General features: G+C 39.6%; 5 protein-coding genes and 1 long non-coding RNA gene across 6 annotated transcripts; all 6 read right to left on the reverse strand.

Moving 5' to 3' along the window:
• Window positions 1–986: 986 nt before the first annotated feature.
• LOC124261011 (S-adenosyl-L-methionine:benzoic acid/salicylic acid carboxyl methyltransferase 3-like) lies at window positions 987–5663 on the reverse strand. The gene is made up of 2 exons (XM_046695330.1): window positions 5613–5663; window positions 987–3083 (listed from the first exon to the last, which is right to left on the reverse strand). Exon 2 carries the CDS (start codon window positions 3020–3022, stop codon window positions 1802–1804), a length of 1221 nt encoding a protein of 406 aa, XP_046551286.1. The 5' UTR covers window positions 3023–3083; window positions 5613–5663; the 3' UTR covers window positions 987–1801.
• A 4505-nt stretch (window positions 5664–10168) lies between these two features.
• LOC124261005 lies at window positions 10169–10873 on the reverse strand. The gene has a single exon (XM_046695325.1). The coding sequence runs from the start codon at window positions 10871–10873 to the stop codon at window positions 10169–10171; it is 705 nt and encodes a 234-aa protein (XP_046551281.1).
• A 537-nt stretch (window positions 10874–11410) lies between these two features.
• Window positions 11411–12431, reverse strand: LOC124261014. Its single transcript, XR_006894235.1, has 2 exons — window positions 12350–12431; window positions 11411–11450 (listed from the first exon to the last, which is right to left on the reverse strand). It is a non-coding gene; the product is annotated as an uncharacterized LOC124261014 (long non-coding RNA).
• A 3962-nt stretch (window positions 12432–16393) lies between these two features.
• On the reverse strand, window positions 16394–17335 carry LOC124261006 (benzoate carboxyl methyltransferase-like). Its single transcript, XM_046695326.1, has 2 exons — window positions 16915–17335; window positions 16394–16530 (listed from the first exon to the last, which is right to left on the reverse strand). Exons 1-2 carry the CDS (start codon window positions 17333–17335, stop codon window positions 16394–16396), a joined length of 558 nt encoding a protein of 185 aa, XP_046551282.1.
• Window positions 17336–32318: 14983 nt separating this feature from the next.
• LOC124261004 (benzoate carboxyl methyltransferase-like) lies at window positions 32319–34460 on the reverse strand. The gene is made up of 2 exons (XM_046695324.1): window positions 34404–34460; window positions 32319–33656 (listed from the first exon to the last, which is right to left on the reverse strand). Exon 2 carries the CDS (start codon window positions 33593–33595, stop codon window positions 32372–32374), a length of 1224 nt encoding a protein of 407 aa, XP_046551280.1. The 5' UTR covers window positions 33596–33656; window positions 34404–34460; the 3' UTR covers window positions 32319–32371.
• An 11542-nt stretch (window positions 34461–46002) lies between these two features.
• Window positions 46003–46809, reverse strand: LOC124261007 (probable methyltransferase TCM_000336). The gene has a single exon (XM_046695327.1). The coding sequence runs from the start codon at window positions 46807–46809 to the stop codon at window positions 46003–46005; it is 807 nt and encodes a 268-aa protein (XP_046551283.1).
• Window positions 46810–72089: the final 25280 nt, after the last annotated feature.

Below are 72089 nucleotides of genomic sequence, written 5' to 3' on the forward strand. Positions count from 1 at the left end.
CAGCTTGCATGACGCAGTTTAGTGTTCAGACATTGCAAATTTCAAGTCATACACAAATCATCTTTCAAGAGCGATTACTGTACAAACAATTATAGTCACGAGGAAGTGTAATTGGTGATGCACTCTCAAAACATTCATTATTATCATGTAAGCATTGATTTAGTCCAATAAATCTCCCAATGTTTTCAATCTTAAATTAAAATGAAGATCCCCTACGTTTTTAAAGAGTAAAGTACCATCGGATGTAAGAAAGACACCGTGCATGGATGTCACATGCTTAATGGAGGCACTTGAGTGAGTGAGTTTAGTTCTACGCCGCACTCAGCAATATTCCAGCTATATGGCGGCGGTCTGTAAATAATCGAGCCTGAACAAGACAATCCAATGATCAACAGCATGAACATCGATCTACGCAATTTGGAACCGATGACATGTGTCTACCAAGTCAGCGAACCTGACCACCCGATCCTGTTAGTCGCCTCTTACGACAAGCATGGGTTGCTGAAGACCAATTCTAACACGGTCCTTCCCGGGTCTATGTCTTGAGGTTCAACATTGAACTTTTCTTTGTTATAGTATTTATTACTCAAAGACTGTAAATATCTCTTCAAGGAGTAATACATAATGTCATTTGTTAGGATCAACGAATTTCATGAATTTTCGGAAATTGGTTCGTTTCGGAAAGTAAATGACGAGATCTCGTGATTTCGCGAGAACTGAACACGCTAAGGGCGGATGGAAATTACCTCGATTGTTGTGAAACATTAAACTCCCCAAATGCAGCATTGCACCTCAGTAGACCAGTTATCCAACCAGTATCCAACCAAAATGCATCATTGTTTTCGGATCTTGATTCAACTGCGATATTTCAAATTTAAAAAAAAAAAAAAAAAAAAAAATCAGTGTAATTTTAATTTTTAGATATAAACAGCTTTCAAATCCAACCACAGTTTTCATTTCGACGTTTTAATTCAATAATGTTCCCTTACAAACTGGTTCGCAGGTTGTTTATAGACAGCAGACCAATGTTTGTATCTTTGTATTCTTGTTAGAATTAATCTTTTAAGCACCAAGGTTATTGTAACAGATATTGCTGAGTGCGGCGTAAAACTAAACTCACTCGATCACTTATTATAAGAGTCGCCTTGTGTTGGTCGTCATTCACGCTGAGGTCATCGCAGTAGTTACGTAGATACATGTTCATGGTATTAAGACCTGTGAAGGTCCGGGTTAGAATTGATCTTCAGTAACCCGGCTTGTCGTAAGAGGTGACTAACGGGATTGTTTGGTCAGCCTTCTGACGTGCTTGAAAGATGTCATCGTATCCCAATTGCGTCGATTGATGCTCATGATCTTGATCACTGGATTGTGAAGTCGAGGAGTGCCGATTGTAATGGAATATTGCTAACAGCGGCGTAAAATCATAAAGACTCACAGTCAAGGATGGAATTAAAGGCCGGAGTGCAAACTTTAAAACATCCCATGGGTTTCCATGAAAATACCTGAAATCGAAATTTCTGTTATCACAACCATAACATTTATTATTAGGGCTTTTAGTATGTAGAAAATAGACTCTGAATGTACAATCAGTGTCACCAGAATTGGGTATGCATCAGAGAGAATGCATCAGTAGGTGTACACTGGCGCTTGGCAAATATTCACTATTATATTATTAATTGCAATATAGTGCAATACTATTTATTTGCCAAAACACAGCCCTAGTCACATGGCATCATTACTCCTGTGTGGCATCCACTGTGCTACCTGTGAGGATGCATCAGTTACATAACTTCTTGAAATATTATTCTTTTCTGATCACGAGATATATAAATCTCAAATCGTCCTTGAATTTTTCGGGGTCCATCCTGGACATACGTTTGTTCACCTCGTCGTACAGCCCATCAACTATCTGCTCCTTCTCCTCCAGTGATCGGGAATCTGAGAGACCATTCATGAAAGTACTGTTGCCCCAGTTCCTATGAGCAGATGTGTACATCCTGGCAAACTCCTCCCTGTCATCAATTCCTTCTTTGTCTTTCTTCTCTCTCCAATTGTTGTAAAATACATCAGGGTTCACTGCAGCTTCAGCTGACAAGAGACTTAATCCTGACCTTGAAACTGGTGACGTTTTGTCATCGAATGGTTTTCTGACCTGCACCATGTTAGGAAGACAGATGGACAAATTTGTATTTATGAACTCATCTTTGGTGATTTTACCAGTTAAACTGTATTTTTTCCATACCTCGTTCAGTAGACCTACAAACGATTGCAGCATGTATCTATTTTCTCCAGTGTTTCTGTCCTCAAATTCAGCGCAGGTACCTACGACAAGTAAGCCTCCCCGTTTCAGTTCTCTACTTCTTCTCAGTAAAAAGGTCTCCCAGTCCAACTCGGCTTGCTTGTTTAGCGCAGTCGTCTCCTCAGCACTACTCATGACATCTTTGTAAATTGAGTTTTTGAAGATAGGAGTCTTCGGCAGCCAATGGACAGATGCCATTGACATCATGAAATGCATTGAGTTTGAAGGTACACACTGCTTGTAGAAGTTTGTCCCGGAAGCAAGAAAATAGACATCGTCCATTTCCAGGAGGTAGGACGGCGGATCAGGGATGATTCCTGACATACGTTTGAAGAGGGAATTGAAATCGTTCATTTCCAAGTCTTCATAGATCACCTGGAACTGGGTGTTGGGACCATGATGATCTTTCAGAGTTGCCAGCAACTCACCGAAAATACCCATGGCAGTAGAACCATCAGCTGCACCATAGTCGGCAATGTTGAAGACCGAGTCCTTGTCAGTGAAAGGAATTGTTTTGGCCAAACTGAGAATCTGTTCTCGTACTGGTTCGACGTATCCAACATTTTGTTTTCCGAGGGTTGATCCATAATTTCCGTCACCTGTTTTTCCATACGGGCGATATATTTTTGGAATATCTCCATAGTATCTCACTGGGACAGCTGTAAATCCCTTGTTCAACCAGTGACATCTTCTTATCGTTGAAAAGAGTATCCTGGTGGACATTGTTGATGCAGTGTTTTTCTATTTATAAAGATTCGTTGCAATCCTGTTTTAGAATTATTGCCTGTAGAAAAAAAACATAACAAATTATATATTCGCCAACAGGTTTTACTATCATCCCCTTGTCCAGCTCCTGTTATCAACATATTCTGATTATTGATGACAAAATTGAGATTAATCAGAACAAGAATGATTATATCAAGTGATAAGATTTCGGAATGAAATTGCGTTTTGGTGCACTGTGTGATTAAAACATTCATTTTGAAATATTAAACTGATTAACAGCATCACAGTCAGAGTTGTATTTCTATGATTGCCAGACAGTTTGAACAACACAGGTATTTGCAACACATGGCTAAGATTTGGTTAACTGTTTACCTACTGCCGACTCCAGCAAATATGTATTGCAATTTGATAACACCTGAACAAGGAGCACTCTAAGTCACTCCACCACAGTGCTAACTCCCTTCGCAAGGGACACAACTCATGCTTCTTTTTTGGTGTTCCCCGTCTGCCACAAAGTGGGATGCTGATAAATCATCCTTGCTTCTTTTGTAGAAAGCACTAATTTTGTCTAGATTAAAATATGGCTGTCAAGTTTTCATGAATGCTGCAAAATGTCATTTGGCTAAACTTGATCGTGTTCAAGCCAAAGCTCTTCGGATATGCACTGGTGCTTTTCATACTACTCCAGTTTCTGCCCTGCAGGTGGAATGCTCAGAACCTCCTTTGCAATATCATCGTCTTAAAGTTGCCCTTAAGTACTATTTATCCTCAAAAGCTTCATCTAGGTATCAACCAGCAACTGATATATTGTGTGATTGTGTGGAATATGCCATGTGTGATTGGAATCATGGAAAACTACCGTTTGGATTACTTGTACAACAATTTGCATTACAGTACAAGTTGAACAATCTTCAGTTGAATGCTGCTTGATCTCTCCCAAAAACGGTTCCATGGGCTTTAACACAACCTTCGATTTCACAGGATTTATCGGAGCTTGTAAACAAACAAATGTCACCAAGTGTTATTAAAATCCTAACCCAAGATTACATTCACACCAAATATAGCAATTTTACTCATATTTACACTGATGCTTCAAAGGATCCCAGAACCGGTCATGTTGGTGGAGCTTTTTATATTCCAGATATTGGTTTATCCAAACGATTTAGATTGACTGATCATCTGTCTGTATTTGCAGCAGAACTGACAGCATAGCTTTAAATGGGTAAAAGATAATGAACACGAAGCAATAATTTTTACTGATTCGTTGTCAGCTGTAAAAGCAATTCAATTAGGTGTACAAGGTCCACGCAGTAACATACTATACGACATCTTGTATCTTGATACTGTTTTAAACTCCATGTACATCAGCTGTGATATTGTTTGGATTTCTGCACATGTATGTGTAGCTGGAAACAAAGTAGTCGACACACTTGCAAAGATGGCTTGCAACAGACCACTGCCAGATATTCATTCATTTAAGCCCATTCCAAGAGATTACTGGTTTGTCATTTCATCTTCAATAACTGCATCTTGGCAAAATAAATGGGATAATGAAACTACAGGTAGACACATGTACTCTACTTGTCCTGTAGTAAACAAACATTTTAAAATTCGTCGGGGTTGTCGCGGAGATGAAGTTGGTTTAACTCGTCTCAGACTGGGACATTGTGGATTAAAGGCATATAGAAGTATTTTAGATAAAGACCTATCTCCTCTGTGTGAAAGCTGTAACTTACACTGCCAAGAAACAGTTCAGCACTACCTCATTGAATGTCCAGCTCATGAAAACCCACTTAGGGCTCTTCAAAAAACTGTGCTTAACAAAACCCAAAATACTTTTTCAATGAACGCAAAACTTGGCGATAATTTAATGTATGGTTGCATACAAAGAGCTGTTTTAGACTTCCTCGTTAAAACGGGTCAGTGCGACGTAATTTAACTGAAAAATATGACAGTTTGTTAAGTGTTGGGCGCATATAGGCCTTTTAAGGCCCAAGGTTGCCCTAAAACCTTATCTACCTACCTACCTTGGTGTTCCCAAGTTCTGATTATTGATGACCAAATTAGAGTGAACAAGGAGCATTCTAAGTCACTTCACCACAGTGCTAACTCCCTTCGAAAGGGACACAACTCATGTTTCTCCCTTGGTGTTCCAAAGTCAACTTCTAAACGGGTGTCAGAAAGATTGCAATAAAATGGAAGAAACTATGCTTTTATCAAAACAACATTGTATGAACAGACTGCGCGTGTTTTCGTCTGCGTGTGTGTGTGTGTGTGTGTGTGTGTGTTCGTGTGTGTGTGTGTGTGTGTGTGTGTGTGTGTGTGTGTGTGTGTGTGTGTGTGTGTGTGTGTGTGTGTGTGTGTGTGTGTGTTCATAAATATGGTTCGTCAATTCGACTAACCTCAGAAATATAGTGACGTGATTGTCGGCAATGTATCTGTGTCAAGGAAACTTTCAGATATGCATTCCAATATACAACAAAACTTCAGCTCAAACCTTCGCATACCGTCACCATTCAATTTTCCATCTCCCCTAAGACTGTCGTTTAGAAACATATTCAATAATATACATTAAAAGCGTACTTACATGAAGTTACATTCACCAGACGATATATCCGTGCAAGTCACCAGGTCAAGAAGTACCAGTTAGGTGATTTGCACGGTTGCAGTCATGTGACACACGTCATGTCAAGGATCGAGTTGCAAGTGTAACAGTGAAAATAGGCCAGTGTCGAATGCACACTCCAACATTCAGCTCACACACTGTTTGTCAAGGACCCGGAAATCTGCATCTTCACTTATTTGTGTCTACTATAGAAATATAAATCATGTAATCAGTTTATAAATGTCTGAAATATATTGCAAAGTCTCTGATATGTTGGTGAGTCGTTAATATGCATTATGCAGCAGATACGTGATATGCAGCAGACACTATCAGTAATTGTGCAGCTGTGCAGGGTCAGTCACGTGATATACATGTCAAGGACTAGTGGAATTTCCGCAAGTCATGAGATTTAGCTTTCGATCACGTGGTACATGAAGGCAATATACGATTTCAGAAACTGTGTCGTTTAACCTTGCTGCCAAAGGCAGAAGTCTGTGTTGTTTAACCTTGTGGCCTAGGGCAGATAACTGTGCTGTTTAACCTTGTGGCCTAAGGCAGATAACTGTGCTGTTTAACCTTGTGGCCTAAGGCAGATGACTGTGTCGTTTTGAACTTTTCTTTGTTATAGTATTTATTACTCAAAGACTGTAAATATCTCTTCAATCAGTAATACATAATGTCATTTATTCAGATCAACGCATTTCATGATGTTTTTGTTTTCGGAAATTGGTTTGTTTCGGAATGTAAATGACAAAATTTCGGGAGAACTGAACACGCTAAGGGCGGATGGAAATTACCTCGATTGTTGTGAAACATTAAACTCCCCAAATGCAGCATTGCACCTCAGTAGACCAGTAATCCAACCAATATCCAACCAAAATGCATCATTGTTTTCGGATCTTGATTCAACTGCGATATTTCAAATTTCAAAAAAAATAAATAAAAAAACAAAATGTGTAATTTTAATTCTTAGATATATACAGCTTTCAAGTCCAACCACAGTTTTCATTTCAACGTTTTAATTCAATAATCTTCCCTTACAAACTGGTTCGCAGGTTGTTGATAGTCAACAGATCAATGTTTGTATCTTTGTATTCCTGTTAGAATGAACCTTAGCGCACCATGTTTATTGTAACAGATATTGCTGAGTGCGGCGTAAAACTAAACTCACTCACTCACTTATTATAAGAGTCGCCTTGCGTTGGTCGTCATTCACGCTGATGTCATTGCAGTAGTTACGTAGATATATGTTCATGGTATTTAGAACCGTGAAGATCCGTGTTAGAATTGATCTTCAGTAACCCGGCTTGTCGTAAGAGGTGACTAACGGGATTGTTTGGTCAGCCTTCTGACGTGCTTGACAGATGTCATCGTATCCCAATTGCGTAGATCGATGCCCATGATCTTGATCACTGGATTGAGTGGTCTAGACTCGATTATTTACAGACCGCTGCCATACAGCTGAAATATGGCTGAATGCGACATTTAAACCACATTGTTTACAATTACTCAGATGTCAAAGTTATTGATACATATCTCTCTCCGTGCTATACGTCATATATGATGGGAACAGGAACCTTCACCTTTAGTTGTGGGGTGCCGTGGTAGCCTAGTGGTTAAAGTATTCGCTCGTCATGCCAAACGCCCTTGTTCGATTCTCAACAATGTATAAGGTCGAGAAGTGCCGATTGTAATGGAATATTGCTAAAAGCGGCGTAAAAAATAAAGACTCACAGTCAAGGATGGAATTAAAGGCCGGAGTGCAAACTTTAAAACATCCCTTGGGTTTCCACGAAAATACATGAACTTGTGTGATTATCTCTATGGTTTCAGTTAAAATCCACACATACTTTCATTCACACTGAAGTTTTCCATTGTAATTGACAAAAGAACATACTTTACGTACAATATATTTTGTAATAGAGAAATACACAGTCCCTCAAAATTAAATTGAAATCGAAATTTCTGTTATCACAACCATAACATTTATTTTTAGGGCTTTAGTATGTAGAAAGTAGACTCTGAATGTACAATCAGTGTCACTCACTGTCAAACATTGAAGCTCCCAATATATCACAATATGTATCGGAACATGGATACCAGAATTGGGTATGCATCAGAGAGCATGCATCAGTGGGTGTACACTGGCGCTTTGCAAATATCCACTATTATATTTTTAATTGCAATAAAGGGCAATACTATTTGTTTGCCAAAACACAGCCCAAGTCACATGGCATCATTACTCCTGTGTGACATCCACTGTGCTACCTGATATTCACTGGCCCATTTCATACAGTTTCCAAAGCCTAGTGTCCCTTCGCACCAAATCTTTTGATTTCATTGTTAATATTGAAGTCGTGCTTGGTTTATCACCAAAATACTTCGCACCTATATTGGGGGAATTTCTTTTTTAAAGTTTTTTATTCCCAAGAGATACATGTTACATACAACAGGCACTTATTGAATACATACATGTATATATATAACCGGCTTTCTGGTCGCCGTCATCATGAAAGTGTTCAGTAGTCATAATATGTGATTAATAATGGTACATCATCATATAATTATTCCATGTGGGACCACAGTAAGTCTAGGTAGACTTATATATAACAGGTAACTTGCATCATATACATACCTATATACATACAAACCAGCTTTCAAGTCGCAGTCATCATGGAAGTATATAGTAATCATTATCTGAGTAGTAATAATATCTGATTATTAATAGTACGTCATTCTATAATTACTCTTTGTGGGACCACATTAGGTCAAGGTCGACTTGCATATAACAGGCAATTTGTATTGAATACATACAGGCATAGATGCAAACCAGCTTTCAAGTCGCAGTCATCATGGAAGTGTACAATAGTCATTATCTGAGTAATGGTAATATCTGATTGGTAATAGTACATTATCATATAATCATTCCATGTGAACCACCGTAGGTCTAAGTAAGCTTACATGTAAACAGTCAGTTTGTATCGAATGCATAGATACATACATACATAAGAACCAGCTTTCGAGTCACAGTCATTCTGGAAGTGTACAGTAATCACTATCCAAGTAATGATAATATCCGATTAATGATAATACAACGTCATATAATTATTCCACGTGAAACCACACTGAATCTGGGTAAACTTTGCATATTGTGTATTATTGTGCTTGGAGAGTGTGGGGAGATGACCAAAATGTAAAAAAATTAGCTTGGTCAGCGTGTGTAAAGGCAATACGTTTACATGATTTGTAGTATCTTTTGATCTCACATTTGACCTGGTGAAAGTTTGGTTTAACATTTTTTCTGCTCATAGTGAACCAAATATTTTGATTTCATTGTTAACATCGAAGCCTTGCTTGGTCTATCACCAAAATACTTCGCACCTAGAATTTGGTTATAAAGAAGTACAATAAATGATAGACATAACTGTATGTTTACATTCTCGAGCATAACACTTTTACAACTGTTATCGATGAGAAATTGTTCTAAATCATTTATGAATAAACAAAATAAAAGAGGTGAAAGATTTTCCCCTTTGCGGACGCCCGAATAACATTGAAAATAATCTGAGAACTTATCATTTGAACATACACAAGATTTGATATTTGCATACATGTTTTGTATAAGCGTAAAAAATTTACCTGTAATTCCATTGTTAACTATTTTTTGCCAAAGTCCAATCCTCCATACATTATCAAAAGCTTTAGAAAAATCAATGAACGCACAATATAACTTTCTTTTACAGGTCTTTAAAATCTGAGTAAGCATGTTCAAAACAAATATGTTGTCGTTTGTGGAATGTTCTTTCCTAAAACCTGCCTGCGCAGGGGTTAAAATATTGTTTGTTTCCAAGAAAATCTTTTGATTTCATTGTTAACATTGAAGCCGTGCTTGGTCTATCACCAACATATCTTGCACCTAGAATTGTGGAATTAGCCGGGGGGATCTCCACACCTAAACACAAACAGAAGGATTCCAGGAACAGACTGGTGTATGACTCAGACCCTGGTGCTTATATAGCTGAACCCTCTGCTTGTATGATGTCATCAACTTCCATAATAGGGAGACGATGCTTTACCTATCTTTTGAAGAGTTGTGCATCGAAATATTGCTCAATTTTGACAGCTTTAGAGATTATTATTGTTTTGGCCGTGTGTTATCGGAAAAGTTGAGTAATAACCAGTTACGTGGTTAAGCATCCACATCTACGTCTGTCTAATATTACAGCGTGTACAGGCGTGAGTATTTGACCATCAAGTGGTGGCCGGAGCGGTCACTACAAACACTGGAGTGTATATTCAATTAGGCTTTTAGCGGCATGGGGCGATAACGGCAGCATAGACAGCTGTCAGTTACGCAAGCTGCCGATAACAAGTCTGTTACAACATGAATACTTTAACAAAATGTGAGAGTTATAAAATCGACTTTGTTGAGAAATATCTGAATAATTTTAGGTAAAAATATACACATTTTGCAACTGTTATAAGATTCCTGTTTGTATGCTGAGGGAGCTTCTCTTGTTAAATAACTTCTTGGATGATTATTCTTTTCTGATCACGAGATATATAAATCTCAAATCGTCCTTGAATATTTCGGGGTCCATCCTTGAAATACGTTTCTTCACGTCGTCGTACAGCCCATCAAGTATCTGCTCCTTCTCCTCCAGTGATCGGGAATCTGAGAGACCATTCATGAAAGTACTGTTGCTCCAGTTCCTGTGAGCAGACACGTACATCCTGGCAAACTCCTCCCTGTCATCAATTCCTTCTTTGTCCTTCTTCTCTCTCCAATCGTTGTAAAATACATCAGGGTTCACAACAGCTTCAGCTGACAAGAGACTTAATCCTGACCTTGAAACGGGTAACGTTTTGTCATCGAATGGTTTTCTGACCTGCTCCATGTTAGGAAAGCAGAAGGACAAATTTGTATTTATTAACTCATCTTTGGTGATTTTACCAGTTCTACTGTATTCTTTCCATACCTCAGTCAGTAGACCTATGAACGATTGCAGCATGTATCTATTTTCTCCAGTGTTTCTGTCCTCAAATTCAGCGCAGGTACCTACGACAAGTAAGCCTCCCCGTTTCAGTTCTCTACTTCTTCTCAGTAAAAACATCTCCCAGTCCAACTCCGCTTGCTTGTTTAGTGCAGCCGTCTCCTCAGTACTACTCTTGGCATCTTTGTAAATTGAGTCTTTGAAGGTGGTTGCAGTCCTTGACAACCAATGGACAGACGTTATTGACATCATGAAATGCATTGAGTTTGAAGGTACACACTGCTTGTAGAAGTTTGTCCCTGAGGCAAGAACATAGACATTGTCCATTTCCTGAGGTAGGACGGTGGATCAGGATGATTCTGACATACGTTTGAAGAGGGAATTGAAATCGTTCATTTCCAAGTCTTCATAGATCACCTGGAACTGGGTGTTGGGGCCATGATGATCTTTCAGAGTTGCCAGCAACTCACGGAAAATGGCCATGGCAGTAGAACCATCAGCTGCACCATAGTCGGCAATGTTGAAGACCGAGTCCTTGTCAGTGAAAGGAATGGTTTTGGCCAAACTGAGAATCTGTTCTCGCACTGGTTCGACATATCCAACATTTTGTTTTCCGAGTGTTGATCCATAGTTTCCGTCACCTGTTTTTCCATACGGGCGATATATTTTTGGAATATCTCCATAGTATCTCACTGGGATAGCTGCAAATCCCTTGTTCAACCAGTGACATCTTCTTATCGTTGAAAAGAGTATCCTGGTGGACATTGTTGATGCAGTGTTTTTCTATTTATAAAGATTCGTTGCAATCCTGTTGTAGACTTATTGCCTGTAGAAAAATAAAATAACAAATTATATATTCACCAACAGGTTTTACTATCATCCCCTTGTCCAGCTCCTGTTATCAACACATTCTGATTATTGATGACAAAATTGAGATTAATCAGAGCAAGAATGATTATATGAAGTGATAAGATTTCGGAATGAAATTGCGTTGTGGTGCACTGTGTGATTAAAACATTATTTTCGAAATATTAAGCTGATTAACAGCATCACAGTCAGAATTGTATTTCTATGATTGGCAGACAGTTTGAACAACACAGGCAGTTGCAACACACGGCTAAGATTTGGTTAACTGTTTACACTTTCTGTCGACTCCAGCAAATTTGTATTGCAATCTGATAACACCTGAACAAGGAGCACTCTATGTCACTTCACCACAGTGCTAACCCCCTTCGCAAGGGACACAACTCATGCTTCTCTTTTGGTGTTCCCAAGTCAACTTCTAAACGAGTGTCAGAAAGATTGCAAGGAAATGGACGAAACTAAGCTTAAATCTAAACAACTTGGTATGAATAGACTGCGCGTATTTTCGTCTGCGGGTGTGTGTTCGTGTGTGTGTTCGTGTGTGTTCGTGTGTGTGTGTGTGTGTGTGTGTGTGTGTGTGTGTGTGTGTGTGTGTGTGTGTGTGTGTGTGTGTGTGTGTGTGTGTGTGTGTGTGTGTGTGTGTTCATAAATATGGCTCGTCAATTCGACTAACCTCAGAATTATAGTGACGTGATTGTCGGCAATGTATCTATGTCAAGGAAAGTTTCAGATATGCATTCCAACATACAACAAAAATTCAGCTCAAACCTTCGCATACCGTTACCATTCAACTTTCCATCACCCGTAAGACTGTCGTTTAGAAACATATTCATTAATATACATATAATAAAGCGTACTTACATAAAGTTACATTCACCAGACGATATATCCGTGCAAGTCACCATGTCAAGGAGTACCAGTTAGGTGCTATGCACGGTTGCAGTCACGTGACATACGTCATGTCAAGGATCGAGTTGCAAGTGTAACAGTGACAATAGGCCTGTGTCGAATGCACACTCCAACATTCAGCTCACACACTGTTTGTCAAGGACATTGATATCTGCATCTTCACTTATTTGTGTCTAGTTTAGAAATATAAATCATGTAATCAGTTTATAAATGTCTGCAATGCATCCCAAAGTCTCTGATATTTTGGTGACTGAGTCGTTTGCTTTATGCTGCAGATACGTGATATGCAGCAGACGCTATCAGTAATTGTGCAGCTGTGCAGGGTCAGTCACGTGATAAACATGTCAAGGACTAGTGGAATTTCCGCAAGTCATGAGATTTAGCTTTCGATCACGTGGTACACGTGGGCAATATACGATTTCAGTAACTGTGTCGTTTAACCTTGCGGCCAACGGCAGAAGTCTGTGTTGTTGAACCTTGTGGCCTAGGGCAGATAACTGTGCTGTTTAACCTTGTGGCCTAAGGCAGAAGTCTGTGTTGTTGAACCTTGTGGCCTAGGGCAGATAACTGTGCTGTTTAACCTTGTGGCCTAAGGCAGATAACTGTGCTGTTTAACCTTGTGGCCTAAGGCAGATGACTGTGCTGTTTAACATTATGGCCTAAGGCAGATGACTGTGTCGTTTTGAACTTTTCTTTGTTATAGTATTTATTACTCAAAGACTGTAAATATCTCTTCAATCAGTAATACATAATGTCATTTATTCAGATCAACGCATTTCATGAGTTTTTGTTTTCGGAAATTGGTTTGTTTCGGAATGTAAATGACAAGATTTCGGGAGAACTGAACACGCTAAGGGCGGATGGAAATTACCTCGATTGTTGTGAAACATTAATCTCCCCAAATGCAGCATTGCACCTCAGTAGACCAGTTATCCAACCAATATCCAACCAAAATGCATCATTGTTTTCGAAACTTGATTCAACTGCGATATTTCAAATGTTTTATTTTTTTTTAAATCAGTGTCTTTTTAATTCTTAGATTTATACAGCTTTCAAATCCAACCACAGTTTTCATTTCAACGTTTAAATTCAATAATCTTCCCTTACAAACTGGTTCGCAGGTTGTTAATAGTCAACAGATCAATGTTTGCATCTTTGTATTCCTGTTAGAATGAACCTTAGCGCACCATTTGTATTGTAACAGATATTGCTGAGTGCCGCGTAAAACTAAACTCACTCGGTCACTTATTATAAGAGTCGCCTTGCGTTGGTCGTCATTCACGCTGATGTCATTGCAGTAGTTACGTAGATATATGTTCATGGTATTTAGAACCGTGAAGATCCGTGTTAGAATTGATCTTCAGTAACCCGGCTTGTCGTAAGAGGTGACTAACGGGATTGTTTGGTCAGCCTTCTGACGTGCTCTCCACATTCTCCAAGCACAATAATACGGAATATGCAAAGTTTACCCAGATTCATTGTGATTTCACGTGGAATATTTATGACGTTGTATTATCATTAATCAGATAATATCATTACTCAGATAGTGATTACTGTACACTTCCAGAAAGACTGTGACTGGAAAGCTGGTTCTTATGTATGTATGTATCTATGGATTCGATACAAACTGACTGTTTACATGTGAGCTTACTTAGACCTACGGTGGTTCACACGGAATGATTATATGATAATGTACTATTACCAATCAGATATTATCATTACTCAGATAATGATTATTGCACACTTCCATGATGACTGTGACTTGAAAGCTGGTTTGTATGTATGCCTGTATGTATTCAATACAAATTGCCTGTTATATGCAAGTCCACGTACTATTAATAATCAGATATTATTACTACTCAGATAATGATTACTATACACTTCCATGATGACCGTGACTTGAAACCTGTTTGTATGTATATAGGTATGTATTTGATGCAAGTTACCTGTTATGTATAAGTCTACCTAGACTTATGGTGGTCCCACATGGAATAATTATATGATGATGTACCATTATTAATCACATATTATGACTACTGAACACTTTCATGATGACGGCGACCAGAAAGCCGGTTATATATATACATGTATGTATTCAATAAGTGCCTGTTGTATGTAACATGTATCTCTTGGGAATAAAAAACTTTAAAAAAAAGAAATTCCCCAATTCTAGGTGCGAAGTATTTTGTTGATAAACCAAGCACGACTTCAATATTAACAATGAAATCAAAAGATTTGGTGCGAAGGGACACTAGGCTTTGGAAACTGTATGAAATGGGCCAGTGAATATCAGGCAGCACAGTGGATGTCACACAGGAGTAATGATGCCATGTGACTTGGGCTGTGTTTTGGCAAATAAATAGTATTGCACTATATTGCAATTAATTATATAATAGAGGATATTTGCAAAGCGCCAGTGTAGACCCACTGATGCATGCTCCCTGATGCATACCCAATTCTGGTATCCATGTTCCGATACATATTGCGATATATTGGGAGCTTCAATGTTTGACAGTGAGTGACACTGATTGTACATGCAGAGTCTACTTTCTACATACCAAAGCCCTAAAATTAAATGTTCGATTTCAATTTGATTTTGAGGGATTGTGTATTTGTCTATTACAAAATGTCTTGTTAGTAAAGTATACTCTCCACAAAAAAAACCGCATCATGAAAATAGCAATTTCATGTACCAATGAATTTAAACGTGATTCATTTTACAAAAGGTTTTGCTCTGTTTATGAGTCCTATGGTGTTTATGTTTTGAAACATCACAACAAAACGCACCATCCGTAAAATACCCGTATTTAACAGCATGATTTTCAATTTCGGCGTGTAGTGTCAAAGAATACACAATTCACATGCAATGCACGTGAAAGTTGGGGATCAGATAGTCTCAATGATGGGTATAAAAGGTTGATCGCTGTCTGTCGATTATTCACTGTATTTGGAATATTGTTGACGAACGCAAAATGTCACGTCTAAGTGAACCGTCATATCGCCATTGGTTTGCTTGAAGCTTGCCAGTCTCAACGTGCAGTTGCCCGACGCATGAATGTTCACCAAAGCACCATTTCACGGCTCTGGGAGAGATATCGCTGGCAGAATGCGGTAGCAGATGCCCCTCGTAGTGGGCGACCTTGAGCGACCACTGCGGCGCAGGATCAAATGTGACCAAAATGTAACAAAATTAGCTTGGTCAGCGTGTGTAAAGGCAATACGATTACATGATTTGTAGTATCTTTTGATCTCACTTTTGATCTGGTGAAAGTTTGGTTTAACATTTTTTCTGCTCATAGTGTACCAAATCCTTTGATTTCATTATTAACATTGAAGCCGTGTTTGGTCTATCACTAAAATACTTCGCACCTAGAATTGTGGAATTAGCCGGGGGGATCTCCACACCTTAACATAAACAGAAGGATTCCAGGGTCAGACTGATGTATGTCTCAGACCTTGGTGCTTATATAGCTGAACCCTCTGCTTGTATGATGTCATCAACTTCCATAAAATGGAGACGACGCTTTACCTATCTTTTGAAGAGTTGTGCCTTCGAAATATTACTCAATTTTGGCAGACAGCTTTAGAGATTATTATTGTTTTGGCCGTGTGTTATCGGAAAAGTTGAGTAATAACCAGTTACGTCGTTAAGCATCCACATCTACGTCTGTCTAATATTAAAGCGTGTACAGGCGTGAGTATTTGACCATCAAGTTGTGGCCGGAGCGGTCACTACACACTCTAGAGTGTATACTCAATTAGGCTTTTAGCGGCATGGGGCGATAACGGCAGCATAGACAGCTGTCAGTTACGCAAGTTGCCGATAACAAGTCTCTTACAACATGAATACTTTAACAAAATGTGAGAGATATAAAATTGACTTTGTTGAGAAATATCTGAATAATTTTAGGTAAAAATATACACATTTTGCAACTGTTATAAGATTCCTGTTTGTATGCTGAGGGAGCTTCTCTTGTTAAATAACTTCTTGGATGATTATTCTTTTCTGATCACGAGATATATAAATCTCAAATCGTCCTTGAATATTTCAGGGTTCATCCTTGAAAGACGTTTCTTCACGTCGTCGTACAGCCCATCAACTATCTGCTCCTTCTCCTCCAGTGATCGGGAATCTGAGAGACCATTCATGAAAGTACTGTTGCTCCAGTTCCTGTGAGCAGACACGTACATCCTGGCAAACTACTCCCTTTCATCAATTCCTTCTTTGTCCTTCTTCTCTCTCCAAGTGTTGTAAAATACATCAGGGTTCACTACAGCTTCAGCTGAAAAGAGACTTAATTCAGACCTTGAAACGGGCGACGTTTTGTCATCGAATGGTTTTCTGACCTGCTCCATGTTAGGTAAACAGAAGGACAAATTTGTATTTATGAACACATCTTTGGTGATTTTACAAGTTATACTGTATTCTTTCCATACCTCAGTCAGTAGACCTATAAACGATTGCACAATGTATCTATTTTCTCCAGTGTTTCTGTCCTCAAACTCAGCGCAGGTACCTACGACAAGTAAGCCTCCCCGTTTCAGTTCTCTACTTCTTCTCAGTAAAAACATCTCCCAGTCCAACTCCGCTTGCTTGTTTAGTGCAGCCGTCTCCTCAGTACTACTCTTGGCATCTTTGTAAATTGAGTCTTTGAAGGTGGTTGCAGTCCTTGACAACCAATGGACAGACGTCATTGACATCATGAAATGCATTGAGTTTGAAGGTACACACTGCTTGTAGAAGTTTGTCCCTGAGGCAAGAACATAGACATTGTCCATTTCCTGGAGGTAGGACGGTGGATCAGGGATGATTCCTGACATACGTTTGAAGAGGGAATTGAAATCGTTCATTTCCAAGTCTTCATAGATCACCTGGAACTGGGTGTTGGGGCCATGATGATCTTTCAGAGTTGCCAGCAACTCACCGAAAATGGCCATGGCAGTAGAACCACCAGCTGCACCATAGTCGGCAATGTTGAAGACCGAATCCTTGTCAGTGAAAGGAATGGTTTTGGCCAAACTGAGAATCTGTTCTCGCACTGGTTCGACATATCCAACATTTTGTTTTCCGAGTGTTGATCCATAATTTCCGTCACCTGTTCTTCCATACGGGCGATATATTTTTGGAATATCTCCATAGTATCTCACTGGGATAGCCTCAAATCCCTTGTTCAACCAGTGACATCTTCTTATCGTTGAAAAGAGTATCCTGGTGGACATTGTTGATGCAGTGTTTTTCTATTTATAAAGATTCGTTGCAATCCTGTTGTAGAATTATTGCCTGTAGAAAAATAACATAACAAATTATATATTCACCAACAGGTTTTACTATCATGCCCTTGTCCAGCTCCTGTTATCAACACATTCTGATTATTGATGACAAAATTGAGATTAATCAGAGCAAGAATGATTATATCAAGTGATAAGATTTCGGAATGAAATTGCGTTGTGGTGCACTGTGTGATTAAAACATTAATTTCGAAATATTAAGCTGATTAACAGCATCACAGCCAGAATTGTATTTCTATGATTGGCAGACAGTTTGAACAACACAGGCAGTTGCAACACACGGCTAAGATTTGGTTAACTGTTTACACTTTCTGTCGACTCCAGCAAATATGTATTGCAATCTGATAACACCTGAACAAGGAGCACTCTATGTCACTTCACCACAGTGCTTACTCCCTTCGCAAGGGACACAACTCATGTTTCTCCATTGGTGTTCCCAAGTCAACTTCTAAACGGGCGTCAGAAAGATTGCAATTAAATGGACGAAACTATGCTTTTATCTAAACAACATTGTATGAATAGACTGCGCGCGTTTTCGTCTGCGTGTGTGTGTTCGTGTGTTCTTGTGTGTGTGTGTGTGTGTGTGTGTGTGTGTGTGTGTGTGTGCGTGCGTGTGTGTGCGTGCGTGCGTGTGTGTGTGTGTGTTCATAAATATGGCTCGTCAATTCGACTAACCTCAGAAATATAGTGACGTGATTGTCGGCAATGTATCTATGTCAAGGAAAGTTTCAAATATACATTCAGATACAAGAAAAATTCAGCTCAAACCTTTGCATACCGTTGCCATTCAACTTCCCATCACCCATAAGACTGTCGTTTAGAAACATATTCAACAATATACATATAATAAAGCGTACTTACATAAAGTTACATTCACCAGACGATATATCCGTGCAAGTCACCAGGTCAAGAAGTACCAGTTAGGTGATTTGCACGGTTGCAGTCACGTGACACGTCATGTCAAGGATCGAGTTGCAAGTGTAACAGTGAAAATAGGCCTGTGTCGAATGCACACTCCAACATTCAGCTCACACACTGTTCGTCAAGGACCCGGAAATCTGCATCTTCACTTATGTGTGTCTACTATAGAAATATAAATCATGTAATCAGTTTATACATGTCTGCAATACATTGCAAATTCTCTGATATTTTGGTGAGTCGTTAATATGCTTTATGCAGCAGATAGGTCATATGCAGCAGACGCTATCAGTAATTGTGCAGCTGTGCAGGGTCAGTCACGTGATATACATGTCAAGGACTAGTGGAATTTCCGCAAGTCATGTGATCTATCTTTCGATCACGTGGTACATGAGGGCAATATACGATTTTAGAAATTTTGTGTTTAACTTTAATAACGGAAGGTGACTTTTAGAATACCCCTATCAAATACTTTGTTTTCGTTCGTAATCTCCTTTAACCATATGGCGTAAGGCAGATGACTGTGTTGTTTAACCATATGGCCTAAGGCAGATGACTGTGTAGTTTAACCGTGTGGCGTAAGGCAGATGAGTGTGTTGTTTAACCTTGTGGCGTAAGGCAGATGACTGTGTTGTTTAACCTTGTGGCCAAAGGCAGATGACATTGTTGTTTAACCTTATGGCCTCAGGCAGATGACTGTGTTGTTTAACCTTATGGCCTAAGGCAGATGAATGGGTTGTTTAACCTTGTGGCCTAAGGCAGGTGAATGTGTTGCATAACCTTATGGCCTAAGCTAGATGACTGTGTTGTTTAACCTTGTGGCCTAAGGCAGGCGAATGTGTTGTTTAACCTTGTGGCCTAAGGCAGATGACTGTATTGTTGAACCTTGTGGCCTAAGGCAGATAACTGTATCGTTTAACCTTGTGGCCTAAGGCAGATGACTGTGTGGTTGAACCTTATGGCACAAGGCAGATGACTGTGTCGTATAATCCTGTGGCCAAAGACAGATGACTGTGTTGTTGAACCTTATGGCCTAAGGCAGATGACTGTGTCGTTTAACCTTGTGGCCTAAGATAGAAGGCTTTGTTGTTTAACCTTGTGGCCTAAAGTAGATGACTGTGTCATTTAACCGTGTGGCCTAAGGCAGATGACTGTGTCGTTTGACCTTATGGCCTAAAAGAGATGACTGTGTTGTTTAATCTTGTGGCCTAAGGTAGATGAATGTGTCATTTAACCTTGTGGCCTAAGGTAGATGACTGTGTTCTTGAACTTTGTGGCATTAGACACATGACTGTGTTGTTTAAACTTGTGGCCTAAGGCAGATGGCTGTGTTGTTTAACTGTGTGCCCTAAGGGAGATGACTGAGTTGTTTAACTGTGTGGCCTAAGAGAGATGACTGTGTTGTTTAACCTTGTGGCATAAGGCAGGTGAATGTGTTGTTTAACCTTGTGGCCTAAGGCAGATGACTGTGTTGTTGAACCTTGTGGCCTAAGGCAGGTGAATGTGTTGGCAGCAGATGACTGTGTTGTTTAACCTTCTGGCCTAAGGCAGATGAATGTGTTGTTTAACCTTGTGGCCTAAGGTAGATAACTGTGTCGTTTAACCTTGTGGCCTAATGCAGAGGACTGTGTCGTTGAACCATATGACCTAAGGCAGATGACTGTGTCGTATAATCTTGTGGCGAAAGGCAGATGACTGTGCCGTTGAACCTTATGACGTAAGGCACATGACTGTGTCGTTTAACCTTTTGGCCTAAAGTAGATGACTGTGTTGTTTAACCTTATGGCCTAAGGGAGATGATTGTGTCATTTAACCGTGTGGCCTAAGGCAGATGACTGTGTCGTTTGACCGTGTGGCTTAAGAGAGATGACTGTGTTGTTTAATCTTGTGGCTTAAGGTAGATGAATGTGTCATTTAACCTTGTGGCCTAAGGCAGATGACTGTGTTCTTGAACCTTGTGGCCTCAGACAGATGACTGTGTTGTTTAACCTTGTGGCCTAAGGCAGATGGCTGTGTTGTTTTACTGTGTGGCCTAAGGGAGATGACTGATTTGTTTAACTGTGTGGCCTAAGAGAGATGACTGTGTTGTTTAACTTTGTGGCATAAGGCAGGTGACTGTGTCTTTTAACCGTGTAGCCTAAGGCAGATGACTGTGTCGTTTAACCTTCTGGCCTAAGGCAGATGAAGGTTTTGTTTAACCTTGTGGCTTAAGGGAGATGACTGTCTTGTTTAACCTTGTGGCCTAAGGCAGGTGGATGTGCTGTTTAACCTTGTGACCTAAAGCAGATGACTGTGTTGTTTAACCTTGTGGCCTAAGGCAGGTGGATGTGTTGTTTAACCTTTTGGCCTAAAGCAGATGACTGTGTTGTTTAACCTTGTGGCCTAAGGCAGGTTGATGTGTTGTTTAACCGTGTGGCCTAAGGCAGATGACTGTCTTGTTTAACCTTGTGGCCTAAGGCAGAAGACTGTCTTGTTTAACCTTGTGGCCTAAGGCAGATGAATGTTTTGTTTAACCTTGTGGCCAAAGGCAGATGACTGTGTTGTTTAACCTTGTGGCCTAAGGGAGATGACTGTGTTGTTTAACCTTGTGGCCTAAGGCAGATGAATGTTTTGTTTAACCGTGTGGCCTAAGGCAGGTGGATGTGTTGTTTAACCTTGTGGCCTAAGGCAGATGAATGTTTTGTTTAACCTTGTGGCCTAAGGGAGATGAATGTCTTGTTTAACCTTGTGGCCTAAGGGAGATGACTGTGTTGTTTAAAGGAGAATCCGAACGAAAACAAAACTTTTGATATATTGTAGAGGATATTCTAAAAGTCAGCTTCCGTGATGTCCCTGATGTCATTTCTGAAATGGTTGTTAGACCGTATCAATACGATCCGATTTTCCATCTTGCAAGACAATCTTCCAGTGAAGATGAAGAAGAAGAATCAAGCGAAACGGAAGCACCGCTTGAGTTCAAAATAAATTTAAAAATATACCATATCATTTAACAAGAATACTATTTTACAGGGAAATGTGATACAGTTCCAACCAGCAAACCCACCCCTATAAGTATATGACCAGTCCCTAAGAATTATATTTTTGCAATGTGATTGCAGTTCCTTTTTGTGTCAAAAGGGGTGACTGCAGGGTGTCTGGGATTTAAAAACACAATAATTATGCTTCAGACGGGGAAAATAGAAATTATCTGCTAGAAAAATTACACTGGAGTTATTTTGTTGAAAATAAATTAGGATCCTAGTTCTCAGTAATAACGTAGATAGTCTCCACACAAAATCCCAGCCTGGTCGAGCAGAGATAATATTCGCGACGCAGATAAGTTATTCCCCGAAAACTGGTGAATTATAAAATACTTGTCAGGACAATGTATGTTTCCCCCTGTGTTATGGTACTCGGCCATAGCCTTAGAATGGCATCTTTTCAGCCAATGTGAACACAGAACAACTTTCACGGCACACACTACTGACAAATAGCGAGTCTGATGCCGACGTGCGTAATTGGACAAAATGGAAAACAATGAAAGCAACAAGTACTTCATGATTTGCCGTTGTATTCGGCAATGTTTCGGGTAGTCTGTAGCATTTAGGGCTCCAAACCCAAAAGAACGTCATAGCGAAACATTTTCAAGCTCATGTGAAATTTCTTACTGATTTTGATATCTATCTCATGGGTACCAGTGGAACTGACCCAGCTACAAAATGCCCCAGCAAATTTGGTCATCCATTCTAATTTGGTCAATTTATTTAAAATGATTAAATATATATTGTAAATGCATAGTTTTTGTCAACTTTGATATTATGTTCTTCATATGAAAGTTATTAAGAAGTAATATTTCTGATAAATGTTCCATCAGTAAACTCATAACTATGTATATACTTTTTATATGAAGAACATAATATCAAAGTTGACAAAACTATGCATTTATGGCCTATATTTAATCATTTAAGTAAATTGGGGCATTTTAACTACCCCTCTGGGGCAATTTGACCAAATTTGCTTGGGCAATTTGCAGCGGAGGGCAATTCGACTGCTAATCGTAGTTGATTTTAATTTATGTTAAAAATACCGCTAAGCTGTAACAGGGAATGATGGAGTATAAATGAATCTCGTGGGTAATTCTTCCTTCTTCAGCCAAGCTTTGGGATTTGTATGCCCTATGTGTGCTTTCTTTCTCTTTCATATGCATCCGACTCGGAATGATCGGACTCGGATTATCTTTCACCCCAGCAAATCATAATAGCTCTCTGTGTGCGGCATCGTCTTCTTTGTTGCTGTTATGCCATACGTTCAGGCTCCTGTCCCCATTGTGTATGGGTGTATGCCAGTGGTGTACAGATAAATGATATATAGCCTTAATGTGGAATGTTTCATTGAAGTAACTGTACTGCAACAAAGTTTTGCGAACATAATGATAATAGTATAACATGATTTTCATGGTCAGTGTTGTTTGCTTCAAAAGAATGCACTCAATGCAGTATGTAATTATTGTTACTGTTTGTCAGTGATTCATTCAGATTCAACTCCAATATAAACATGTGTTAACATGAACTGTTGTAAAATGAAACAAAAACATGATTTAGTTTAGCTACTGGAGCTTAAAATCTCATGTGACCTCCAATAACTAAGATCCGTGACTAGAATATCATTATACTGTCCTACAAAATGTATAAGACTTTGGCCTTTATCGTAAATTGACAACATATATCCCATTTTGAAACAAAACAAAAATAACAAAACAATGTGAATAGTGAAATGGTCACTCAGAGCCAGTGGCTCTACTTATAAGTCCAAATAAAAGATTGGTGACATCTGTGAAGGGCATTTAGAAGTGGAATGCATTAGGAAAGCAAAATTTATGGATGTCAACTTCTTTATTGTGAATATTCATGACCTGATGAAGGAGCAAGCATACACTCCCGAAACGATGTGGTATTCACAACAAGAAGTTGATATCCATTACTCTTGCTTTTCTTAAAAGATTGGTCCATTTGAGGTCACTTAAATCCTCCAAAACGTCACATATAAAACCATTAAAACCCCAAAACGTAAAGCCTTTGGTAGAATATTTGGCACTTTTGGAGCAACTTATAGACCCTTCCTTGAAACAGAAAAGAAACAAAAGTATATTTGGCACTTTTAGAGCACATTTTGTTGCTATGGAAATCGAGGCAGTTAATTCAAAGGGAGCTAACTCTGGATGACCCAATGTATTGCAGAATCTGAAGCATATCGCGATAATCGTATCGCGAGATACTGTACCGGTATATACCGGTTTACCGGTAATATTGCACAGCCCAAGTTACTACATCAAGCCGAGATCTCGTTATCTTGTTGAGGAATATTCAGTGAGGAGTTGGGATTGAGCTCTTATATATCGCTGACTTGGTTGACAGATGTCATCGTTTCCCAGTTACGATGATCAATGCTCATGATGTTGATAACTGGATTGTCTAACCCAGCCTCGAGTATATACAAACCGCCCCAATATTGCCGAGTGCAGCGTAAAACAAGGACAACAATAAGAAAAATAATTTTGCTTAGATGTCAAAGTTATTGAACATGTATAACTACGTGTTCTGGTTCATATACAATGAATACACTATATTTTCTTCACCTGTACACAGTGAAATCCCTGCATTTCTAGACAAACGTGGCAATCAATAACTGGATACTCCGGTCAATCGATCACTTGATTGTCTGGTTTGCTTAGTGTCAGCTTAGAGTCAGCCGTCACATGGCATCAATATGGTTCTTGTTGGACCCTGCTTGGCGCTCGGAATTAATGGGTACAACAAGGACTGGTCGGCTCGGAGTCAGTATAATGTGTCTGAATTGGGCATTCATGCTTCACTACGGCATTGTATCTCAGTGGGCTAGCACTATAAAACCAGCTTAAGCCTGGGCTAGTACAAGCAGCCACACATACACACGCATGCACGTTGTCATATGAGCGAAATATTCTTAAGTGCGACGTTAAACCCCATTTCACCTCACCTCTTTTCTTCTGGGATGACAATTCCTGTCTGACCACGATATATATAAACTTCAAATCGTCCTTGAATATTTCGGGATCCATCCTGGACATACGTTTCTTCAAGTCGCTGTACAGCCCATCAACTATCTGCTTCTTCTCCTCCAGTGATCGTGAATCTGAGAGACCATTCATGAAAGTACTGTTGCTCCAGGCCCTACCCCCTGCTGTGCAAGATTAGGGCGGTACAGTTATTTGCTGCTGCAATCAATATGCCGAACATTTTATTCTAATATTTGTTTTGTTTTGCATTTTTGTTATTGTTATCAACACTTTCACCAGTTAAATAAAGCTATTGAAAAGATGTAGTGAAATGATTGTTGGGCCTTTACTATAAGGCACATGTTTATTCCAGTAGTACATTCAAAACTTGACCCAAGTATCCAGTTACACATTTTTAATAAAACTTGTGTCTAGAAGTGCAGGGATTCTGATGTACACAAGTAAGGTGAGTGAGTGAGTTTAGTTTTACGCCGCCTTTAGCAATATTTCAGCAATATCACGACGGGGGACACCGGAAATGGGCTTCACACATTGTACGCATGTGGGGAATCATATCTGGGTCTTCGGTGTGACCTAACCTTTGACATCGCCATAGCCTTCACAGTCCTGTCACTGATGAGCAAATAACATCTACACTGCTGAAGAGTAGACAGTGGGAGACGAATTGGACACCCATGGGATGTTTTGAAGTTTGAACTCCGGCTTTGAATTATATAATTTCATCCTTGACTGTGAATGTTTATGATTTTACGCCGCTTTTAGCATTATGTGCAGTCGTGGCAGGGACACCAGTTCTCGACTTTACGCATTGTACCCATGTGGAGAATCGAACCAGGGCGTTTAGCGCGAACCCGAATGCCCGAACGTTCTAGGCTACCCGAACGCCCCAATTCCACAATATCATACCATGGTCTCATGATTTGTTAATACACCATGTCATGCCTGTCCCCCAAAACCATACAGCTTAATTGACTGTTGGTGTTTTGATGAATATTGCAATCTATTTGCCACGAATGATGTTCATAAATCATATCTCTTCTTTTAATTCGATAAATAATTCATCATTTTTAGCTTCATATGTTAATAAGAGTGTTTTTTGTTCCCCTCTCCAGTCCGTGAGAGCATGTCAGCGATGGACCACGGGAGGTAATTCAATCGTAATGGGAAGAAATCATAAACTGGGAAAAATCAGATTCCAGTTTGGTGCGTTCTAGGGCTGGGACGATACACTATGTCACGATACGATACGTATCGCGATGTTTTACCTGGGATACGATACGTATCACGATACATACACCTTGAAAAAATGACACAGTATCAAAGATTTAAAATGATTTATTTCAAGGTATTTGTGTTTAACAATAACACTATTGTAATAAACAAACAAGTAACTCCATCATACTTGCGTATTTTTCTCTAAATAAATACTTTAACATGTTTAAGATAATACTGTTTGATAAAAAGTTGTGTATCGTTTTGTTTCGATACACTAGTCGACGATACGATAGCAGTATCAAACTTAAATGTATCGCGATGTATCGTTGCATCGGTGAATCGTCCCAGCCCTAGTGCGTTCAGATCCGACATTTTTTATATCAGAGACCGTTCCTGAAGATTAATTATACTCTTAAAAAGTTGGGGAATCTGAACTTTCAATTTGGATAGGAAGTAAAAACGTTAACAAATTTTCGAAGACAGACATCTTATGAACACACCACCATTTCTCTTTATCACCACCCCTAAACACAACGCATGGAATGCACGTGCACAACGCAGTAGCCCCATTCACGTGCATGGGGTGTCATTCCTGATTTTGACGGTTTTCAAGAAGGTCGTTAAATCACTGTAGACCAACACTCTTTGACAATCATCTTGCATCACGCAGTTTAGTGTTTGTTTCTAGCCGTCTTTTTTTTTTCAAAATGAAAATCGTAGACATTGCAAATTTCACGTCATACACAAATCATCTTTCAAGAGCGATTACCGTACAAACAACTTTGGTCATAAGGAAGTGCAAGTGGTGATGCACTCTTAAACCATTTATTGTTACCATAAATCGTCATATTGAAAGCACAAAGAACGTAGCTACAGAATTGTGCTGCCTAATGTGAAGTTTGTAATAAGAACAATGCGATTGACGGTGAGAGATTCAAACAAACGCACGAGCGTTTGTTGACACAACGGTTCTCATGGGTCCGACTGAGTGTATTTCTGACGATCTTGCTGGCTTGTTATGGAGATTGTACGTGCGCTTCCAACATTCGTATGAAATGCAATTATAGATTGCTACGATGTTTCAAAACAATCATATTATATCTGTATGTAACTAATCAACTTTAATCTTTAACATTGGGCTTTTACTTCACATATCTGGGGATATTTTAGACTGACGTTTTTCAGTCTTCATGTTTTTTTCAGCGAATTCATTTAAATTTCCACCAGAGGTGTGACAGCAAGACTACACAAATGTTCAGTTTGAGAAATACTTTAAAGTCATTTTTGAGTATCTGGTTTGGGATTTAATGTAGCTGAAAAATGATTATTTTATTTGTATATTCAATAAAACAATTCCCATTTGTGACTATTAAAGCCCATTTAAAAAAATAATATAATTGGAAATATAAGGCGAACAGCCGTTAATAATTACATGTACATTAGAATATGTCTTTAACAGATATGTTTTTCTCCTGCTTTTAGTTGTATGAAACAAGTTCATTTCTTTAAAATAAATAAGTAAAAACAAAAACAGCAATACAATGTACGAGTACTTCGGCGATACTTCGGTCACGAATGTTTTTCGGTATGTAAACGACGAGATCTCGTAATTTCGCGAGAACTGAAAACGCTAAGGGAGGTAACTCTGCAGTGCGGATGGAAATTACCTCGATTGTTGTGAAACATTTAAATTCCTCATATGCAGTTGTGCACCTCAATGGACCAGTTATGCAACCAATATCCAACCAAATTGCATCATTGTTTTCGGATCTTGACTCAACTGCGATATTTCAACTTTCAAATCCACCCAAACAAATCAGTGTCATTTTAATGCTTAGATATTATCACAGCTTTCAATCCAACCACAGTTTTCATTTCAACGTTAAAATTCAATAATGTTCCCTTACAAACCGGTTCGCAGGTTGTTTATAGACAACAGACCAATGTTTGTATCTTTGTATTCTTGCTAGAATGAATCTTCAGTGCACCATGTTTATTGTAACAGATATTGCTGAGTGCGGCGTAAAACTAAACTCACTCACTCACTTATTATACGAGTCGCCTTGTGTTGGTCGTCATTCACGCTGATGTCATCGCAGTAGTTACGTAGATACATGTTCATGGTATTAAGACCCGTGAAGATCTGGGTTAGAATTGATCTTCAGTAACCCGGCTTGTCGTAAGAGGTGACTAACGGGATTGTTTGGTCAGCCTTCTGACGTGCTTGACAGATGTCATCGTATCCCAATTGATAGATCGATGCTCATGATCTTGATCTTGATCACTGGATTGTGTGGTCTAGACTCGATTATTTACAGACCGCTGCCATACAGCTGAAATATGGCTGAATGCGACATCTAAACCACATTGTTTACAATTACTCAGATGTCAAAGTTATTGATACATATCTCTCTCCGTGCTATACGTCATATATAATGGGAACGGTAACCTTCACCTTTAGTTGTGGGGTGGTGGGGTAGCCTAGTGGTTAAAGTATTCGCTCGTCATGCCAAACGCCCTGGTTCGATTCTCAACAATGTGTAAAGTCGAGAAGCGCCCATTGTAATGGAATATTGCTAAAAGCGGCGTAAAATCATAAAGACTCACAGTCAAGGATGGAATTAAAGGCCGGAGTGCAAACTTTAAAACATCCCATGGGTTTCCATGAAAATACCTGAACTTTTGTGATTATCTCCATGGTTTCAGTTAAAACCCACACATACTTTCATTCGCACTGAAGTTTTCCATTGTAATTGACAAAAGAACATACTTTACGTACAATTTATTTTGTCAAAGAGAAATACACTATCCCTCAAAATCAAATCGAAATCGAAATTTCTGTTATAACAACCATAACATTTGTTTTTAGGGCTTTTAGTATGTAGAAAGTAGACTCTGCATGTACAATCAGTGTCACTCACCGTCAAACATTGAAGCTCCGAATATATCGCAATATGTATCGGAACGTGGATACCAGAATGGGTATGCATCAGAGAGCATGCATCAGTAGGTGTACACTGGCGCTTTGCAAATATCCACTATTATATTATTAATTGCAATATAGTGCAATACTATTTATTTGCCAAAACACAGCCCTAGTCACATGGCATCATTACTCCTGTGTGACATCCACTGTGCTACCTGATATTCACTGGCCCATTTCATACAGTTTCCAAAGCCTAGTGTCCCTTCGCACCAAATCTTTTGACTTCATTGTTAATATTGAAGTCGGACTATGAATTGTTGACAGATATGTAATACTCAGAACATTCGGTGTTGTTCCTTGTGTGACAGCGTATTTTAAACTTTGATTTAACAAAATGCGCTGTGATATTTTGACCTTGTAAATAGCAGCTAAATTCCCCCCTCATTGTGTGATATTAATTCTACGTTGAACGACGCGTATGCTTAGTCTGTCTCATAGTCCCTGAACCACATTATTTTTCCTACTGCCACATGCCCTCTCTGCAGTGCTAAAACCCTAAATAAAACAAGTCTAGATTTCCTCAGGTTCTGAATCTCTGGGGTCCTTAGGGATCCTTTTCAATTTAAACGGGCTTGTTGGTTACTATCAAAATTATATATGTATATATAAGCATTAGTTTGTCGTGTGAACACTCGAGTCGGCAAACTCATACCACTCATAAGATAATTGAATAATAATCACAGACCACTTGAACCTGAAGGTGACACACACACCTAGGCCGGAAAGGGGAAGGTGGGGTTCAACAATCGATTAGGTCACACAAAGGTCCAACCCCTCCTCTTACAACACCTATATACATACAAACAGGTTTCAAGTCGCAGTCATCATGGAATTGTATAGTAATCATTATCTGAGTAGTAATAATATCTGATTATTAATAGTACGTCATTCTATAATTACTCCTTGTGGGACCACATTAGGTCAAGGTCGACTTGCATATAACAGGCACTTTGTATTGAATACATACAGACATACATACAAACAGGTTTCAAGTCACAGTCATCATGGAAGTGTGCAATAATCATTATCTGAGTAGTAATAATATCTGATTATTAATAGTACGTGGACTTGCATATAGCAGGCACTTTGTATTGAATACATACAGGCATACAAGCAAACCAGCTTTCAAGTCGCAGTCATCATGGAAGTGTACAATAGTCATTATCTAAGTAATGATAACATCTGATTGGTAATAGTACATTATCATATAATCATTCCATGTGAACCACCGTAGGTCTTAGTAAGCTTTAATGTAAACTGTCAGTTTGTATCGAATGCATAGATACATACATACATAAGAACCAGCTTTCCAGTCACAGTCATTCTGGAAGTGTACAGTAATCACTATCTGAGTAATGATAATATCCGATTAATGATAATACAACGTCATATAATTATTTCATGTGAAACCACACTGAATCTGGGTAAACTTTGCATATTCCGTATTATTGTGCTTGGAGAATGTGGAGAGATGACCAACATGTAAAACATTTAGCTTGGTCAGCGTGTGTAAAGGCAATACGTTTACATGATTTGTAGTATCTTTTGATCTCACTTTTGATCTGGTGAAAGTTTGGTTTTAACATTTTTTCTGCTCATAGTGAACCAAATATTTTGATTTCATTGTTAACATCGAAGCCAGGCTTGGTCTATCACCAAAATACTTCGCACCTAGAATTGGGTTATAAAGAAGTACAATAAATGATAGACATAACTGTATGTTTACATTCTCGAGCATAACACTTTTACAACTGTTATCGATGAGAAATTGTTCTAAATCATTTATGTGACTGTGGTGACATCTACATTGGTGAGACAGGCAGACCAGTAGCTACACGTGTGAAAGAGCACAAAACGTCAGTGGACAAATCAGATCTAAAATCTGCAGTTTCTGAACACATTATGAATAATCCCGATCATGAAATTGACTGGGTAACTGACGTCCTCTAAAAAAACATCAGTGCCTGGCATAAACGCAAGTTGATTGAAGCTATCTTCATCAAACGCACAAAACCAGCAATAAACAGGGACCAGGGTGTCTACCTCCCAAATGCATGGTACATAAAACAATAAGACAATACCCTACCCTCGTCACTGTTCCCATGTATAAAGCATAATTTCTATGTATACACTGCTATTACTTTACATTCTATACATTTATAAATACGTATCTGTACATTTCTAATTCAATCAACAATTTTGTATAAGTATCTGCACAGTTCTAAATTGATCCATTAATTTTGCAGTAAATGACATCTTATATATTCATAATAACATGTATTCTATGAGCCATGTCATCTGTATCTATTGACCACCACATGTATTGCGTCGTCATAGCATTGTGACGTCATAAGCATTGTGACGTCACGGCCAGAGTTAACAGTTACTGTTCAGTTTACCTGATGATGGGGCCAGAACAAGCCCTGAAACGTTGTACTCGAGAATAAAAAGAAGATGTAACCCAGAAAAAATCTCTATGTTCATTTATGAATAAACAAAATAAAAGAGGTGAAAGATTTTCCCCTTGGCGGACGCCCGAATAACAATGAAAATAATCTGAGAACTTATCATTTGAACATACACAAGATTTGATATTTTCATACATGTTTTGTATAAGCGTAAAAAATTTACCTGTAATTCCATTGTTAAATATTTTTTGCCAAAGTCCAATCCTCCATACATTATCGAAAGCTTTAGAAAAATCAATGAACGCACAATATAACTTTCTTTTACAGGTCTTTAAAATCTGAGTAAGCATGTTCAAAACAAATATGTTGTCGTTTGGGGAATGTTCTTTCCTAAAACCTGCCTGCGCAGGGGTTAAAATATTGTTTGTTTCCAAGAAAATCTTTTGATTTCATTGTTAACATTGAAGCCGTGCTTGGTCTATGACCAAAATACTTCGCACCTAGAATTGGGGAATTAGCCGGGGGGATCTCCACACCTTAACACAAACAGAAGGATTCCAGGATCAGACTGATGTATGACTCAGACCCTGGTGCTTATATAGCTGAACCCTCTGCTTGTATGATGTCATCAACTTCCAGAAAAATGGAGACGACGCTTTACCTATATTTTGCAGAGTTGTGCCATCGAAATATTGCTCAAGTTTGACAGCTTTAGAGATTATAATTGTTTTGGCCGTGTGTTATCGGAAAAGTTGAGTAATAACCAGTTACGTGGTTAAGCATCCACATCTACGTCTGTCTAATATTACAGCGTGTACAGGCGTGAGTATTTGACCATCAAGTTGTGGCCGGAGCGGTCACTACAAACACTGGAGTGTATATTCAATTAGGCTTTTAGCGGCATGGGGCGATAACGGCAGCATAGACAGCTGTCAGTTACGCAAGTTGCCGATAACAAGTCTGTTACAACATGAATACTTTAACAAAATGTGAGAGATATAAAATTGACTTTGTTGAGAAATATCTGAATAATTTTAGGTAAAAATATACACTTTTTGCAACTGTTATAAGATTCCTGTTTGTATGCTGAGGGAGCTTCTCTTCTTATATCACTTCTTGGATGATTATTCTTTTCTGATCACGAGATATATAAATCTCAAATCGTCCTTGAATATTTCAGGGTTCATCCTTGAAATACGTTTCTTCACGTCGTCGTACAACCCATCAACTATCTGCTCCTTCTCCTCCAGTGATCGGGAATCTGAGAGACCATTCATGAAAGTACTGTTGCCCCAGTTCCTATGAGCAGATGTGTACATCCTGGCAAACTCCTCCCTTTCATCAATTCCGTCTCTGTCCTTCTTCTCTCTCCAAGTGTTGTAAAATACATCAGGGTTCACTACAGCTTCAGCTGACAAGAGGGTTAATCCAGACCTTGAAACGAGTGACGTTTTGTCATCGAATGGTTTTCTGACCTGCTCCATGTTAGGTAAACAGAAGGACAAATTTGTATTTATGAACTCATCTTTGGTGATTTTACCAGTTATACTGTATTCTTTCCATACCTCGTTCAGTAGACCTATAAACGATTGCACAATGTATCTATTTTCTCCAGTGTTTCTGTCCTCAAATTCAGCGCAGGTACCTACGACAAGTAAGCCTCCCCGTTTCAGCTCTCTACTTCTTCTCAGTAAAAAGGTCTTCCAGTCCAACTCGGCTTGCTTGTTTAGTGCAGCTGTCTCCTCAGTACTACTCTTGGCATCTTTGTAAATTGAGTCTTTGAAGGTGGTTGCAGTCCTTGACAACCAATGGACAGACGTCATTGACATCATGAAATGCATTGAGTTTGAAGGTACACACTGCTTGTAGAAGTTTGTCCCTGAGGCAAGAACATAGACATTGTCCATTTCCTGGAGGTAGGACGGTGGATCAGGGATGATTCCTGACATACGTTTGAAGAGGGAATTGAAATCATTCATTTCCAAGTCTTCATAGATCACCTGGAACTGGGTGTTGGGGCCATGATGATCTTTCAGAGTTGCCAGCAACTCACCGAAAATGGCCATAGCAGTAGAACCATCAGCTGCACCATAGTCGGCAATGTTGAAGACCGAGTCCTTGTCAGTGAAAGGAATTGTTTTGGCCAAACTGAGAATCTGTTCTCGCACTGGTTCGACATATCCAACATTTTGTTTTCCGAGTGTTGATCCATAATTTCCGTCACCTGTTTTTCCATACGGGCGATATATTTTTGGAATATCTCCATAGTATCTCACTGGGATAGCTGCAAATCCCTTGTTCAACCAGTGACATCTTCTTATCGTTGAAAAGAGTATCCTGGTGGACATTGTTGATGCAGTGTTTTTCTATTTATAAAGATTCGTTGCAATCCTGTTGTAGACTTATTGCCTGCAGAAAAATAACATAACAAATTATATATTCACCAACAGGTTTTACTATCATCCCCTTGTCCAGCTCCTGTTATCAACACATTCTGATTATTGATGACAAAATTGAGATTAATCAGAGCAAGAATGATTATATCAAGTGATCAGATTTCGGAATGAAATTGCGTTGTGGTGCACTGTGTGATTAAAACATTAATTTCGAAATATTAAGCTGATTAACAGCATCACAGCCAGAATTGTATTTCTATGATTGCCAGACAGTTTGAACAACACAGGCAGTTGCAACACACGGCTAAGATTTGGTTAACTGTTTACACTTTCTGTTGACTCCAGCAAATATGTATTGCAATCTGATAACACCTGAACAAGGAGCACTCTATGTCACTTCACCACAGTGCTAACCCCCTTCGCAACGGACACAACTCATGCTTCTCTTTTGGTGTTCCCAAGTCAACTTCTAAACGAGTGTCAGAAAGATTGCAATTAAATGGACGAAACTAAGCTTAAATCTAAACAACTTAGTATGAATAGACTGCGCGTATTTTCGTCTGCGTGTGTGTTTGTGTGTGTGTGTGTTTGTGTGTTCGGCAATGTATCTATGTCACGGAATGTTTCAGATATGCATTCCAATATACAACAAAATTTCAGCTCAAACCTTCGCATACCGTTACCATTCAACTTTCCATCACCCGTAAGACTGTCGTTTAGAAACATATTCAATAATATACATATAATAAGGCGTACTTACATAAAGTTACATTCACCAGACGATATATCCGTGCAAGTCACCAGGCCAAGGAGTACCAGTTAGGTGATTTGCACGGTTGCAGTCATGTGACATACGTCATGTCAAGGATCGAGTTGCAAGTGTAACAGTGAAAATAGGCCAGTGTCGAATGCACACTCCAACATTCAGCTCACACACTGTTTGTAAAGGACCCGGAAATCTGAACCTTCACTTATGTGTGTCTAGTTTAGAAATATAAATCATGTTATCAGTTTATAAATGTCTGCAATACATTCCAAAGTCTCTAATATTTTGGTGAGTCGTTAATATGATATATGCAGCAGATACGTGATATGCAGCAGAAGCTATCAGTAATTGTACAGCTGTGAAGGGTCAGTCATGTAATATACATGTCAAGGATTAGCGGAATTTCCGCAAGTCATGTCGTCTAGCTTTTGATCACGTGGTACATAAGGGCAATATACAATTTTAGAAACTTTTTGTTTAATTTTAATCACGGAAGGTGACTTTTAGAATGCCTTCACCCTGATCAAAATTTTCGTTTTCGTTCGTATTCTCCTTTAACCATATGGCCTAAGGAAGATGACTGTGTTGTTTAATCTTGTGGCCTAAGGCAGATGACTGTGTTGTTTAACCTTATGGCCTCAGGGAGATGACTGTGTTGTTTAACCTTGTGGCCTAAGGCAGATGACTGTGTTGCTTAACCTTGTGGCCTAAGGGAGATGACTGTGTTGTTTAACCGTGTGGCCTAAGGCAGATGACTGTGTTGTTTAACCTTGTGGACTAAGAGACATGACTGTGTTGTTTAACCTAGTGGCATAAGGCAGATGACTGTGTTGTTTAACCTTGTGGCCTAAGAGAGATGACTGTGTTGTTTAACCTTGTGGCCTAAGGCAGATGACTGTGTTGTTTAACCTTGTGGCCTAAGGCAGATGACTGTGTTGTTTAACCTTGTGGCCTAAGGCAGATGACTGTGTTGTCTAACCTTGTGGCCTCAGGGAGATGACTGTGTTGTTTAACCTTGTGGCCTAAGGCAGCTGACTGTGTTGTTTAACCTTGTGGACTAAGCCAGATGACTGTGTTGTTTAACCTTGTGGCCTAAGGGAGATGACTGTGTTGTTTGACCTTGTGGCCTAAGACAGATGACTGTGTTATTTAACCTTGTGGACTAAGCCAGATGACTGTGTTGTTTAACCTTGTGGCCTAAGTCAGATGAATGTGTTGTTGAACCTTGTGGCCTAAGGCAGATAAATATGTTGTTTCACCTTGTGACTTAAGGGAGATGACTGTGATGTTTAACCTTATGGCCTAAGGCAGATGGCTGTGTTGTTTAACCTTGTGGACTAAGGCAGATGACTGTGTCACTTAACCGTGTGGACTAAGGCAGATGACTGTGCTGTTTAACCTTATGGCCTCATGCAGATGGCTGTGTTGTTTAACCTTGTGGCCTAATGCAGAGAACTGTGTGGTTTAACCTTGTGGCCTAAGGCAGATGACTGTGTCGTTTAATCTTATGGCCCAAGGTAGATGACTGTGTCGTTTAACATTGTAGCCTCAGGCAGATGACTTTGTCATTTAACCCTGTGGCCTAAGGCAGATGACTGTGTCGTTAAACCTTGTGGCCTTAGACAGATGACTGTGTTGTTTAACCTTGTGGCCTATATCAGATGACTGTGACGTTTAACCTTGTGGCGTAAGACAGCTGACTGTGACGTTTAACCTTATGGCCTAAGGAGATCACTGTGTTGTTTAACCTTGTGGTCTAAGGCAGATGACTGTGTTGTTTAACCTTATGGCCTAAGGCAGATGACTGTGTTGTTTAACCTTGTGGCCTAAGGTAGAGAACTGTGTGGTTTAACCTTGTGGCCTACGGCAGATGACTGTGTTGTTTAACCTTGTGGCCTAAGGGAGATGACTGTGTTGTTTAACCTTGTGGCCTAAGGCAGATGACTGTGTTGTTTAACCTGATGGCCTAAGGCAGATGACTGTGTCATTTAACCTTGTGGCCTAAGGCCGATGACTGTGTCGTTTATCCTTGTGGCCTAAGGCAGATGACTGTATCGTTTAATCTTATGGCCCAAGGTAGATGACTGTGTCGTTTAACATTGTAGCCTCAGGCAGATGACTTTGTCATTTAACCCTGTGGCCTAAGGCAGATGACTGTGTCGTTAAGCTAGTGGCCTATATCAGATGACTGTGCTGTTTAACCTTATGGCCTAAGCCAGTTGACCGTGTTGCTTAACCGTATGGCATAAGGCAGATGACTGTGTCGTTTAACCTTGTGCCCTAAGAGAGATGACTGTGTTGTCTAATCTTGTGGCCTAGGAGCGATGACTGTGTCGTTGAAACTTGAGGCCTACGGCAGATGACTGTGTTGTTTGACCGTGTGGCGTAAGGGAGATGACTGTGTTGTTAAACCGTATGGCATAATACAGATGACTGTGATGTTTAACCTTGAGGCCTAAAGTAGATGACTGTGTTGTTTAACCTTGTGAACTAAGGCAACGGAACGTGTTGTTTAACCTTGTGGCCTAAGGCAGGGCACGGTGTTGTTGACCCTTGTGGCCTGAGGCAGATGACTGTGCTGTTTAACCTTCTGGTCTAAGGCCGATGAATGTGGTGTTTAACCTTGTGGCCTAAGGCAGAAGACTGTGTCGTTAAACCTAGTGGCCTAAGGAGATGGCTGTGTCGTTTAACCGTGCGGCCAAAGGTAGATGACTGTGTCGTTTAACCTTGTGGCCTAAAATAGACGACTTTGTTGGTTAACCTTGTGGCCTAAAGTAGATGACTGTGTTGTTTAACCTAATGGCCTAAGGCTGATGACTGTTTCGTTTAACCTTTTGGCCTAAGGCAGATGACTGTGTCGTTTAACCTTGTGGCGTAAGACAGCTGACTGTGTTGTTTAACCTTATTGCCTACGGCAGATGACTGTGTTGTTTAAACGTGTGGCCTAAGGCAGATGACTGTGTTGTTTAACCTTGTGGCCTAAGGCTGATGAATGTGTTGTTTAACCTTGTGACCTAAGGGAGATGTCTGTGATGTTTAACCTTGTGGACTAAGGCAAATGAACGTGTTGTTTAACCTTGTGGCCTAAGGCAGAGAACTGTGTGGTTTAAACTTGTGGCCTACGGCAGATGACTGTGTTGTTTAACCTTGCGGCCTAAGAGAGATGACTGTGTTGTTAAACCTTATGGCCTAAGGCAGATGACTGTGTTGTTTAACCTTGTGGCCTAAGGTAGAGAACTGTGTGGTTTAACCTTGTGGCCTACGGCAGATGACTGTGTTGTTTAACCTTGTGGCCTAAGGGAGATGACTGTGTTGTTTAACCTTGTAGCCTAAGGCAGATGACTGTGTTGTTTAACCTTATGGCCTAAGGCAGATGACTGTGTCATTTAACCTTGTGGCCTAAGGCCGATGACTCTGTCGTTTAACCTTGTGGCCTAAGGCAGATGACTGTATCGTTTAATCTTATGGCCCAAGGTAGATGACTGTGTCGTTTAACATTGTAGCCTCAGGCAGATGACTTTGTCATTTAACCCTGTGGCCTAAGGCAGATGACTGTGTCGTTAAAGCTAGTGGCCTATATCAGATGACTGTGCTGTTTAACCTTATGGCCTAAGCCAGTTGACCGTGTTGCTGTGTTGTTTAACCGTATGGCATAAGGCAGATGACTGTGTCGTTTAACCTTGTGTGCCCTAAGAGATGACTGTGTTGTCTAATCTTGTGGCCTAGGAGAGATGACTGTGTCGTTGAAACTTGAGGCCTACGGCAGATGACTGTGTTGTTTGACCGTGTGGCGTAAGGGAGATGACTGTGTTGTTAAACCGTATGGCATAATACAGATGACTGTGATGTTTAACCTTGAGGCCTAAAGTAGATGACTGTGTTGTTTAACCTTGTGAACTAAGGCAACGGAACGTGTTGTTTAACCTTGTGGCCTAAGGCAGGGCACGGTGTTGTTGAACCTTGTGGCCTGAGGCAGATGACTGTGCTGTTTAACCTTCTGGTCTAAGGCCGATGAATGTGGTGTTTAACCTTGTGGCCTAAGGCAGAAGACTGTGTCGTTAAACCTAGTGGCCTAAGGGAGATGACTGTGTCGTTTAACCGTGCGGCCAGATGAAGTGTAGATAACCTTGTGGTGTGACGTTTAACCTTGTGGCCTAAAGTAGATGACTGTGTTGTTTAACCTTGTGGCCTAAGGCAGATGACTGTTTCGTTTAACCTTTTGGCCTAAGGCAGATGACTGTGTCGTTTAACCTTGTGGCGTAAGACAGCTGACTGTGTTGTTTAACCTTATGGCCTAAGCCAGATGAATGTGTTGTTTAACATTGTGAACTAAGGCAAAGGAACGTGTTGTTTAACCTTATGGCCTAAGGCAGATGACTGTGTCGTTTAACCTTGTGGGCTTAGGCAGATGACTGTGTTGTTTAACCTTGCGGCCAAAGGCAGATGACTGTGTCGTTTAAGCTTGTGGCATAAAAGAGATGACTGTGTTGCTTAATCTTATGGCCAAAGGTAGATGACTGTGTCGTTTAAACTTGTAGCCTAAGGGAGATGACTGTGTTGTTTAACCGTGTGGCCTAAGGCAGATGACTGTGTTGTTTAACCTTGTGGACTAAGAGACATGACTGTGTTGTTTAACCTTGTAGCCTAAGGGAGATGACTGTGTTGTTTAACCTTGTGGCCTAAGGCAGATGACTGTGTTGTCTAACCTTGTGGCCTCAGGGAGTTGACTGTGTTGTTTAACCTTGTGGCCTAAGGCAGCTGACTGTGTTGTTTAACCTTGTGGCCTAAGACAGATGACACTGTCGTTTAACCTTGTGGCCTAAGGCAGATGACTGTGTCGTTTAACCTTGTGGCGTAAGACAGATGACTGTGTCGTTTAACCTTGTTGCCTAAGGCAGATGACTGTGTTGTTTAACCTTGTGGACTAAGCCAGATGACTGTGTCGTTTAAACTTGCGGTCAAAGGCAGATGACTGTGTCGTTCAACCTTGTTTCCTGAGATAAAAGACTTTGTTGTTTAACCTTGTGGCCTAAGGAAGATAAATGTGTTGTTTCACCTTGTGACTTAAGGGAGATGACTGTGATGTTTAACCTTATGGCCTCATGCAGATGGCTGTGTTGTTTAACCTTATGGCCTAAGGCAGATGACTGTGTCATTTAACCTTGTGGCCTAAGGCAGAGAACTGTGTGGTTTAACCGTGTGGCCTAAGGCAGATGACTGTGTCGTTTAATCTTATGGCCCAAGGTAGATGACTGTGTCGTTTAACATTGTAGCCTCAGGCAGATGACTTTGTCATTTAACCCTGTGGCCTAAGGCAGATGACTGTGTCGTTAAACCTTGTGGCGTAAGACAGCTAACTGTGTCGTTTAACCTTATGGCCTACGGCAGATGACTGTGTTGTTTAACCTTGTGGCCTAAGGGAGATCACTGTGCTGTTTAACCTTGTGGCCTAAAGCCGATGACTGTGTCGTTTAACCTTGTGGCCTAAGGCAGATAACTGTATCGTTTAATCTTACAATGGCCTAAGAACAGATGACTGTAGATGACTTGTGTCGTTTTAACATTGTGGCGTAACAGATTGTAGCCTCAGGCAGATGACTTTGTCATTTAACCCTGTGGCCTAAGGCAGATGACTGTGTCGTTAAAGCTAGTGGCCTATATCAGATGACTGTGTCGTTTAACCTTGTGGCGTAAGACAGCTGACTGTGTTGTTTAACCTTGTAGCCTAAGGCAGATGACCGTGTTGCTTAACCGTATGGCATAAGGCAGATGACTGTGTCGTTTAACCTTGTGCCCTAAGAGAGATGACTGTGTTGTCTAACCTTGTGGCCTGGGAGAGATGACTGTGTCGTTGAAACTTGAGGCCTACGGCAGATGACTGTGTTGTTTGACCGTGTGGCCTAAAGTAGATGACTGTGTTGTTTAACCTTGTGAACTAAGGCAACGGAACGTGTTGTTTAACCTTGTGGTCTAAGGCAGGGCACGGTGTTGTTGAACCTTGTGGCCTGAGGCAGATGACTGTGCAGTTTAACCTTCTGGTCTAAGGCCGATGAATGTGGTGTTTAACCTTGTGGCCTAAGGCAGAAGACTGTGTCGTTAAACCTAGTGGCCTAAGGGAGATGACTGTGTCGTTTAACCGTGCGGCCAAAGGTAGATGACTGTGTCGTTTAACCTTGTGGCCTAAAATAGACGACCTTGTTGGTTAACCTTGTGGCCTAAAGTAGATGACTGTTTCGTTTAACCTTTTGGCCTAAGGCAGATGACTGTGTCGTTTAACCTTGTTGCGTAAGACTGCTGACTGTGTTGTTTAACCTTATTGCCTACGGCAGATGACTGTGTTGTTTAAACGTGTGGCCTAAGGGAGATCACTGTGTTGTTTAACCTTGTGGCCTAAGGGAGATCACTGTGTTGTTTAACCTTGTGGTCTCATGCAGATGACTGTGTTGTTTAACGTTGTGGCCTAAGAGAGATATATGTTATGTTTAACCTTGTCGCCTAAGGGAGATGACAGTGCCCCTTAACCTTGTGGCCTAAGCCAGATGACTGTGATGTTTAACCATATGGCCTAAGCCAAATGACTGTGTTGTTTAACCTTGTGGCCTAAGGCTGATGACTGTGATGTTTAACCTTGTGACCTAAGGCAAATGAACGTGTTGTTTAACCTTGTGGCCTAAGGCAAAGCACTGTGTTGTTGAACCTTGTGGCCTAAGGCAGATGACTGTGTTGTTTAACCTATGGCCTAAGGCAGATGACTGTGTTGTTTAACCTTGTGGCCTAAGGCAGATGACTCTGCTGTTTAACCTTGTGGCCTAAGACAGATGACTGTGATGCTTAACCTTATGGCCTAAGCCAGATGACTGTGTTGTTTAACCTTGTGGACTAAGGAAAATCAATGTGTTGTTTAACCTTATGGCATAAGGCAGATGACTGTGTCGTTAAAACTTGAGGCCTAAGGCAGATGACTGTGTTGTTTAACCGTATGGAATAAGGCAGATGACTGTGTCATTTAACCTTGTGGCCTAAGGCCGATGACTGTGTCGTTTAACCTTGTGGCCTAAGACAGATGACTGTATCGTTTAATCTTATGGCCCAAGGTAGATGACTGTGTCGTTTAACATTGTAGCCTCAGGCAGATGACTTTGTCATTTAACCGTGTGGCCTAAGGCAGATGACTGTGTCGTTAAAGCTAGTGGCCTATATCAGATGACTGTGTCGTTTAACCTTGTGGCGTAAGACAGCTGACTGTGTTGTTTAACCTTGTAGCCTAAGGCAGATGACCGTGTTGCTTAACCGTATGGCATAAGGCAGATGACTGTGTCGTTTAACCTTGTGCCCTAAGAGAGATGACTGTGTTGTCTAACCTTGTGGCCTAGGAGAGATGACTGTGTCGTTGAAACTTGAGGCCTACGGCAGATGACTGTGTTGTTTGACCGTGTGGCGTAAGGGAGATGACTGTGTTGTTAAACCGTATGGCATAATACAGATGACTGTGATGTTTAACCTTGAGGCCTAAAGTAGATTACTGTGTTGTTTAACCTTGTGAACTAAGGCAACGGAACGTGTTGTTTAACCTTGTGGTCTAAGGCAGGGCACGGTGTTGTTGAACCTTGTGGCCTGAGGCAGATGACTGTGCTGTTTAACCTTCTGGTCTAAGGCCGATGAATGTGGTGTTTAACCTTGTGGCCTAAGGCAGAAGACTGTGTCGTTAAACCTAGTGGCCTAAGGGAGATGACTGTGTCGTTTAACCGTGCGGCCAAAGGTAGATGACTGTGTCGTTTAACCTTTTGGCCTAAAATAGACGACTTTCTTGGTTAACCTTGTGGACTAATGTAGATGACTGTGTTGTTTAACCTAATGGCCTAAGGCTGATGACTGTTTCGTTTAACCTTTTGGCCTAAGGCAGATGACTGTGTCGTTTAACCTTGTGGCGTAAGACAGCTGACTGTGTTGTTTAACCTTATTGCCTACGGCAGATGACTGTGTTGTTTAAACGTGTGGCCTAAGGGAGATCACTGTGTTGTTTAACCTTGTGGCCTAAGGGAGATCACTGTGTTGTTTAACCTTGTGGTCTCATGCAGATGACTGTGTTGTTTAACCTTGTGGCCTAAGAGAGATGTATGTTATGTTTAACCTTGTGACCTAAGGCAGATGACAGTGCCGCTTAACCTTGTGGCCTAAGCCAGATGACTGTGATGTTTAACCATATGGCCTAAGCCAAATGACTGTGTTGTTTAACCTTGTGGCCTAAGGCAGATAACTGTGTTGTTTAACCTTGTGGCCTAAGGCTGATGAATGTGTTGTTTAACCTTGTGACTTAAGGGAGATGTCTGTGATGTTTAACCTTGTGGCCTAAGGCAAATGAACGGGTTGTTTAACATTGTGGCCTAAGGCAAAGCACTGTGTTGTTGAACCTTGTGGCCTAAGGCAGATGAATGTGTTTTTGAACCTTGTGGCCAAAGAGAGATGACTGTGTTGTTAAACCTTATGGCCTAAGGCAGATGACTGTGTTGTTTAACTTATGGCCTAAGGCAGATGACTGTGTTGTTTAACCTTATGGCCTAAGGCAGATGACTCTGCTGTTTAACCTTGTGGCCTAAGACAGATGACTGTGATGCTTAACCTTATGGCCTAAGCCAGATGACTGTGCTGTTTAACCTTGTGGACTAAGGAAAATCAATGTGTTGTTTATCCTTATGGCATAAGGCAGATGACTGTGTCGTTGAAACTTGAGGCCTAAGGCAGATGACTGTGTTGTTTAACTTTGTGGCCTAAGGGAGATCACTGTGTTGTTTAACCGTATGGCATAAGGCAGATGACTGTGTCGTTTAACCTTGTGCCCTAAGAGAGATGACCGTGTTGTTTAACCTTGTGGCCTAAGGCAGAGAACTGTGTCGTTAAAACTTGTGGCCTAAGGCAGATGACTGTGTTGTTTAACCTTGTGGCCTCAGGCAGATGAATGTGTTGTTTAACCTTGTGACCTTAGGGAGATGTCTGTGATGTTTAACCTTGTCGCCTATGGAAGGTGACAGTGTCGTTTAACCTTGTGGCCTAAGACAGATGACTGTGATGTTTAACCTTAAGGCCTAAGCCAGATGAATGTGTTGTTTAAACTTGTGGCCTAAGGCAGAGCACTGTGTTGTTGAACCTTGTGGCCTGAGGCAGATGACTGTGCTGTTTAACCTTCTGATCTAAGGCAGATGAATGTATTGTTTAACCTTGTGGCCTAAGGCAGATGATTTTGTTGTTTAACCTTGTGGCCAAAGGCAGATGACTGTGTCGTTTAACCTTGTGGCCTAAATAGACGAATTTGTTGTTTAACCTTGAAGCCTAAAGTAGATGACTGTCTTCTTTAACCTTGTGGCCTAGGAGAGATGACTGTTTGGTTTAACTTTGTAGCCTAAGGCAGGTGACTGTGTCGTTTAACCTTGTGGCCTAGGAGAGATGACTGTGTTGTTTAACCTTATGGCCAAAAGTAGATGACTGTGTCGTTTATCCTTGTGTCGTTTATCCTTGTAGCCTAAGGGAGATGAATGTGTCGTTTAACCTTGTGGCCTAAGACAGATGACTGTGTCGTTTAACATTGTGGCCTAAGGCAGATGACTGTGTCGTTTAACCTTGTGGCGTAAGACAGATGACTGTGTCGTTTAACCTTGTTGGCTAAGGCAGATGACTATGTCGTCTAACCTTGTGGCCTAAGGCAGATGACTGTGTCGTTTAACCTTTGCGGTCAAAGGCAGATGACTGTGTCGTTCAACCTTGTGTCCTGAGATAGAAGACTTTGTTGTTTAACCTTGTGGCCTAAAGTAGAAGACAGTGTTGTTTAACCTTATTGCCTAAGGCAGATGACAGTTTCGTTTAACCTTGTGGCCTAAGGCAAATGACTGTGTGGTTTAACCTTGTGGCCTAACAGAGATGACAGTGTTGTTTAATCTTATGGCCATAGGTAGATGACTGTGTCGATTAACCTTGTAGCCTCAAGCAGATGACTGTGTCATTTAACACTGTGGCCTAAGGCAGGTGACTGTGTTGTTTAACCTTGTGGCCTCAGGCAGATGAATGTGTTGTTTAACCTTGTGGCCTAATGCAGATGAATGTGTTGTTTAACCTTGTGACCTAAGGGAGATGTTTGTGATGTTTAACGTTGTCGGCTATGGAAGGTGACTGTGTCGTTCAACCTTGTGGCCTAAGACAGATGACTGTGATGTTTAACCTTATGGCCTAAGCCAGATGAATGTGTTGTTTAACGTTGTGAACTAAGGCAAATGAACGTGTTGTTTAACCTTATGGCCTAAGGAAGATGACTGTGTCGTTTAACCTTGTGGCCAAAGGCAGATGACTATGTTGTTTAACCTTGCGGCCAAAGGCAGATGACTGTGTGTGGTTTAACCTTGTGGCAGAAAAGAGATGACTGTGTTGTTTAATCTTATGGCCAAAGGTAGATGACTGTGTCGTTTAACCTTGTAGCCTCAGGCAGATGACTGTGTCATTTAACCCTGTGGCCTAAGGCAGATGACTCTGTCTTTTAACCTTGAGGCTTTAGACAGATGACTGTGTCATTTAACCTTATGGCCTAAGGCAGATGACTGTGTCGTTTATCCTTGTGGCGTAAGACAGCTGACTGTGTTGTTTAACCTTATGGCCTACGGCAGATGACTGTGTTGTTTAACCGTGTGGCCTAAGGGAGATCACTGTGTTGTTTAATCTTGTGGCCTAAGGCAGATGACTGTGTTGTTTAACCGTGTGGCCTAAGAGAGATGACTGTGTTGTTTAACCGTATGGCATAAGGCAGATGACTGTGTCGTTTAAACTTGTGTCCTAAGAGAGATGACTGTGTTGTTTAACCTTGTGGCCTAAGGCAGATGACTGTGTCGTTGAAACTTGTGGCCTAAGGCAAATGACTGTGTTGTTTAACCTTGTGGCCTCAGGTCACTACAAAGACTGGAGTGTATACTCAATTAGGCTTTTAGCGGCATGGGGCGATAACGGCAGCATAGACAGCTGTCAGTTACGCAAGTTGCCGATAACAAGTCTGTTACAATATGAATACTTGTGAATACAAAATGTGAGAGATATAAAATCGACTTTGTTGAGTAATATCTGAATAATTTTAGGTAAAAATATACACATTTTGCAACTGTTATAATATTCCTGTTTGTATGCTGAGGGAGCTTCTCTTCTTAAATAACTTCTTGGATGATTATTCTTTTCTGATCTCGAGATACATAAATCTCAAATCGTCCTTGAATATTTCAGGGTTCATCCTTGAAATACGTTTCTTCACGTCGTCGTACAACCCATCAACTATCTACTTCTTCTCCTCCAGTGATCGGGAATCTGAGAGACCATTCATGAAAGTACTGTTGCTCCAGTTCCTATGAGCAGATGTGTACATCCTGGCAAACTACTCCCTGTCATCAATTCCTTCTTTGTCTTTCTTCTCTCTCCAATTGTTCAGGGCTCACTACAGCTTCAGCTGACAAGAGACTTGAAACGGGAGACGTTTTGTCATCGAATGGTTTTCTGACCTGCTCCATGTTAGGAAAGCAGATGGACAAATTTGTATTTATGAACTCATCTTTGGTGATTTTACCAGTTATACTGTATTCCTTCCATACCTCAGCCAGTACACACCTATAAACGATTGCACAATGTATCTATTTTCTCCAGTGTTTCTGTCCTCAAACTCAGCGCAGGTACCTACGACAAGTAAGCCTCCCCGTTTCAGTTCTCTACTTCTTCTCAGTAAAAACATCTCCCAGTCCAACTCGGCTTGCTTGTTTAGTGCAGCTGTCTCCTCAGTACTACTCTTGGCATCTTTGTAAATTGAGTCTTTGAAGGTGGTTGCAGTCCTTGACAACCAATGAACAGACGTCATTGACATCATGAAATGGATAGAGTTTGAAGGTACACACTGCTTGTAGAAGTTTGTCCCAGAAACAAGAACACAGACATTGTCCATTTCCTGGAGGTAGGACGGTGGATCAGGGATGATTCCTGACATACGTTTGAAGAGGGAATTGAAATCATTCATTTCCAAGTCTTCATAGATCACCTGGAACTGGGTGTTGGGGCCATGATGATCTTTCAGATTTGCCAGGAACTCACCGGAAATGGCCATCGCAGTAGAACCATCAGCTGCACCATAGTCGGCAATGTTGAAGACCGAGTCCTTGTCAGTGAAAGGAATTGTTTTGGCCAAACTGAGAATCTGTTCTCGCACTGGTTCGACATATCCAACATTTTGTTTTCCGAGTGTTGATCCATAGTTTCCGTAACCTGTTTTTCCATACGGGCGATATATTTTTGGAATATCTCCATAGTATCTCACTGGGACAACTGCAAATCCCTTGTTCAACCAGTGACATCTTCTTATCGTTGAAAAGAGTATCCTGGTGGACATTGTTGATGCAGTGTTTTTCTATTTATAAAGATTCGTTGCAATCCTGTTGTAGACTTATTGCCTGTAGAAAAAAACCATAACAAATTATATATTCGCCAACATGTTTTACTATCATCCCCTTGTCCAGCTCCTGTTATCAACACATTCTGATTATTGATGACACAATTTAGATTAATCAGAACAAGAATGATTATATCAAGTGATAAGATTTCGGAATGAAATTGCGTTTTGGTGCACTGTGTGATTAATACATTATTTTCGAAATATTAAGCTGATTAACAGCATCACAGCCAGAATTGTATTTCTATGATTGACAGACAGTTTTAACAACAGATTTGGTCAACTGCTTACACTTTCTGTCGACTCCAGCAAATATGTATTGTAATCTGATAACACCTGAACAAGGAGCACTCTAAGTCACTTCACCACAGTGCTAACTCCCTTACGCAACGGACATTCTCTTTTGGTGTTCCCAAGTCAACTTCTAAACGGGTGTCAGAAAGAACTGAACGATATGGACGAAGCGTAACAGCAAAACAGTTTGGTTTTAGTCAGCAGTGGTACCACACAGTATGTGGTTGGCACAACTTTTTTCTGATTCAGACTCAATTCCGCTTCAATTCCAGCTCAATGAAACTGTTCCGTACTCCTGGATAAAAACAATAACACTCTTCTCGTTTTTGTACCCAGTGTACATTTGCAGCACAGTGGCCACATGCTGAGTGTGTTTGGTGGCAACAGTGGCAACATTTCCTACGTGTGAACACACACTTAGCTGGGATGGTTAGAAGGCAGCTATATTGTACAGATGGCTTCTCTGTACTGCCATCAGTTGACTAATCTAATAAGGCCATTTTAGGCCATACTGGGCGTCATCTTCTTTTCTATCTCAGCCACCTTTGCATGGTTAAATATTGATGTAAATTACTAAACATGGAACGATATCCTGATGAATGCTATGAAGTTTATTAAAAACTCTTGGTGATAATGGCAAGACCAGTTGTACATTGTTTTTCAAATGTTAGATCTTTGCTTTGTGCTTGTGGGTATTCTTTTGTTTGATTGCACAAGACTTTGGTGAAGTAAAGGTATTTCTATTTTCATTAAAACAACGATTACACGATATGTATTATCAAAACTGGCACAATAGTATTTCATCTTAATCCTTTTTATGTTATTAATTCAGCTATAGAAGTGGAGAAATATTTAACATCATTAGAAAATAATGATTGGGTAATGGCCATTGTAAATTGAGACTTTCCCGACACAATTTATAACAAGGTATAAACAAGGCGATATTGATCTGATTAGATGTACAAACTGTAAATTGGCTTTGCACTTTATTGAAGGTGCCAGCTGATGTCTGAGGCTACTTTCCCAGGATTGGTGACACTAACTAAGACTAACAGACTAATTGTCTTTGTGGGGTCCTATGGGTTCGGACCTGATCAACAACGATAAGTCTCCGACAAAGAATTTAAGATACACATGTAAAACGAAAGCGTGTGAGAAATAGGCAGAGAGCCTTAAGATACCGAAGAAGTGTAAGACACATGTTTTAAGTTTCTAAGAGAGCCTTATAGGATTGTGTGTTGTGGGCTCAGAAGACATACGGTTTTTCAACCTGTCCAGCCACTGTTCAGTCATTGTCTAGACATTGTCTAGTCACTGTCAAGTTACTGTTATTCTTTTATTGTTTGGATTGAATTTAGAAGAAGTGCCATAAGAAAAGCTTGGAACTTGAGATTAAAGAACATTTGGAAACCACTGGATCGAGTTAAAACTTTTAAATCCTCTACCAGCAATAGCTGATTATTGAAAGAACTCAAAATGAATTTCATGTATTTTTAGTTTGATATATTTCTGTAGCAGTTCGTCACCAACTCAAGTCTTGGTTTAGCAACATGATAAAGAAAATATACATTAAAATCGTCCTTACATTCACCGGATGATATTTCTGTAGCAGTTCGTCACCAACTCTAGTCTTGGTTTAGCAACATGATAAAGAAAATATACATTAAAATCGTCCTTGCATTCACCGGATGATATTTCTGTAGCAGTTCGTCACCAACTCAAGTCTTGGTTTAGCAACATGATAAAGAAAATATACATTAAAATCGTCCTTACATTCACCGGATGATATTTCTGTAGCAGTTCGTCACCAACTCTAGTCTTGGTTTAGCAACATGATAAAGAAAATATACATTAAAATCGTCCTTGCATTCACCGGATGATATTTCTGTAGCAGTTCGTCACCAGCTCAGGTCATACCAGGTATGTGATATATATTGTTTCTTTCGGTTGAATGAAATGAACTAGATAGAAACTATTTTCTCCTTGATGGTATGCGAATCTACCAAGGGAGGTAATTTTGTCCGACAGGTTGCGCTGTTTAAGGTATAAATGAAGATAAATTTCAAATATCGTCTCTCTCGCTCTAGACACGGCAGTGTTCACATCATTTAACTTTTATTTCCTTTAATTTCATGTATATATGTATATATCTATATTTCATATGCATAATATCTCATATTTTGTTTTATTGTTGCAGGTGTCGGTTGTATTTGACCGTGATGGTTGTGAATTAAGCACAGTGTGGTGCTTGTGAGCATTGTTTGGTGTCTGGAGTCATGTGCACTCGATGCATTTTGTAAACAGGTTTAATTCCTGTTATCTTCATGGATAGTAAACCAAGTTTGGTATGTACAGCTGATTTGCTCATATATTCTACCGTGTATGGTTAGGTTGCAGAGCCTTTATAACACTGATGTGTTGTGACTTTGTTTGATTCACATGCCAGGATGCGAAGCCTTTATAATATCCTGTTATACACTGAATGTATTATAATTGTTAGTATATTATGAGCAGCAATGTTTTGCAAACTAGGCTGCAGAGCCTTGAGAATACTGTTATGACATTGTTGTCCTGTGGTGAGACAATGTTTGTTTCATTTTGCATCATGTTGTAAATACTATAAACTTCCTAGTAAGAGCTTTAGCATCCGTCGGGAGGGCACAGTTCCCGGTTCTTTTCTCATGTATGAGTTGTTATCTCTGGTTTATGTGGCGGGCTAGTTCTACTGAACACGATGACGTCATATTGCACGTTGATTGATGTACTTATCTTGTTATAAGTGCTGAATTTTGCTGGAATGTGGTTATATGAGGATTTTGTAAAACGGAATAAATCTGCCATGTGTCGCCGAGCGGCCGTTCCAATGTTCTGAGTGTGTTGTGTTTCTATTTGGAGTGAGCTCTGTTGGGAAGTAAAAGCGGTAGACGCTATCAGTAGTTACTTGTGCAGTGTCGGTTACGTGAAACGAGTTACCAGCTATATAGTTGCTGGGTCAATCTCCGTCCCAGTCGGCTCTTCTCGAATGCATTATCGGTGATTCACCTTCGCTGCTGTGTCCTTGAATCAATCTTAGAGTTCGTGAGAAGGCATGATCACGTGGCTATCTTTTAGAGGAGTGCTCAAACGTTATCATAGAAGAAAGAAGAAGAAAGAAGAAGTAGAAGAAGAAGAAAATATTTTATTTCGGTGTCACGTGCTCATACGAATACATAGCAGAAATGGCCTGATAAAAAACATATTACAATATACATACACATATAAAACATTGGGTAAAAGGGGTGGACTACATTAAAGTTGAGTTGATTGAGGCGTAACCTCCGTCTATACATGTTATATACTAGGGTGAGTGAGTTTAGTTTTACGCCGCACTCAGTAATATTCTAGCTATATGGCGGCGGTCTGTAAATTATCGAGTCTGAACCAGACAATCCAGTGATCAACACCATGAGCATTGATTTACGCAATTGGGATATAATGACATGTGTCAACCAAGTCAGTGAGCCTGACCACCCGATCCCGTTAGTCGCCTCTTCGGACAAGCATGGGTTGCTGAAGACAAATTCTAACCTTGATCTTCACGGGTGTTATATATTAGGGCAGCAAGAGGCTTAAACAGCTTACCGTTAGACAATCAATATACAGACTGGTCAGCCGGACTGAGGTGTAACCAGGAAGTATCAGCAGATGTAACACAGATGTAACACAGATGTAACACAGATGCAACACAGATGTAACGCATAGACGTAACACAGATGTTACACATAGATGTAACACAGATGCAACACAGATGTAACACATAGACGTAACAAAGATGTAACACATAGACGTAACACAGATGTAACACAGATGCAACACAGATGCAACACAGATGTAACACATAGACGTAACACAGATGTAACACATAGACGTAACACAGATGTAAGACAGATGCAACACAGATGTAACACATAGACGTAACACAGATGTAACATATAGACGTAACACAGATGTAACACAGATACAACACAAATGCAACACAGATGTAACACATAAACGTAACACAGATGTAACACAGATGTAACATACAGACGTAACACAGATGTAACACATATATGTAACACAGATGTAACACATAGACGTAACACATAGACGTAACACAGGTGTAACACAGATGTAACACAGATGCAACACAGATGTAACACATAGATGTAACACAGATGTAACACGGATGCAACACAGATGTTACACATAGACGTAACACAGATGTAACACAGATGCAACACAGATGCAACACAGATGTAACACACAGATGCAACACAGATGTAACACATAGATGTAACACAGATGTAGCACAAAGATGTAACACAGATTCAAGACAGATGTAACACATAGACGTAACACAGATGTAACACAGACGTAACACAGATGTAATACAGATGTAACACATAGATGTAACACAGATGTAACACAGATGCAACACAGATGTAACACATAGACGTAACACAGATGTAACACATAGCTGTAACACAGATGTAACACAGACGTAATACAGATGTAACACAGATGCAACAGAGATGTAACACATAGACGTAACACAGATGTAACACAAATGTAACACAGATGTAACACAGATGTAACACATAGACGTAACACAGATGTAACACAGATGTAACACATAGGCGTAACATAGATTCAACACAGATGCAACACAGATGTAACACAGATGTAACACAGATGCAACACAGATGTAACACATAGACGTAACACAGAAGTAACACATAGACGTAACACAGATGTAACACATAGATGTAACACAGATGTAAGACAGATGCAACACAGATGTAACACATAGACGTAACACAGATGTAACACATAGACGTAACACAGATGTAACACAGATGTAACACAGGTGTAACACAGACGTAATACAGATGTAACACAGATGTAACAGAGATGTAACACATAGACGTAACACAGATGTAACACATAGATGTAACACAGATGTAACACAAATGTAACACAGATGTAACACAGATGTAACACATAGACGTAACACAGATGTAACACAGATGTAACACATAGGCGTAACATAGATTCAACACAGATGCAACACAGATGTAACACAGATGTAAGACAGATGCAACACAGATGTAACACATAGACGTAACACAGATGTAACACATAGACGTAACACAGATGTAACACATAGATGTAACACAGATGTAAGACAGATGCAACACAGATGTAACACATAGACGTAACACAGATGTAACACATAGACGTAACACAGATGTAACACAGATGTAACACAGGTGCAACACAGATGTAACACACAGATGCAACACAGATGTAACACATAGATGTAGTACAGATGTAACACATAGATGTAACACAGATTCAAGACAGATGTAACACATATACGTAACACAGATGTAACACATAGACGTAACACAGATGTAATACAGATGTAACACAGATGTAACACATAGATGTAACACAAATGTAACACAGATGTAACACAGATGCAACACAGATGTAACACATAGACGTAACACAGATGTAACACATAGACGTAACACAGATGTAACACAGACGTAATACAGATGTAACACAGATGCAACACAGATGTAACACATAGACGTAACACAGATGTAACACATATATGTAACACAGATGTAACACAGATGTAACACAGATGCAACACAGATGTAACACATAGACGTAACACAGATGTAACACATTTCCCCAAAACTCATACCTCATACTCATACATTATATATTTGTTAAAGTGAGTGAGGGATTTGGGTTTTATGCCGCATTTAGCAATATTCCAGCAATATCACGGCGGGGGACACCAGAAATAAGCTTTACATATTGTACCCAATATATTTGTTAAAAATCACATAACACGTTGGCCCTGGTCCAGATAGGTCTTAGCCCACTTTCTTAAATCAGCTGGCCAATTGGCCTCGTTTTGTGTCAACTGTGGAAATGTTTATCTTTCAATTAGTTGATGAATACATGCATACATGGCAACGTGTCTGATATTTTTGTGATTTGTTACTTCGATCAAACTCCGAGAGTTCGATGAGAGAATGTTCTTATTAACTGAAATCATGTTGGGTAAAAATAACATCCGTTGAATTTATGGGAAGGAGAAATAAACAAGCCTTTGACAAAGTAAATGCATGCATAGTGCACCCAGTTTCTGTCTACCCCAACAGATGTGTGTCATGCAGTCCCCTAACCTCAGAAACAAAGAGCTCTCTAAATCGCTTCACGCCCTTGACACTATTTCTGCTCCACCTCTGAGGCACACATTCAGCGTACACTGAACCCTGGCGTATATCAAATCACTCTTCACCTCGGCGTCTTCGTTTGCGACAACCCGGCGGCCCCAAGCTACCTTCTAAACGATTTCAACTATATAGACGAAACATAATCCAATGACCTATAAACATTCGTTGATGTAACAGTAATAGTAATAGATCATGAACATGCACGCCTGATCCTTGACATAATATTATGTTACCAAACGCAAAGTTGTTACACATGGGTTAACAACACTTAATTCGAACAACACATGGCGCAAATAACTTGCTTCGCCCACGATCATTTGAAACCCAAACAGGGATTCATTCCAATTTAACATGTGAACAATTTGCAAAGGCATAAAGATTGCAATTATCAATTTTGTGTTTAGAATACCCCTGTGTGTATATTTATAGAAGAAGAAGAAAGTTGTTTATTAAAGTGTAACAAGTTGTTCATCATAAAAGGCATCATAAAATATAGACATCAAATTGAGTACAACATCCGGGCAATACGGCCTATGAGGCACTACATTGCATTTAGAGACAAAAGTTGAAATTAGATAATTAATTACTAACAGCTATTAAAATAGTGTAATATTACTGGGAATGCGAAATTTGTCCCTGAGGTTAAAATAAGGACAAAATAGGTGAAGATTAAATAATAGTGAAGAGTAGGCTAATTTAGATTGACGACGCCTGAACATGCGTAGGAGTAAAGCGGCTACTTGTTTAATGAAACTGGCTATCTTGCATAATGAGAGTGGCCTGGTCAGCAGGGGGTTTACAGGGTATATTGCCTTGACAGGGTTCCACAAGTCATATCTGATATCCGAATAAACATTACACCATGCAGGATATATAAGGATATCAGATATGGCTTGTGGAACGCTGTCACGGCAATATACCCTATACACCCCTTATTAAACAAGTAGCCGCTTTACTCCTACGCATGTTCGGGCGTCGTCAATTCACAAATTAGCGTGTTATATATATATAAAGTATATGTAGATATATATATATATATATATATACGCACAAAATGTCAAAAATAGTACAGGTGTTCAGTCATAGATATCACATAGCTAAATAAAAACAGAATGCCTTTTTCTCCAACATGTTTCGTTCCTTACTCTTCCGGGAGATTGTAGCAGCTACAGTATGACGTCATTATATATATATTGAGACGTCACAATAGGGACAACATTCTTGAGCGACAAGGTCACAGCTTGCAATGGTCTAGCATTGGTTTGAACTTATCTATGATAAAATGGAAATATTGTAAATTTAATATCGTTTCCTTTCCCACAGACATCTAGATGTTCACTCAGTGGGATACATCGGGTTTCAGGACACTTTATTTGTTGTTTGTGAACATATCTAATTGATCTGTAACAAAAGCACTAACATTCAGTGAAAAACCTGTTTTTTATATTCGATAGTAAAAACAATTTGGAGAAGAGAAGACAGATTATCATTTAATCACAATAAAGTTCTATATACACACAATCAAACCTCTCAGTACGAACCTGTTTCAGACTCACCCTACTCTACTCACAAGACAGTGGACTGTTCCATTATACCCAGGGTGTTACCCTAGTCTGTCGTACAGACCCTGAAGCAAATATATCCAAGAAAGCCAACGCAAGTCTAGAAAATGTGGCAAGTCTTAATGAAGAAAGTCTCAGGGCGCCTTTTCATTATATTTTATTTTTGTTTTACTATGAACTTTTTCAGTAAAATATGTTCATTTCAGAGACTAGTTGTTAGTCTAGTGTTACCCTAACTAACCATCTAGTTTAATGCATACCCAACTTCCAATCACTTCTAGACTGTTCTGTTGAAAACATTATCAAAAATATACATTAAAAGCGTAGTTACATTCACAAGACATAATATTTCTATGCAGGTGACATTTCGTCAGTAGCTCAAGCCATACAAGGTACGTGATATGCAGCAGACGCTATCTGTAAGATATCAAGGCCTTTGTAGTGTCATGGTCCATGGACTTATGTCTCTATGTAAATCATCGTATTTAATGTTGAATGTCCACATACTGTATATCAAGGCCTTTGTAGTGTCATGGTCCATGGACTTATGTCTCTATGTAAATCATCGTATTTAATGTTGAATGTCCACATACTGTATATCAAGGCCTTTGTAGTGTCATGGTCCATGGACTTATGTCTCTATGTAAATCATCGTATTTAATGTTGAATGTCCACATACTGTATATCAAGGCCTTTGTAGTGTCATGGTCCATGGACTTAAGTCTCTATGTAAATCATCGTATTTAATGTTGAATGTCCACATACTGTATATCATGGCCTTTGTAGTGTCATGGTCCATGGACTTAAGTCTCTGTGTTAATAATTGTATTTAATGTTGAATGTCCACATACTGTATATCAAGGCCTTTGTAGTGTCATGTCCATGGACATGTCCACCGTATATGGACTTTTAGTCTCTATGTAAATCATTGTATTTAGTGTTGAATGTCAACATACTGTTTCTTCGTAGGTCAGTGATGTGCAATTTGCATTCCCTTTGTATTGTCTTTAGAGACTTTAGTCTCTATGTAAATCATTGTATTTTATGTTGAATGTCCATATGTTGTACATCAAAGCTTTTGTAGTGTCATGGCCCATGGACTTAAGTCTCTATGTAAATCATCGTATTTAATGTTGAATGTCCACATACTGTAAATCAAGGCCTTTGTAGTGTCATGGTCCATGGACTTATGTCTCTATGTAAATCATCGTATTTAATGTTGAATGTCCACATACTGTATATCAAGGCCTTTGTAGTGTCATGGTCAATGGACTTATGTCTCTATGTAAATCATTGTATTTAATGTTGAATGTCCACATACTGTATATCAAGGCCTTTGTAGTGTCATGGTCCATGGACTGTAGCCTCTGTGTAAATCATTGTATTTAATGTTGAATGTCCACATACTGTATATCAAGGCCTTTGTAGTGTCATGGTCCATGGACTGTAGCCTCTGTGTAAATCATTGTATTTAATGTTGAATGTCCACATACTGTATATCAGGGCATTGTAGTGTTATGGTCCATGGACTTTAGTCTCTATGTAAATCATCGTATTTAATGTTGAATGTCCACAGACTGTATATCAAGGCCTTTGTAGTGTCATGGTCCATGGACTTAAGTCTCTGTGTTAACAATTGTATTTAATGTTGAATGTCCATACGTTGTACATCAAGGCCTTTGTTTTGTCATGGTCCATGGACTTAAGTCTCTGTGTTAATAATTGTATTTACTGTTGAATGTCCACATACTGTATATCAAGGCCTTTGTAGTGTCATGGTCCATGGACTTATGTCTCTATGTAAATCATCGTATTTAATGTTGAATGTCCACATACTGTATATCAAGGCCTTTGTAGTGTCATGGTCCACGGACTTATGTCTCTATGTAAATAATTGTATTTAGTGTTGAATGTCCACATACTGTATATCATGGCCTTTGTAGTGTCATGGTCCATGGACTTATGTCTCTATGTAAATCATTGTATTTAATGTTGAATGTCCACATACTGTATATCATGGCCTTTGTTGTGTCATGGTCCATGGACTTAAGTCTCTGTGTTAATAATTGTATTTACTGTTGAATGTCCACATACTGTATATCACGGCCTTTGTAGTGTCATGGTCCATGGACTTTAGTCTCTATGTAAATCATTGTATTTAGTGTTGAATGTCAACATACTGTTTCTTCGTAGGTCAGTGATGTACAATTTGCATTCCCTTTGTATTGTCTTTAGAGACTTTAGTCTCTATGTAAATCATTGTATTTTATGTTGAATGTCCATATGTTGTACATCAAAGCTTTTGTAGTGTCATGGTCCATGGACTTAAGTCTCTATGTAAATCATCGTATTTAATGTTGAATGTCCACATACTGTATATCAAGGCCTTTGTAGTGTCATGGTCCATGGACTTATGTCTCTATGTAAATCATCGTATTTAATGTTGAATGTCCACATACTGTATATCAAGGCCTTTGTAGTGTCATGGTCCATGGACTTTTGTCTCTATGTAAATCATTGTATTTAATGTTGAATGTCCACATACTGTATATCAAGGCCTTTGTAGTGTCATGGTCCATGGACTGTAGTCTCTGTGTAAATCATTGTATTTAATGTTGAATGTCCACATACTGTATATCAAGGCCTTTGTAGTGTCATGGTCCATGGACTTAAGTCTCTATGTAAATCATCGTATTTAATGTTGAATGTCCACATACTGTATATCAGGGCATTGTAGTGTTATGGTCCATGGACTTTAGTCTCTATGTAAATCATCGTATTTAATGTTGAATGTCCACATACTGTATATCAAGGCCTTTGTAGTGTCATGGTCCATGGACTTAAGTCTCTGTGTTAATAATTGTATTTAATGTTGAATGTCCATACGTTGTACATCAAGGCCTTTGTAGTGTCATGGTCCATGGACTTAAGTCTCTATGTAAATCATCGTATTTAATGTTGAATGTCCACATACTGTATATCAAGGCCTTTGTAGTGTCATCGTCCATGGACTTATGTCTCTATGTAAATCATCGTATCTAATGTTGAATGTCCACATACTGTATATCAAGGCCTTTGTAGTGTCATGGTCCATGGACTTATGTCTCTATGTAAATCATCGTATTTAATGTTGAATGTCCACATACTGTATATCATGGCCTTTGTAGTGTCATGGTCCATGGACTTATGTCTCTATGTAAATCATCGTATTTAATGTTGAATGTCCACATACTGTATATCAAGGCCTTGTAGTGTTATTGTCCATGGACTTAAGTCTCTATGTAAATCATCGTATTTAATGTTGAATGTCCACATACTGTATATCATGGCCTTTGTAGTGTCATGGTCCATGGACTTAAGTCTCTGTGTTAATAATTGTATTTAATGTTGAAAGTCCATATGTTGTACATCAAGGCCTTTGTAGTGTCATGGTCCATGGACTTAAGTCTCTATGTAAATCATCGTATTTAATGTTGAATGTCCACATACTGTATATCAAGGCCTTGTAGTGTCATGGTCCATGGACTTATGTCTCTATGTAAATCATCGTATTTAATGTTGAATGTCCACATACTGTATATCAAGGCCTTTGTAGTGTCATGGTCCATGGACTTAAGTCTCTATGTAAATCATCGTATTTAATGTTGAATGTCCACATACTGTATATCATGGCCTTTGTAGTGTCATGGTCCATGGACTTATGTCTCTATGTAAATCATCGTATTTAATGTTGAATGTCCACATACTGTATATCAAGGCCTTGTAGTGTTATTGTCCATGGACTTAAGTCTCTATGTAAATCATCGTATTTAATGTTGAATGTCCACATACTGTATATCATGGCCTTTGTAGTGTCATGGTCCATGGACTTAAGTCTCTGTGTTAATAATTGTATTTAATGTTGAATGTCCATATGTTGTACATCAAGGCCCTTGTAGTGTCATGGTCCATGGACTTAAGTCTCTATGTAAATCATCGTATTTAATGTTGAATGTCCACATACTGTATATCAAGGCCTTTGTAGTGTCATGGTCCATGGACTTATGTCTCTATGTAAATCATCGTATTTAATGTTGAATGTCCACATACTGTATATCAAGGCCTTTGTAGTGTCATGGTCCATGGACTTATGTCTCTATGTAAATCATCGTATTTAATGTTGAATGTCCACATACTGTATATCAAGGCCTTTGTAGTGTCATGGTCCATGGACTTATGTCTCTATGTAAATAATTGTATTTAGTGTTGAATGTCCACATACTGTATACCATGGCCTTTGTAGTGTCATGGTCCATGGACTTAAGTCTCTGTGTTAATAATTGTATTTACTGTTGAATGTCCACATACTGTATATCATGGCCTTTCTAGTGTCATGGTCCATGGACTTTAGTCTCTATGTAAATCATTGTATTTAGTGTTGAATGTCCACATACTGTTTCTTCGTAGGTCAGTGATGTACAATTTGCTTTCCCTTTGTATTGTCTTTAGAGACTTTAGTCTCTATGTAAATCATTGTATTTTATGTTGAATGTCCATATGTTGTACATCAAGGCTTTTGTAGTGTCATGGTCCATGGACTTAAGTCTCAATGTAAATCATCGTATTTAAAGTTGAATGTCCACATACTGTATATCAAGGCCTTTGTAGTGTCATGGTCCACGGACTTATGTCTCTATGTAAATAATTGTATTTAGTGTTGAATGTCCACATACTGTATATCATGGCCTTTGTAGTGTAATGGTCCAAGGACTTTAGTCTCTATGTAAATCATTGTATTTAGTGTTGAATGTCCACACACTGTTTTTTCGTAGGTCAGTGATGTACAATTTGCTTTCCCTTTGTATTGTCTTTAGAGACTTTAGTCTCTATGTAAATCATTGTATTTTATGTTGAATGTCCATATGTTGTACATCAAGGCTTTTGTAGTGTCATGGTCCATGGACTTAAGTCTCTATGTAAATCATCGTATTTAAAGTTGAATGTCCACATACTGTTTATCAAGGCCTTTGTAGTGTCATGGTCCATGGACTTATGTCTCTATGTAAATCATGGTATTTAATGTTGAATGTCCACATACTGTATATCAAAGCCTTTGTAGTGTCATGGTCCATGGACTTATGTCTCTATGTAAATCATGGTATTTAATGTTGAATGTCCACATACTGTATATCAAGGCCTTTGTAGTGTCATGGTCCATGGACTTATGTCTCTATGTAAATCATCGTATTTAATGTTGAATGTCCACATACTGTATATCAAGGCCTTTGTTGTGTCATGGTCCATGGACTTAAGTCTCTGTGTTAATAATTGTATTTAATGTTGAATGTCCACATACTGTATATCACGGCCTTTGTAGTGTCATGGTCCATGGACTTATGTCTCTATGTAAATCATCGTATTTAATGTTGAATGTCCACATACTGTATATCAAGGCCTTTGTAGTGTCATGGTCCACGGACTTATGTCTCTATGTAAATAATTGTATTTAGTGTTGAATGTCCACATACTGTATATCATGGCCTTTGTAGTGTCATGGTCCATGGACTTATGTCTCTATGTAAATCATCGTATTTAATGTTGAATGTCCACATACTGTATATCATGGCCTTTGTTGTGTCATGGTCCATGGACTTAAGTCTCTGTGTTAATAATTGTATTTACTGTTGAATGTCCACATACTGTATATCACGGCCTTTGTAGTGTCATGGTCCATGGACTTAAGTCTCTATGTAAATCATTGTATTTTGTGTTGAATGTCAACATACTGTTTCTTCGTAGGTCAGTGATGTACAATTTGCATTCCCTTTGTATTGTCTTTAGAGACTTTAGTCTCTATGTAAATCATTGTATTTTATGTTGAATGTCCATATGTTGTACATCAAAGCTTTTGTAGTGTCATGGTCCATGGACTTAAGTCTCTATGTAAATCATCGTATTTAATGTTGAATGTCCACATACTGTATATCAAGGCCTTTGTAGTGTCATGGTCCATGGACTTATGTCTCTATGTAAATCATCGTATTTAATGTTGAATGTCCACATACTGTATATCAAGGCCTTTGTAGTGTCATGGTCCATGGACTTATGTCTCTATGTAAATCATTGTATTTAATGTTGAATGTCCACATACTGTATATCAAGGCCTTTGTAGTGTCATGGTCCATGGACTTATGTCTCTATGTAAATCATTGTATTTAATGTTGAATGTCCACATACTGTATATCACGACCTTTGTAGTGTCATGGTCCATGGACTTTAGTCCCTATGTAAATCATTGTATTTAGTGTTGAATATCGACATCTTGTACATCCAGGAACAAGTGACCAACTAAAACAGGCGTTATACACAACATTATTTCTTGATAGACCTCAAAACGTGTCTCTGTCACCAGATGGTCTTTGGTACATATATAACTCATCATGTTTATTGTTAAATGTCCACATAATGTGTATCCAGGAACACTGACCAGCTGAAGCAGTTGTTGTTCACTAGACGATCTTAAAGATGCGTAGCATCCCGTGTTCGTCACACATCTTGCTGTCCCATTCAGCATCAAATACCTTCTCGTCCACATGTGGGACGGCATCACCGCAGTAGCACTCCTCGCCCTGACAGGAAAATAATGGGCATTACAGACAGAGACAGAGTTTATTTCCAGTGAAAGGCCGTAGGCCCAAAATACATTCAAAAGGGAATTCCAGTGTAGTCAGGGCACAATGATCATTCAAGTGTGTTTGCAATAATCCTTTTAACATAAAATAGATACAAGGCAACAGATTTTACAGTGTCTTCATTAGTATTCTTGAAAAGATTTGCTAATGGGCATTATTATTTATAAGTATCCGATTTTTAGAGACAAAACCACAACATCCTCAATTATCTGATGTATACGCTTGGACCTGTGATTTTGAAGAGACAATGAACAAACTGTAAACGTGAATTTAGTCACATTAAGGTACAAATCGTGTTGTCTTCACGTCGCCAGTTGTATGTTCTGGTTAGACAGATCCGCACCCCAGCAAGCACCCTCTGTATCCGCCGATGTTGTGGGATGTACTTGACACATGTCTTGTATTGGTTTGACGTATTTTACTGATGTACTAATCTGACGCACAAGTATGTTCTCCTGGTCTGATGTACTAGTTTTATGTACTACCTTGACGTATTGTTGAGATGTACCTGCTTTATGTACTAGTCTGGTGTACCAGTCTGATGTACTAGTTATGTGTACTACCCTGGCGTATTGGTAAGATGTACTAGTTATCTGTACTACCCTGACGTATTGGTGAGATGTACTTATTTAATGTACTAGTCTGGTGTACCACTCTGATGTACTAGTTATATGTAGTACCCTGACGTATTGGTGAGATGTACTTGTTTTATGCACTGGTCTGGTGTACCAGTCTGATGTACTAGTTATATGTACTACCCTGACGTATTGGTGAGATGTACTTATTTAATGTACTAGTCTGGTGTACCACTCTGATGTACTAGTTATATGTACTACCCTGGCGTATTGGTGAGATGTACTTGTTTTATGCACTAGTCTGGTGTACCAGTCTGATGTACTAGTTATATGTACTACCCTGACGTATTGGTGAGATGTGGGGCGGTGGAGTAGCCTAGTGGATAAAGCGTTGGCTCGTCACGACGAAGACCCGGGTTCGATTCCCCACATGGGCACAATGTGTTAAGCCCATTTCTGGTGTCCCCCGCCGTGATATTGCTGGAATATTGCTAAAAGCGGCGTAAAACTAAACTCAGTCAGTCAGTATTGGTGAGACGTACTTGTTTTATGCACTAGTCTGGTGTACCAGTCTGATGTACTAGTTATATATACTACCCTGACGTATTGGTGAGATGTACTTGTTTTATGCACTGGTCTGGTGTACCAGTCTGATGTACTAGTTAAATGTACTACCATGACGTATTGGTGAGATGTACTTGTTTTATGCACTAGTCTGGTGTACCAGTCTGATGTACTAGTTGTATGTACTACCCTGACGTATTGGTTAGATGTAATTTGTTTTATGCACTAGTCTGGTGTACCAGTCTGATGTACTAGTGATATGTACTACCCTGACTTATTGGTGATGTGTATTTGTTTTATGCACTAGTCTGGTGTCCCAGTCTGATGTACTAGTTATATGTACTACCATGACGTATTGGTGAGATGTACCTGTTTTATGCACTAGTCTGGTGTACCAGTCTGATGTACTAGTTATATGTACTACCCTGACGTATTGGTGAGATGTACTTATTTAATGTACTAGTCTGGTGTACCACTCTGATGTACTAGTTATATGTACTACCCTGACGTATTGGTGAGATGTACTTGTTTTATGCACTAGTCTGGTGTACCAGTCTGATGTACTAGCTATATGTACTACACTGACGTATTGGTGAGATGTACTTGTTTTATGCACTAGTCTGGTGTACCAGTCTGATGTACTAGTTATATGTACTACCCTGACGTATTGGTGAGATGTGGGGCGGTGGAGTAGCCTAGTGGTTAAAGCGTTGGCTCGTCACGACGAAGACCCGGGTTCGATTCCCACATGGGCAACAATGTGTTAAGCCCATTTCTGGTGTCCCCCGCCGTGATATTGCTGAAATATTGCTAAAAGCGGCGTAAAACTAAACTCAGTCAGTCAGTATTGGTGAGACGTACTTGTTTTATGCACTAGTCTGGTGTACCAGTCTGATGTACTAGTTATATGTACTACCCTGACGTATTGGTGAGATGTACTTGTTTTATGCACTGGTCTGGTGTACCAGTCTGATGTACTAGTTATATGTACTACCATGACGTATTGGTGAGATGTACTTGTTTTATGCACTAGTCTGGTGTACCAGTCTGATGTACTAGTTGTATGTACTACCATGACGTATTGGTGAGATGTACTTGTTTTATGCACTAGTCTGGTGTACCAGTCTGATGTACTAGCTATATGTACTACCCTGACGTATTGGTGAGATGTACTTGTTTTATGCACTAGTCTGGTGTACCAGTCTGATGTACTAGTTATATGTGCTACCCTGACGTATTGGTGAGATGTGGGGCGGTGGAGTAGCCTAGTGGTTAAAGCGTTGGCTCGTCACGACGAAGACCCGGGTTCGATTCCCCACATGGGCACAATGTGTTAAGCCCATTTCTGGTGTCCCCCGCCGTGATATTGCTGAAATATTGCTAAAAGCGGCGTAAAACTAAACTCAGTCAGTCAGTATTGGTGAGACGTACTTGTTTTATGTACTAGTCTGGTGTACCAGTCTGATGTACTAGTTATATGTACTACCCTGACGTATTGGTGAGATGTACTTGTTTTATGCACTGGTCTGGTGTACCAGTCTGATGTACTAGTTATATGTACTACCATGACGTATTGGTGAGATGTACTTGTTTTATGCACTAGTCTGGTGTACCAGTCTGATGTACTAGTTGTATGTACTACCATGACGTATTGGTGAGATGTACTTGTTTTATGCACTAGTCTGGTGTACCAGTCTGATGTACTAGCTATATGTACTACCCTGACGTATTGGTGAGATGTACTTGTTTTATGCACTAGTCTGGTGTACCAGTCTGATGTACTAGTAATATGTACTACCCTGACGTATTGGTGAGATGTGGGGCGGTGGAGTAGCCTAGTGGTTAAAGCGTTGGCTCGTCACGACGAAGACCCGGGTTCGATTCCCCACATGGGCACAATGTGTTAAGCCCATTTCTGGTGTCCCCCGCCGTGATATTGCTGAAATATTGCTAAAAGCGGCGTAAAACTAAACTCAGTCAGTCAGTATTGGTGAGACGTACTTGTTTTATGTACTAGTCTGGTGTACCAGTCTGATGTACTAGTTATCTGTACTACCCTGACGTATTGGTGAGATGTACTTGTTTTATGCACTGGTCTGGTGTACCAGTCTGATGTACTAGTGATATGTACTACCATGACGTATTGGTGAGATGTACTTGTTTTATGCACTAGTCTGGTGTACCAGTCTGATGTACTAGTTGTATGTACTACCATGACGTATTGGTGAGATGTACTTGTTTTATGTACTAGTCTGGTGTACCAGTCTGATGTACTAGTGATATGTACTACCCTGACTTATTGGTGATGTGTATTTGTTTTATGCACTAGTCTGGTGTACCAGTCTGATGTACTAGTTGTATGTACTACCATGACGTATTGGTGAGATGTACCTGTTTTATGCACTAGTCTGGTGTACCAGTCTGATGTACTAGTTATATGTACTACCCTGACGTATTGGAGAGATGTATTTGTTTATGTACTAGTCTGGTGTACCAGTCTGATGTACTAGTTATATGTACTACCACCATGACGTATTGGTGAGATGTACTTGTTTTATGCACTAGTCTGGTGTATGATCTGATGTACTAGTTGTATGTACTACCATGACGTATTGGTGAGATGTATACTTGTTTTATGCACTAGTCTGGTGTACCAGTCTGATGTACTAGCTATATGTACTACCCTGACGTATTGGTGAGATGTACTTGTTTTATGCACTAGTCTGGTGTACCAGTCTGATGTACTAGTTATATGTGCTACCCTGACGTATTGGTGAGATATGGGGCGGTGGAGTAGCCTAGTGGTTAAAGCGTTGGCTCGTCACGACGAAGACCCGGGTTCGATTCCCCACATGGGCACAATGTGTTAAGCCCATTTCTGGTGTCCCCCGCCGTGATATTGCTGAAATATTGCTAAAAGCGGCGTAAAACTAAACTCAGTCAGTCAGTATTGGTGAGACGTACTTGTTTTATGTACTAGTCTGGTGTACCAGTCTGATGTACTAGTTAGTTATATGTACTACCCTGACGTATTGGTGAGATGTACTTGTTTTATGCACTGGTCTGGTGTACCAGTCTGATGTACTAGTTATATGTACTACCATGACGTATTGGTGAGATGTACTTGTTTTATGCACTAGTCTGGTGTACCAGTCTGATGTACTAGTTGTATGTACTACCATGACGTATTGGTGAGATGTACTTGTTTTATGCACTAGTCTGGTGTACCAGTCTGATGTACTAGCTATATGTACTACCCTGACGTATTGGTGAGATGTACTTGTTTTATGCACTAGTCTGGTGTACCAGTCTGATGTATTGCAGTAATATGTACTACCCTGACGTATTGGTGAGATGTGGGGCGGTGGAGTAGCCTAGTGGTTAAAGCGTTGGCTCGTCACGACGAAGACCCGGGTTCGATTCCCCACATGGGCAACAATGTGTTAAGCCCATTTCTGGTGTCCCCGCCGTGATATTGCTGAAATATTGCTAAAAGCGGCGTAAAACTAAACTCAGTCAGTCAGTATTGGTGAGACGTACTTGTTTTATGTACTAGTCTGGTGTACCAGTCTGATGTACTAGTTATATGTACTACCCTGACGTATTGGTGAGATGTACTTGTTTTATGCACTGGTCTGGTGTACCAGTCTGATGTACTAGTGATATGTACTACCATGACGTATTGGTGAGATGTACTTGTTTTATGCACTAGTCTGGTGTACCAGTCTGATGTACTAGTTGTATGTACTACCATGACGTATTGGTGAGATGTACTTGTTTTATGTACTAGTCTGGTGTACCAGTCTGATGTACTAGTGATATGTACTACCCTGACTTATTGGTGATGTGTATTTGTTTTATGCACTAGTCTGGTGTACCAGTCTGATGTACTAGTTGTATGTACTACCATGACGTATTGGTGAGATGTACCTGTTTTATGCACTAGTCTGGTGTACCAGTCTGATGTACTAGTTATATGTACTACCCTGACGTATTGGAGAGATGTACTTGTTTTATGTGTACTAGTCTGGTGTACCAGTCTGATGTACTAGTTATATGTACTACCCTGACGTATTGGTGAGATGTACTTATTTAATGTACTAGTCTGGTGTACCACTCTGATGTACTAATTATATGTACCCTGACGTATTGGTGAGATGTACTTGTTTTATGCACTAGTCTGGTGTACCAGTCTGATGTACTAGTTATATGTACTACCATGACGTATTGGTGAGATGTACTTGTTTTATGTACAACGGGCCTGACGTTCTGTTACGATAACAAGAAATCTGCTGAATCCCCATTGCTTAAACTTGAACCTCCTCAAGCATACGTCAAGGGTACCTTTTCTTTTCCTGGGACAGCGCAGTGAGGATCATGTCAGGTAATTACCTGCGTCATAGTTACAACTGAATATCACAACCATTCATCCCTCAATACCAGATGTATCTGTACTTTCACCCATCTTTCTTGGTGACCTAATTTGTGAGATTATTTATCGCCCCACCGATATTCCATAACTCAGAGCTCCAACATCTGCTCCGTTTGGTTTATTCTCGTAAATTTGTGACAACGACCAAGGTTGTTTGTGATCTTGCTGTCAATATCATAGCTTGGAAGATATAAATTGCTAACTGCTTAATTGTTTTACAACCATTTGTAGACATAGGATGAAATATGTCTTTCGTAGATAATTTACCCTCTGTTGCTCAGTGTCGGAGCAGACTAACAGGTGTTAGTCTTCTATATACTCATCATTGCAGACACAACATAGTGTCATTTCATATTGAATCTGTACATGGGAGAATGCTTTAGTCTTCAGTAACAATAATGTTCCTTCCTGTTGCAGTTTATGATGGTTGTGGTAAAAGGTATGTATGTGGTTGAGAATCATGGCAACTACTGTGTTAAATCGTACTCACGAAACCCGCGTAGCTGTAGCTCCTTCCGTAGCAGGTCCTCACGCAGCAGTCTGTTGTCCGCCAACGGATGGGCACCTCAAGCATATTGTTGTACTCTAAGTAACACCCAATGTATTCGTGATGAACTGAGAGAACAGATTGATAATGATGGTCACTAGGCGGTAGAAACATTTTATTTGAAACGATTAACTAATAAAATGCATGCATGTTAATATGGGAAGGGAAACAAGGTGTGTATACAACTAAACGTGGTGGGTAAAAGAAAATAAGGACAAAAGAGCTAAAAGCAACGGTAGAATATTATAATGTATATATCGCCATTCACATGTATAATATATATCATGTATAATTCAAGCTTATCACATCATGTATGATCCTTGAAAGAGTACCACCAGTCATCAAGAGACAAGACACCAGGTTCTGCTCTGCCCTGGACTAAAACTGTCAGTGACTGGGAGACATCCGGCAATTGGTGACAATTGCTTGTCAATCTCCTATGCGTTCCGGTGCCATGAAGCAGCCGTCATACAAATGGTGCCAGAAGTGTGCAAGACCATCGTAGAAGCCTACAAAGATGAAGTGTGTTGCTGCTATTGTTGCCCCGATGAGTGGGGACCCTCGCCCAGGGGCTTGAATACAGATGAAATGTGCCTCATGCGGTGGGAGCTCTGAACGAGAGAGGGATATTGCCATTAAGAAACCACCCAACATGGGGTTCTTTTACCACAACTACAAGGTTTTTCAGTATCCCTCTCCTCGCCTTGGTGGACGCCCAGTATCGTTTCATATGGATTGAAGTTGGTGGAGTGGAACACATGTCTGATGCCCAAATATATAATGAACTGATGCCCAAATATATAATGAAGAAGGCCGGATACGGTAGTTGCCATCCCACGCCCCTGCCCAGCGATGACCAAAACCTGAACAGCCCTTACTTCATCCATTGGCCTGATTTCTTCAAAGCTTCCTGAGACTCAAAGGACAAATACCCTGCCGCGCCTGCCGTTTATACCCTCCCAGGCCACGTGCACCGAATCAGACCATAGTAGAACACATCTTGAGAACCGGGACAAAACGGGCAGCAAGAGTGAAACAACTGAGACAAAACGCCAGACAAACGTGGCAGAATGTGACAAAAACTTTAAAGGACCGTGAGATACCGGGGAATACACATGCTTCCGGCCTCCGGACCTACTACAAGTTTTGTTATGGCCACGTTGTTTTTGCATTTCCTCCGTTTTACTACGGCCTACTAGGTTTCTCATTAGTACCGTGACTACTACTGCAGGGTATGACACAGCTGCAGTTTGAGTGTTAGCAGATGTTACCAAACGTCTAGCCTCTGCTTCTGATATTGTACAGTACAACCAGAAATTATTGAGAATTTAAAGATTGTAATTTTTTAATTTTTTTCATTCATTACTCACGTATTAATGTGAATATTAGCAGAACATAACTCCAGATTCAAAGACAGGTGAACAGTTAGTATTTTGTCAAGTCACCATGGGCAGCAATGCAGGCTTCAAAGCGGCGGGGTATACTACTGATCAAAGAAGTTAGAAAGTCGTGATCCATGCTGTCCCAATATCGGACCACCTCTTCTTTCATTTCAGCAATATTTGTCAGATTTTTCTTATTGACACTTTCCTTCATAAGTCCCCAAACATTTTCTATTGGATTTAGCCCAGGGCTATAGCTTGGTCAATCTAATAATGTCATATTTTGGGTCCGAAACCAGGCCTGTGAATGCTTTGAACGATGTTTTGGGTCGTTGTCCTGCTGGAAAATCCAAACATTTCCATAGAACACGTGAGCAGATAGAAGTAAATGTCCCTCAAGAATATCTTTGTGCCGTTCACTGTTCATATTCCCTTCAAATACACAGAGGGGCGTTGCCCTAACACAGATATGCCACCCCATTTCGTTACATTTCGGACTGTACTTTGGGCGCTGATACAAAGGTTTTCAGTTTGTTTGGTCCAGAATGTCAGTGTATTAGGAAACAGCCTCTCAGAACTTTCATCTGAGAAAATCACATTGTCCCAGTTAAAATGTCTATGCTGTAAGCACCAGTTCAACCTTCGCTCCTTTTGTTCAGGTTTCATGATCAGTGATGGAATTCCTCGACTTTTCTGCCAACCCACTGCATGCAGCTCAGTTCTAATTGTCTATTTCAAATCTCTTTATTCCATTACTGAAGAGGCCACGGGCCTATGGTACAAAATATAAAACAATAATGGCATACAATCACAATGTTTGCAAACGTTATTTTCTTTGTTCAAAAGCATGGTGGATATACATACCAAGTTTACGAATATAAGTTGTATTATTAGAGTTCATTATCAAAATTCAAATTTAAACATTGTAGGATGTGAATAGTAATATTGTGGTAGATATTTTGTCCTTAAATCAGTATAGTAAGGACATACCAGCAAAAAGTGGAATTCATCTTCAATTACATATAGTGCACAAAATTTGCACAATCTGTTATCTCTTGGAATATTATAATATCTGCCCTTCTCGATCATAAGATTATGTGAAGAGCATCTAAATCTGGATAATGAAACGTGGAATTTTCTAAGATTGATATCGTGTAGGTATTGCTCTGTATGGAAAAAAGATTTAAAAGTACTGTAAAAAGTGGATTTTGGCGACTGTATTAAAGATGAGTTCCAGGTCTGAATGTACATATCTTTTAATCTTTGCGATAAAGCATTATAAAATGACTTCGGGCAGGTTATCTTTGTGACAAAATACATCACTAAAACCACAATGATTTAGTAAATTTCTAACATTCGTTACCCAATTTGATTTACCGTTGGTGTCAAACAAATACATCATGTTATAACATTTCTTAGAAATCTTGATGCAGGCATATTCAAGAGCTTTACCCAGTATTTGATAACTTTTATCTGTGCTTCTAGATAAAGTGGGGAAGCGACCGCATTCACCATAGATCATCACATTTGGGGTATTTAATTTAACTCCTAAGACTTTTTACGCGTACAAGTGAACCTTTTCCAATGCTTCCAACCGAGAAAAAACCCCCAAACCTCTGCCCCATATAGCAAAATTGGTTTTAATTTTTGTATCAAATATTTTTGAAATATGTTTTGAAATTTACATTGCCCCCAATTTCTTTAAATTACTGTAAATGCCCATAAAAACCTTACGTCCCTGTAAAGCAGCACTATTACCATGATGATACCATGATAACGTATTGGCAAAATGGACTCCTAGATATTTATATCCTTTAACAACTTCTAAGTAGTCTCCGTTATAAAGCCATTTTTCTGATTTGGACAATTTAACGCCTTTCTTAAAGACAACAACCTTTGTTTTATTTGCATTTACATTAAGCTTAAATTCAAGGCAATGGCTTACCAGCAAGGTAATTTGTTTTTGTAGACCCTTCACTGTATTGCTTGAGAACATGATGACATCATCAGCAAACAATAACAAAAATACCTTAACAATGTCCGGAGGTGCAACTGAATACCATACCATCTGTACAACTTTTGATACACAACTGACGCTAATTCATTTTATAAAGAAAATGAACAGAAATGGGCTTAGTATACAGCCTTGGCGTACACCAATATTGCAATCAAATGTTGATGACATAACACCATTGCTACGCACACATGCTTTCACATTGTTATATATATTACATAATAGTTTTCCGATTTTTGCTACTCAAGACCGTTCTGGTTGAGTAGTTTCAATAATTTGTTCCTATCAACCGAGTCGAATGCCTTTTGCAAAATCTACAAATAAAACATAAAATACTACCACCTTTACGTGAGGATATAACGCTGTACAAGGCTTTGAAGAATTAACATATTGTCAGTGGTGGAGTATCCCTCTCTAAAGCCCGCTTGTGATTCGTGAATTTTATCTTTCGAATCAGCCCAGAAAACGAGTCTTTTATTAATGATTTACAAGAAAACTTTACTAAAAATACTAAGTAATGTGATACCGCGGTAATTATTTGCTAATTTTGGATCCCCACCCTTTAAACAAGTGGAATTATAATACCGGTATCCCATGCTTCTGGGAAGGCTGCATTTTCGAGCATAATGTTAAATATTACTAGTAGGTAAAGGCGTAAGCACATCTTCCACATTCTTGAAAAACTCTGGTATAATATTGTCTATTCCTGCAGATTTGTCATTCTTCAGATGTCGTATACTTTCTCTTATTTCAAACTCTGAAATTGGTGCATCTAGATATCAGTTGTAATTTCATCTTCAACATCATTGTTCATAATAAAATCAAAGAAAGGCCTGACACGTTACCATTATCTTCTTTTCTCAGGGTCTGAAACATTAAATAAGGTTTTGAAGTGGTCATT

This window comes from Haliotis rubra, unplaced genomic scaffold, assembly GCF_003918875.1.
Source record: "Haliotis rubra isolate DU_JTF1 unplaced genomic scaffold, ASM391887v1 Scf784, whole genome shotgun sequence".
In the NCBI taxonomy this organism is placed as follows: Eukaryota; Metazoa; Mollusca; class Gastropoda; order Lepetellida; family Haliotidae; genus Haliotis; species Haliotis rubra.

Excerpts from the sequence above, each read along its gene's own strand:
- LOC124261011 (XM_046695330.1), bottom strand. The coding sequence starts at position 3,022 with ATGTCCACCAGGATACTCTTTTCAACGATAAGAAGATGTCACTGGTTG.
- LOC124261005 (XM_046695325.1), bottom strand. The coding sequence starts at position 10,873 with ATGTCAATAACGTCTGTCCATTGGTTGTCAAGGACTGCAACCACCTTC.
- LOC124261006 (XM_046695326.1), bottom strand. The coding sequence starts at position 17,335 with ATGGCCATTTTCGGTGAGTTGCTGGCAACTCTGAAAGATCATCATGGC. Across the intron at positions 16,531-16,914 it reads GGGAGGCTTACTTGTCGTAG|ATTCCCGATCACTGGAGGAG; the intron begins GTACCTGCGCTG and ends ATGGTCTCTCAG.
- LOC124261004 (XM_046695324.1), bottom strand. The coding sequence starts at position 33,595 with ATGTCCACCAGGATACTCTTTTCAACGATAAGAAGATGTCACTGGTTG.
- LOC124261007 (XM_046695327.1), bottom strand. The coding sequence starts at position 46,809 with ATGTCCACCAGGATACTCTTTTCAACGATAAGAAGATGTCACTGGTTG.